The following is a 72,089-nucleotide window of genomic DNA, read 5'->3' as shown; positions in this document are numbered from 1 at the left end:
TGTTGTGTGTATGTTCATACAGCCGGAAGTTAGTCCGCCTTAGTGGGCGTCTGACTCTCAGCTGTAGATGAGCAATTTAGCCAGTGCGGTACATCCGCAAACCTGGGGTCTTTAACGTGCACCACGCAGTAGTGATGCACGACCGCCACGCCGGTACGCTGCTCTTCCAGATCGAAACGGGCAGGGGCGGGGAGGCTTCTGCCCCCCCCCCCCCCCCCCCCAGATCGAGCTTTCACTCCAAGTGCTCCGAGCTGGTCTGCGTTAGACCATGCACTCGGCCACCAACCCGCCCCCCCCCCCCCCCCCCTTGTGCGTCTAATTTATATACAGGTATAAGTATTTGAAGATCGACGATGGACGTCGATCGTCTCGAGGTAATGTAACGTAATAACATTATATAAATAATAAACTTGTTGAAAGGACTGAACGACTAAATTTTTCCATTCTTGGATTGTAATATGGCGGTAGCCTATTGTACTTACTGTTGATGAAGAGCAATATGAGGTGACGGGGTAATGATTAAATGATGAGGCTCTATAAGGACGACGACATTAGTGGGTGTCGTTCCACAACGTACAGGGCCAGACTTGTTTCAAGTATCGTGTACCCAAAGACTTTCTTTACCCGCAACAGAATATGGTAGAATCAATGAGGATGCTGCTTTACAACTGTACGTGGAACAGGAAAACTGCACTGTGCAGAAGTGCGGCTTATTCGTTAATAGGAGGGACAGATTTCTAGAAGCATTCCCTGATTGACTAGTGGGAACAAATGGCCTCGTTGACGTAAAGTGTCCCAGTTCCAAATGATTCTTGAAGCATACTTAAACCGCAATGGAGTATGAGGCGAAAAATAAGTAAAAGGAGCCTAGTGTGAAAGGTCCAAATCACCACCATAGCTTCTACTATCAAATACGAGGGCAGTTACACAATACGCAAAGAGAGTTTTGTGATTTAGTTACATTTACACTCAAGGGCATTGATATCCAACGTATTCAGAGAGATATGACACCTTCTGATCAACCAACATAGAGCCTTTTCTACTCAAGTTTTACATGGAAGGCCCGACTTCCGCTGGAATTCCTTACGGAGACGAGTTGTCCGACCGAATACACTGCAATTACTCCCCATCTGGGAATCTCTCGATCTTCGTTCGTAAGAGATCAACGGGTGTGGCTCTTCGTCCGCCGAATATTGCGTCGGCGGGTGTTTTATCGTGTAAGATCAGACCGTGACGTGCTGCTGGAACAACAACCTGACGATTCTTCACTGAACTGCTTCTTCCGTAAGCTTCAAAAGGGCTTTTTTTTTTTTTTTTTTTTCGCACACCATCTGTTCTGCATGCCCGTTAGTTGCAGGATGGTAAGGTGCACTAATGTGATGTCTGATGCCGTTTTTTTTTCTTCAAAAACTTGTTTATTTTGTTTGAAGCAAGATTTGGGGCGTTATCAGAGAAAAGTAATTTCGGTAGGGCAAAAGTAGGTAAAAGAGACCTTAGCACGTCAATAACGTGTTTGGACGTCGTGGTAGGCATCGTGTAAACTTCGAGCCACTTAGAGTACGCATCGCCCATGACTCCGCAGATGCGGATACGTTTCGCCACCCACAGATTGAATAGTGGATCGTTTTCAGTTACTGTTCATGATGGCGTTGGACTCAAGGAAGACTTTGAGTCTTTCCAGAAAGTTAGCCCAGGTGCCGGGACTTTTGTCGAAAGCGGTAAGTGTTCGAAACGTCGACAACGTCGGTAGCCGCGTGTTGTGCTTGACACTGAACACTTACCATTCGCTGAGAAGAAACTTGCTTGTTCGTCTGCCACGAGTCGTCCGATATCAGGTCATCACCGCAACACCATCTCCCGACAAAGGAGAATTTTAGTAGATCGTTCCCATGACTCCGATAACGATATCCCGACACTCCGCCACCGCCTCCCTTGCGCATGCATAGTATCGTTATCGGGGCTATCGGAGGTATCGGAGCGATCTACTAAAACTCTCTAAAAACGCATGTCCATAGTTAGCCATCACGTGAGCTTATAAATTCCCGAACGCTCATAACTTGCCGTCGCTAAACGCCGTTCATTCATAGCGTCATCATCGAAAATAAACGTCTTCCTATTTCTTCTGATGGTTTTCATCATATTCCTCCTAAGCTGTACTTACAACATTATGTGTGCCGGTACTTCCGAAAATATTGTAACGGCGTTTGTTTTCTGGGAACCCCTATAATATAACAATCTTTACAACATCTTCCGGACCCCGTGGAACATAATATTTCGTCACCTTTTTTTAGTCGTCATTAAAATGGTGAGGTAAGTACCATAAATCGCGAAGCAGTTTACTTGACGTCCGCTTCCACTGGTGTCTTGGAAGATCGAGTCTACTGAGCGTGCATTCCTGCAGAGGAAATTTTCATTGATAGAATATTGACATGTCAATCGACATTTGATTCCCTCTTGGTAAGATTTATTGCGAAAGCCCGTTCCAACCGCCGAACCGCATCTCCCTATATCAGAGAAGAATTTATACCCATCCTGACATTCTCGCATACATCCTTTTGCTGGGCCACGCTACTTGAGCTAGCTGAGCACAGCTGGCAGCGGCGCGTGCAAGGCCACAAGGGGAACGTGATGGTGCTCGAGCCATCCCACTGTGAAGTTTGAACCAATGTTTCGGCCACCCCACGGGTGCGTGTCGCCATCTATTGGTTGAACTAACGCCTTGTTCAAGATGGCTGCCGTGGGACCGCAGCCTTAATCCCTCTGGTATGCCATCGCTTAGGAAACTCGTGACCATTCGTTTTACACGAGTTTAGCGGAGTGCGTATAGCCATTTCGACCGAAATGTACTCCGGAGTGCGTATAGGCTCTTTGCACTGACGTCACATCACATACTTTTGAACACCATATAAAAGGAGGAGAGGGAAGCTGCTTTTGTAAGAATTTTGAGTGACAGGTTAATTTTCTTTAATCTTCTGGGAGGAGAATAGCGACGCCTGTGCAAAGCCGGGAGGCTCTTGATAAGAGGGGAGCTCTTTCTTACCCTTTTCTCTGGAGGGCATCGGAAATGACGTCATGTGCAAGCCACGTATAGCTTTATTCTTTTTTTTTTTTTTTAGGAAAAGTACTGCTGGAGATGCCAGCAGGTGCAGCGCAGAGAAATATGTTCTCGGCGTTCTTTGATGCTTGAGGCCGGTTCAGACACTTGCGTTTGCGTTTGAATGCGTTTGACAGTGTTGCGTCGAGAACCGAAAGCGACTCACCGGCACATCTGTGCTTCGTATGAAGCGTGGAATCCAATTCAAGGAATCGTCTTGGAACGCGATATAAGCAGAAGGGATGTCCTGGTTTCTCGCTGCCGCAACGCAGTCAAACGCAACTGTCTGAACCAAGGTTAAGATAATTTAGCATACGTACTTCGCGTCCGCAGTAGGTGAAGGCGCGGGATTGGATGTTAGATGTTGGATGTTGACAGAAGAAAACGAAATGAACACCCAATCTGCGCTTGCTGTGTCGTTGACGTCACTTCCCTCTCCCTAGTCTCCCGGGAGTCCAAAAAGCGCAACATAGGCCCCCTGCACTGTCCTCTTGGCGCGAGCGCATAGAACGCATATTTGAAAGACACGTGCTTGAGCAGAAACAATTGTAGCGAAAAGAAGAAAACTGAAACAACGCTTCGGGGAGGACCTGCGGACGGGCTTCGGTAGAATCACCTGCGCGCGCTCAGTGTACTCAACATTTACTCAACCGCCGCTGAAGTCATTCGGATATGTAAAAAGAGAAAAGAAAATGCATCAGCGTTTCAGAAAGTTGTGATTGCAGAAATTGGTTTCGATAATTAATACAATTAATTAAACAGGCCTCTGTATACTTGAAGTGTAGGCAAGCGAGAAAACGAAACTGATCAAAACGTGGCGTGTAGCGACTTTTCAATTTGATTTATAACATGCAGTTCACTCTTGCAATGGATTACATTAGAGATACGAGCGCTTTCCTAAGGGTAGTAGAGGAAAATAATATATACGGATAAATTTTGCAGTCTTTTCGTATTTATGCAAAATATGACAGTGGTCACTATCCTAATCGGCAACAGAAAATACAGCAGTATACAAGCTGGTGGTGTCGACTAGTCGTGTGTATAGGAATGTAAAGGGACAAAGAAGAAGACGCCGTTCCAAACGGACGCTTTTCAATGTTCTCCAAGGAAAACTCACCGGCCACAGGCCGGGGACATTTGCCAACAGGAGAAATGGTGAGGAACAGCGATGTGTTGCACTGCGACACCGGCGGACGCCCATACCGGGCTGAAGATTTCGTACGACCGTTACAGGCTGGAGTATTGTCGGAGTTGGCGGGTCTCGGAGCCTATCAGATGGGTCACGTGTGGCTCCTCAAGTTGAAAACACCAGAGGCCAAGGAGAAGCTGCTGCAAGCCGGTGAAATCCAGGTGAAGGGGCGTCGCTGCTTAGCGATTGACCCATATCGGAGAGAGGTCAGGGTGAAGCTGAATTGGGTGACCTTTGACGTGCCCGTCGACACTGTCCGCCGCGCTTTCGAACCGTACGGCGAGGTAAAGAGCGTCGTGCGTGAGATGTGGAAGGTGGACGGACTCGTGGGCGTCGAGTCTACAACGCTGTCCGTCGTCCTAACTCTCCGCCAGGACCTAACACTGGAGAGCCTGCCGCACCAGCTTCGATTTTACGGGGGCACGGTCCTGGTGGTGGTTCCGGGGCGTGCGCCCGTTTGCCTACGTTGCCGACGCATTGGGCACATACGTCGTGAGTGTAGGGCGCCTTGGTGCTCAGAGTGTCGTGGTTTCGGGCACGAAAGCACGGACTGCACCCGCAGGTATGCCCGGGCTGTGGCAGTGCACAACGATGGTGGCGGCGTCAACGAGGAACTGATGGACGAGGTCGAGGCCGAGGAAGCTGCAAGCGTGGCCGGGGGTGCGAACAGTGAAGGTGCACACGGTAGCAACAGTCAAGCACCTACTGAGGCACCGAATACCACGGATGAGGAACGGCAAGGAAAGTCGGAGGCTGAGCAGACTTTTTCGACGACGCAAAGTAGCGAAGACAGGACTGTGCCTGGATCTGATACAACGAAAACCTCCGAGGGCGAGAAACACGGCAACGACATGGACTTCAACCCGGCGATGATTAAGCGAAGACACAAAGGGGCAGATGCGGCTGTGGCTGGACCAGGTGAGCAGCCTCGGCAGAGCTCGCAAAGAGGGGGACGACGTCAAGAACAAGGAAAGGCGCGGGGGGTCTCCAAGGTGGTCATCGTCCTTGTCTCAAGGCAGCCCGCCGCCCCAGTAACTGTTTGTTATTGAGGCATGATATGCTCTTTGTGCGAACATGCAAATGACCACACCAGTCTTTGAAAAGCCATTGCGTGTAGGCACGTTGAATGTTCGAGGTCTAAGTGATAGGCGTAAGCAGTATCAGCTGAATCGCCTGTTTATTGACCAAGAGCTAGACATAGTTGCAATACAAGAGACAAAGGTGGAGAGCGACGAGCGCACTCAGAGCATGTTACGACCCTTTACATCGCGGTACAACGTTTGTGTAAGTCATGCAGTAGGAGCTTCCGGAGGTTGTTGTTTGTTCTTAAAGGATTCAATCGGTATAACTGTAGAGTCTGTCGTCACATGTCTGACGGGTAAGCTTGTGATTTGTGATTTCACATACTATTCGACACACTGGCGTGTTATTTGTCTGTACGCGCCGAAGTCTGCAGTGGACCGCAAAATCTTCTTTGAATTTGTCCATGGCTACCCTACTGAAAAAAACCATTTGGCGCCTATATGAAAATAAACGGGTCCATACCGGTAACAGTTTAACCATACCGGTCACCAGTTTGTCAAAGGGGTCGCCCGTATGGCTCAAAGGGGTCTCCCGTATGAGCCATAACGCTCACCTATTTGGACAAACAGGTCACTCCTTTGTCAAACGGGTCGCTCGTTGGGCAAATGGGTCGCTCGTCTGGGCAAATGGGCGACTCGTTTGGGCAAAGTTGTCGCACGTTTGCTCAAACCGGTGACCATGTTGCAAACTGTACCGGTTTAATGAAACGGCTCTCAGGAGCCCGTTTGATACTGAACGTACAGATCGGCGGCGTGGGCACGCCTAGCGTTTCATCCGTGGCAGCCAATGTTTCCGGAAGGCTGGGAGCGCCGGTTCATCGATTTCAGATCGTCCGCGTAATGCAAGTAATTAAATTTATATTTCAATTGCGCTGATGTTCGCTTATATTGCAACTAAAAATAACACCTTTTTTGTTGTTGTTTTACGTAAACGCGGGGCGTCCGTGAGCCGATATTTTTGACAGAACTTTAAAACTTTGTCCATCTTTGTTGCCTCAATTTACTTATTCAGCTCGAATCTCTCTCGCAGAAGACGCGACCGCGTGAAAGAATGTACGTCTAGACTCCGTTTCACTTTAATTCAAGACGCAGCGAAGGTAGCACGCGTACACGCGGTTGCAAGAACATCGAGCATTGCGAGAGCACGCCCGCCGTTGCAGCAGTCAAACTAGTACTTTCTTCGCTCGGGCGCAAGCCGGGCTTCTGGCCGCCCCGCCGCCATTTCCAAGGTTCGAGCGTGCTAAAATGCGTGCGCGCGTGTTTTTTTTTTTCGAGGTTACAAAAACACATCTCATTGGAATGCCTGGGGAGAGGGAGAGGGGCCGTCCCTGTGGTCCTCGCCCCCTACCTCCTCTCTTGTCACCCATCACGTGACCTGCAGCCGCGCGCGAGCTACACGCTGATAAGCACCGAGATCCGGAAGGGTGCGCCTAGCAGCCGCTTTTTTTTTGTCTGCTTGTTGTCAGTTCCAGCTCGACCTTCGCGCGTCCACCTGCTTCGACCTGTCGCCTAACCCCGCGGTCTTATTAGGATGTCTCTCGACAACGTATTGGATGTGCACGAAAGCTATCAGTGTTCGAAAAGTCCTACGCCTATATCGGCAACAAGCGATTCTTCAAAGAAGTCAGGAAATCTTGCGGTTTGGTTGGGTTCGGCAACTGACAGCTTGTGCGCCACATCGTGTTGAAACTTCCAAGAAGCCGTTCCCTCTCAATTGTATTTGTGTGGTTGTCCTGCTTTGACCGTGTCGACAAATTTCGCGGATTACATCTTTCAAGTCCGCTATTTTTATGGTAAGTGCACTGCAACCTTACTTCTTGGCAACGATTGACCGTTCTTCTGCTCGTACTCTTCCAGATTATCTATATAATTATGCAGCCACTATTCTCGCGGCAGCCGGGCGAATAATTTCCCGAAAGTCTACCTTCATAGTCTAGAATTACCTCGGTTCTTGTTTGGTTTGCTATCTTCTCAGTTGTAGAAAAGCTTAGAGTGTCTCTCACATTTCACAGATCGCTTGCACGTTTGTACTTGTCTACAGAAGACGTACTAAACTTTGAGGAGAATTGAAAACAATCTTTTGTGTCTGTTTTCCTGTCCATTTGCAAGCACCTACGCGAGCACAATTGTTCTACGTGTTTCCTTCATGTTATAAATAGGTTTATGAGTTTCGGAACGTCTTAAATAAGTTTAAGATAACCAACCTACCAGACGATCCCCGTTTAGGGCTAGCGCATGATTTCCCGATTCAAAAGGCACGTTCAAACGTGTGGTCACGTGCAAGGTCGAACGGGCACCTGTATCAAATGGGTACCGCTTCGAGCGGGTACCGTTTCAGACGGCTACCCGTATCCCATAATCACGTTTGATCCAGACGGGTCGACAAGTTTGCACCCGTTTGATTTACCAGTTTGCCACCCGTTTGAATTTCAAATGGTTTTTTTCAGTAGGGTACTGTATGTGCGAACGTAATGTTATTTTACTAGGAGATTTCAAATGTGTCTGTTCAGCAGAAGATAAGACCGGAGTGACCCCGTACAGAGATGCTGGCACGTTGGTATTGAACGACATCGTCAGCGAGGCAGGTCTTTATGACGTAGCGGAATGCATCGGTCACGTGGGAACTGTTCAGTACACTCATTTCCAAGGAATCAGCCACGCTCGGTTAGACAGGGTTTACATATACTAGAACAAGTGCCAGTTTGCAATGAATATCAAGTAGTTCCGGTATCGTTCAGTGACCACTGCTTAGTTTCTTTTGTTTTGGGAAGTACGCATAGGCGACCAAAGTTTTCCTGGGAACTATGGAAGTTGAACTGTCGACTACTAGACGACGAAGGGTTTACAAAATTGGTACGAGGCCTCTTAAACAAGTTAGAAGAAGTTTCAAGCAACTACGCAGCAGAATGGGAGGGTTTTAAAGAGCTTTCAAACGCTTATCAGGGAAGAAAGTAAGTCACCGGGCGAATTCAAAAACGATATACGTGAATTGAAGGAAAAAATGGAAGTCCTTGATCAAGAGCGTTATCACGGAGCTCTTATCAGAGCACGAGCAGAAAAGTTCGCTGTAGGGGAATTTCCGACAAAAAAGGCGTTGGGCATGGAAAAACGTTATGTACGAAAGAACACTATCAGCGACATCGAAAAAGATGGAAAGATTATGAAGGACCAAACAGATATTGAACCAGCGTTTTTTGAGTATTATTCAAACTTGTCCGCGCACAGCCCAGTGAAAGTGACAGAATTTATGGAGGAGTTCTTAGTGCTTTTGCCGAAGCTAAATGAGGAGACAAAGGAATTTCTTGAGATGCCGATCACCGTAACAGAAATAGTGAAAGCGATAGACGAATTGAGCCCTGGAAAAACACCTGGACCCGACGAAATTAGTGCAGCTTTCTATAAGACCTTTAGAGATGAAGTTGCGCCAGTGCTACACAATGTCTTTAACGAGGCCTATGAAGGAAAAAAACTACCACCCTCCTTTGTGAGGTCTCACACGGTGTTAATACCCAAGACCGAAGATATTGTCAAATTGCGTTCGGTTACATCCTATAGGCCAATCAGCTTAACAAACGTAGACTACAAAGTACTAATGAAGATTTTGGCACGACGGCTTCAAGGAGTAATAAGAGAAATAGTTGGTTCACACCAAACGTGTGGAATAAAAGGAAGATCGATAACAACAAACATTCACACCGCTCGAAGTGTACTAGAATGCTGTGACACAACGAATGATAAAATTGCAATGCTCCAGATTGACTTGGAAAAAGCATTCGATCGTGTGTCACATGAGGTTTTGATGGCGATAATGGAACATGTAAACGTAGGCTCCGTAATTATAGAGGGTGTTCGTATGGCGTACGAGGGATGCACGACAAGCCTGGTTGTGAACAAGTCAGTTGGTAAACGTATTGGCGTCCTCCGGTCCGTGCGACAGGGTTGCCCTCTGTCCCCGCTTTTGTTTTGCATATACATAGAGTCTTTCTGCTTGAGCGTAGTTAAAAGCAGCGTCATTCGTGGCTTTAAGCTACATGCTTCCGAGGTGCGAGTACTGGCCTACGCGGACGATATCGCGTTGTTCTGTGCAAACAGAGAAAGCGTACGAGAGGTGATAGCATTAGTAAAACGTTTTTGCAATAGAAGTGGTAGTGCCGTAAACTGGGAAAAGTGAATAGGTTTTTGGCATGGGGAGTGGGACGGGAAGCCCTGTGTGTTTGAAAACGTCGAATGGGTCTCGTCTCCGGTAAAGTATTTAGGGCTCCCCCTAGAAAGCTATCGGGACAGCGACCCTTTTTGGAGGACCCAGGTAGTCGAATTGCAAGGAAAAGCTGAGAAGTGGAGAGGAAAGGATCTGTCGGTATTTGCCCGATCCACTGTTTGCAATGTGTTCCTAATAAGTAAACTGTGATATGTGCTTCAGGTTTTACATTGTTCCAGGGTGAATATCCAAAAAATGCATCGGGTGTTTGCGGTCTTCATTTGGGGCTCTTCTTATGAGCGCACGAGCCGGACTAGTCTTTTTCGCAGTGTGAGTGATGGAGGCCTGGCGCTATCTCATTTGTTTTTGAAGCAGCTGGTAAATCGTTTCCTTTTCTTACGTAAAGTCAAGGACCCGTTTTTGAGCACAGTTTGTCAAGTGCGATTGTGTAATGTTCTGCCTGAATTCATAGTATCGTCAGAGTATGGAAATGGTGGGTGTATTTTCGGTTATATGCGCGAAGTTGTGGGAGCGTACAAATTCCTAAGAGCACGCTTTTCGTTGGAATATCTGAGTGAAGTCACTAGGAAAAAGCTGTACCAGGATCTTGTTGACGCCACCCTGCCGGTTCCACTGTATACAGTTCTGTATTCTACAGGTTCGGGACAGGATGTCCTGAAACGTGTTAAGAAAATGTCCGTCCCAGCGTGCATCAAAACCTTCTTTTTCAAGTTGCACACCGGTACTCTGCCTGTTAAAACGTGGATGGTGGAGAGGAGTATGTTTGTCGCGTGGGGTGACCACTGTTTTTTGTGTAAGAAACCTGAGTCAGTTGAGCATGTCTTCTTGGACTGTTGGGACGCTATATTTTTCTGGGATGTGTTGCAGCGTACTCTAAAAAAGAAGTTTCCTCTAGATTCCCATGGCATACGGTTCCTAGCAGTCGAAAACGAAAATTGTGTGCCTTAAGATCTTTTCATGTTGCTCGGCCTACACAGCATATGGAGATGCCGCATGACGGTTCGCCATGCAGATGTTGACACAAGGCCTGTGGGGGACTATTTTTCCGAGTCTGTCCGTTATATTGTCGAAGTTTGGAAGGTTCGATCAAATGTCCCAGAGTGGTTACCAACAATGGAAAAGCTGTTAAATGTAAATTTTTTTCAACCATGCCACGTCAGTCGGTAAGTGATTGACGTCATTTTTTACAGCTGTTGTTGTTGTTGAAAAACTTTATTGAGTTGAAAGATTTAGGAAAGGGAAGGGGAGAAAGGGGAAGAAAAAGGAGAGAGTGGTTGTGTGCCCCTATTCCGGGGCTCCAAGTGCGGAGTGAACTCGGAGTGCTCGGGCCACGAGCAGCCTCTGCTCGCTAGCCGTCGCGTACTTGAGTCCCGCTTCCCACTCCTCGAGTTTGGGCTCCTCGACTGGAGCCAGTCCTGGGAGGTTCTTGCATGCCCAGACAACGTGATAAACGCCCACCCAGGGCTCACCACAGAAGGGACAGTCCGCCGTGGCGTACCGCTCTGGGTACCACAGATGTAGCTGGATCGGTGTGACGAACGTGTCCGTCTGAAGTCGTCTCCACGTGAACTCTTCTTCTTTGCTGAGACCTTTGGCCGGCCCAAGATATTCTGCCCTATGTGTTCGTAGAGCCTTTAAGGCCTCACCGTAAGTGAGCGCACTGTCCAGATCCCTCTGGGGCAGAACCGAGTCCCGGTATAACGCACCTCGGGCCGCAGCATTCGCCGCCTCGTTTCCGACTTGCTCCATATGGCCGGGGGTCCAGATCAGATGTACTCCCTCTACTGCGGTTTTGCGGAGGAGCCTTAGAGCTGGTTGACCCACGACCCCTCGCGCAAACTTTTGACAAGCTCTTTGTGAATCCGAAATTATCGTCGCACGAGGATTGCAAACCACCGCCAATGCTATGGCCGCCTCCTCCACTTGTTCAACCGTCTGCGCTCGTATGGAGGCGACGCGTCTGATCTGCCCTTGCGCACTGGCCACCGCTATTGCAGCCACCCCCAGCACCGGACCGGCCCCATCCACGTACAGGGTTCCCTCTCTGCTGTCCCAGGAACGCGCTAGGGCCACCGCTCGCGCTTGTCTCCGTTCCGCATTCCTATCCGGGTGCATGTTGCGGGGGATTCTACTGATCGTGAATCTCTGCCGGGTCTCAGCCGGCAGCTCTTCCCCCGCGTCTCCGGGCCCGTGAGAACCGCCGGGTACTGCCATTCCCAGTTTGTCCAGAAGCCACGCTCCATTCACTGTGGAAGAGAGTCGCTTCAGCTGTGACACTTGTTGAGCTTCATGAAGTTCTTCTATGGTGTTATGCACCCCAAGTTTAAGCAGTTTCTCGGTCGCCGTACGCTCCGGTAGCCCCAGCGCGTTTTTGTACGCTCTCCTTATCAGTACGTTTAGCTTTTGCATCTCCGCCTTGTTCAAGTTCAGGTACGGAGTGCCGTACGTCAGTCTGGCAATAATGAAGGCCTGGACCAACTGTATTGCCTCTTTCTCCTTTATACCGTGTCTACGGTTCCTAATTCGCCTCATCATACCGCACACCTGCGTGGTCATGGCGTCCAGTCTGTCGATAGTCGACTTGTTCCCCCTCCCCTGTTGTAGAAGCTGGCCCAGAATCCGAACCTCCGCTGGTTTTGGGACCCGGACCCCATCTATCACCACGTCTATGTGATCGACTAGCTTATCGCGAGGGTTTCGGAAGACAAGAAGCTCAGATTTCTCCGGGGCGCACTTAAGCCCGCATCTCATAACGTACTCTCCGACGATGTCCGCCGCCGCCTGAAGCTTCTCTTCTATTTCCGCGTCACTGCCCTCCCTGCACCACAGGGTGATGTCATCCGCGTAGATGGCATGCTCCACGTTCGGAACCGCCCTCAGCGCTTCTGGTAGACCCCGCAGCGCAAGGTTGAACAGCAACGGGGAAAGTACTGCCCCTTGCGGCGTACCCCTGGAACCCAGTCTGTATGTCCCAGATTGCATACTTCCCAACGTCAACGTGGCTGTCCTGTCCGTCAAGAAACTGCGGACATATTCGAAGGTTCTTCTCCCGCAGTTAACTGTGCTGAGACCCCTAAGTATGCTTTCGTGCGAAACATTATCAAACGCGCCTTTCAAGTCTAAAGCTAGAAGGCATCTCGTTTGGCCGCTCCTCGGATTCTCCAGTATATCCTTATATATCCACAAGAGTATGTCCTGCGTCGATGTGTGAGGTCTGAACCCGAACTGCGTGTTCGGAAGGAGTTGTTCCTTGTCTAGATATTTCATAACCCTGGAGTTTATGACTCGTTCGAACGCCTTGCCCAGGCAAGATGTAAGCGAAATCGGCCGCAGATTTTCTAGCTTGAGCTCCTTTTTGGGTTTTGGAATGAAGGGAATGTCAGCAACCTTCCAACTATCTGGAGTAAGCCCGCGCTCCCAGAAATGTTCGTTGAAATGGCGTACCAGCTCTTTCAGGTCCCCTTCCCCTAAGTTGTAGAGGAGTTTCGCTGTGAGGGAGTCCGGTCCGGGCGCTGCGCCCTTCCTCATAACCCCGAGCTCATACTCCAATTCCGCGACAGTAATTGGCCTGTCTAATTCAGAGTTTTCCTGCCCTTCATACTCCACGATTTCTCCTGTGGATTCCAAACACAAATACCTTTCCGCCAGCCGATCCATGATCTGCTTGCGGTCCCCGGGTAACTTATGTATCAGTTCCGCTAAACGGCCGCCCGTCACCGCCTTTGCCCTACTCGGATCGATTAAGGCCCTAAGCATCCTCCATGCCTGAGCCGTGCCTAGGCTTCCCCGTATAGAGTCACACAGGCCATACCAGTTCTTCCTAGCCAAGTCCACCGCATAGTCCTCGGCCAGCTCTGTGAGTGCTTGAATCCTCTTCCTCAGCTTCTTGTTGTAGCGCTGTTTCTTCCATCTCCTGGTCAGCCCGCGTCGTGCTTTCCAAAGATGAAGCAGACGCGTGTCCACTGCTGGGGTCTTCTCTGAGAGTTCAACTTCAGCCACGAACGGCTTGACACTGGCGATCACCTCCGAAGACCAATCCTCGATGTTCTCGATGCTAGCTGCACCTTTCCCTCTCTGTTTTCGCCATCAGTCCCAATCCGTTATTCTTGCCTTTCCCGTCTTTCTTGTGTATCCGGACTCGTGAATAGTCGTTTCGAGAATACAATGATCGCTACCGAGTTGCTCCATGAGGTTAGTCCACTCAGCGTTCGCCACGTTCTTGACAAGCGTCAGGTCCGGACAGGTGTCTCTGCATGAGCTCGTGCCCGTCCTGGTTGGCTGATCAACCTCGGTAAGCAATGTTAGGCGTTCCTGGTTGATGCTTTCCGCCAGCCTTCTGCCTTTCGGAGAAACGTACTTGTAACCCCATCCCGGGTGAGGGGCGTTGAAGTCTCCCGCAATAACCACAGGGTCCTTCCCCGCCTCCTTGACCACCTTCGCGATGAGCCGCCTGTAGTCCGTCTTATGGTTCTTTGGATTTCCATACACCTTCACATTTTTTTTACAGCACTGTACTTCTTGGTTGCACTATGTCAATGTCGGCAATAAAGAAAAAAAAAATAGGAATGTAAAGTGTCGATGTCTCATGTTGTACCTTGTGCTGTTTGTGAACGCGTTCATGTATAATATTGTATGGTGTCTGCATGTCGCGTATGTGTGAAGTGTGGTGCGGAATATATAGTACGTGCATGTCTGGCGAGGCGCTCACAGCAAAGACTGGTGGTTTCTTTTTTCTTAGTTTGAGCGCTGTCCGTTAGGTGGCGTGTGTCGCCGCCCAATTCAAGAAGTCGCGCGTTCATGAGTCTACTTATTTGAGTGAAAAACATGGAGGCGCTCCATGGCTCCACGGAGCAGCCACAAAGAGTTCGGTTCTCGGCCTCTCGTCCCAGTGGGATCAGTCCCAAAGCCAGTTGAATGGGTGTTCCGTGCGGTGAATAGTGCGTGCACAGACGCGGTGGGGATAACCAGAAACTTGAAAGTGGATAACGAATGCTAACAGACGAGCAGGAGCGTTGAACGATCGGAACCGACGCCGCTTGAATCGGTGATGCCTCGCCTCGCCGCTGTCAACCGAAAACGCCGGGTCACTTGCGGCAAGCACAGCAAGCAGATTCTCTGTTCAATAAAGACATCATTTCATTTGTCGCTATACGATTCCTTCTTTGAATGTTTTCTGGCCGCGAAGTAAATGCAGCCGGCCGCGCCGAAAGCAGTCGCGGACAAACCCCCTCGAATGCCCCCCACCCCTCACATCGCCGCCCCTACTCGTAATAGGTGCGGTGCCGGTGCTTCGAGGCGCGTTTTGGAGTGCTTTAGTGCGCACGGAAGGCAGCGAACGGGCGTAAGCGCTTGAGAATCGTATTTTAGCAAAAAGCAGTCCAGCTCGCTAGGCCTTACTCGTATTGCTCCACTGTCGCTTGCCAGCCGCCATGTTTCTTTTGGGGGTGCTCACTGTGACTACCTGTTGACTGCATGCCGTGACTACCCATGGTGTCGTTAGTATTACTAAGGGGGTGTAGCGATATCTGTGACGGCTTCTGACTATCCCAAATACCCTACGACTACCCTTTTGTTGAGAGTGTATACGCATTTGATCGCAGCGCCCTCTGCTGTATAGACGTTGAGCGACTAATGCAACGTTGGACTGTAGCGTAGTGGTTAAGACGTCTGCCTCGTAAGCAAGCGGTTCAAACCCCCGTGCGGGCGTGCGTCTTTGTTTTGTTTTTTTTGTTTTTTTTTTTTAAGTGGGCCGATCCCGGAGGCATCCGGAATCGATGTGAGCACGGATGCCGGACGGATGGACAAGGAGCTTCGCCCCTAAGGACAAGGAGCTTCGCCCCTTCGGCCCTAAGGAACTTCGCCCCTAAAAGTTAGTTCTCGATTTCCGCCTGATGACGTCCTCAGGTGGAGATCGGCGGCACAACGACCATGCATGGTGGTGGATGCGGCAGACACGTGTTCTGCTGCAGGTCGCTCTCCAGCTTGACGGACCACGGAAGCTTCGGCAGCCACGAGTTGGGGCGCCGTGATGACAGCGACACTCGTGTTATCTCGCGTGTTTTCTTTCCCAGAAGGTGTACGCGTAACCGCCAGGATAGTGACATTCGACCGCCTGACACTCCACCTTTTGTGACGTCATTATTTGTCACGTGGAAACCACTTTGGATGCGTGGGCGGATGCTTAACACACCAGTCAGAGACCCATTCAAGGGGCCGTATATACTCCTGAGGAGCGTTGCCGGTCGTCCGTATCGATGGTTTCCCCACATCCTTCCATTGTGGAAATACAAGTGTCTTCGCTCGCCGCATGTTTTCCTACTTGACGTGGTTACAAAGTCACCAGCCTCAGCTGATGATTTTGTGATCTATATAGTTCCGTGGTATAATAAGTGACACCCGAAATCACGAAGCTACGCTACCGGAGGCGCGCCAGGGTGCGCCATCAGTCCTCGCATTCCAGCGCCATCAATCGCCATTATATCTACAGAGTTGAGCTGGTTTTCTCCTCCGTGATTTCCGGTGCGCGAAACGCTGTGCCCTGGCAGCTGCCGAAGACACGGGTAGTTTAGTTAAATTATTGCAACAGTACCACGCCCACCCGTGTCTCCGAATAATATTTCGATAAAATGTATCGCCCGTTTATTCAATCTCTTCTTACCGCCGAATTCAGAAACCTCACTCAAACTATACTCAAACTGAGGGGCCCCTCCACTTCCTCGAGGAAGGCGCGAGGGCCGGCGCTGGCCAATCGCGACGGCGGATCCGTCCTCGCGATTGGCCAGCGCCGGCCCTCGCGCCTTCCTCGAGGAAGTGGAGGGGCCCTTCAGTCTGAATGTAGTTTGAGTGAGGTTTCTGAATTCGGCGGTTAGTTCTAGGTCTAAACCATTCCAACGATTTTTTTTTTGATTATCTGGCGATCTGCAGAACTTTCCAAACAATAACCTACTCTTAAAAAATGGAGAACATTTTTGAAAAACCAGAGACATAAATCAGCTCGCCTGAACACTCGCTATATCTGCAATCTTAGATAGGCTCAACGCCGGTTAACATTGACAACCTTCCGATGTATCGGACCACCCGAATTGCGGCGTCCTTTCGTAGCTTGTAGTGAAAAAATCCTACGTTATGCTATAGGTCGGAAATTCACCACAGCAAGTCAATAATGATAGTCCTTTATTTTTTCAGACAAAAACAATGTTGAAAAGATGACAAGGGAAAAAAGCTGTGAAAAACCGCTTGACGAGCTTCGAGTCACCTAAACCAGCAGTCGCGATGCAGGCACCAAAATAAATTATGCAAAACTAAAACATGACATATGCGCTGCATATGTGAAAAACAAATTACTAAAGATAACCAACCCCATACAAGATAAGTAGCATACTGATGCAATTCATACCATTGTGAAAACACATACAGAAAGTTAGTCTTACTGAAATAAACGCGAAAGAAAACATCATTCCAACATATTTTAGGACTTATCGCGGACAGTTCGGTTCAAAATAAAAATTTAAAATAAACGTTTTCCGTAAGATGCCCACCGATAGACCCTTAAGTTCAATTCCCTGCCTATTAAGCTGGTTAAGGGTAGTCGGCAAAGTATATCTTAAACTTTGGTGTCCATAATTTGTTCTAAAAAAGCGTGCTTCCCAAGGTTTTTTAATTCGTGTTGGGTATCTAAAAATAGCTCAAGAAACGTCGGGTGCGGAGAGTCCCGTGTATCTGGTTATCGCTCCAAAGAATTACAGTATTAGCCGTTAAAATCGACAGAAAACTAGTGAAAAAACGAATATTAATGGCAAAAGAGTATGACGCGTTTACATGCCCCCGAATATATATCTTTATTCACCATTTCCTACTGGTTCCATCATTTTTGTCAGGTTGGTCCTATCGCAAGGTACTCCCCGTTCGGATCATTTAGCATTGAGATAGTCATAACCCAAATTAAATGAAGGCGAAAATGTGACCAAGAACGTCCTGATTTGCATCGGGGCTAAGTAGACGTTGAAGGCGGGGCCATACAAAGAATTGCTTGGCTTGACACTCCCTAGACAAAGAAGAAAGAAATATATTACTAATACAAAAACGCTCGCAAATCGAGTTCTGACAAGTGGTCTGTCGAAACCGTGTTACTAGATTAAAAAAAAAAAAAAGATTATGCTGGTAAACTACACATGACACCGCCTGGTTTTAGTTTTTATTTTGTTTTATTTGTCACCAATGGGTACCGAGAAAACATGATTGTTACGAGGCAGTATCACCAAAGCGACATCGGTAGGCCAAGAAGACCACCCTGTGGCGGCTCGGAGGTACCGCCTTATGTTAGAGACCAGAGTTCTCTCTCAATGTTCGCCGAGAGGGACTCGAATCTAAACATCGTTTCGCTTTAATTCCGATCACAGTTGATGCTAGAATCCGATACAGTCAATCAAACATTCACCAAAGTGCATCCATCGTCAAGGCGCTCATCGTTTCTGCGTTCGCTGTCCCAGACTAAACCAAGCATGCGCAATGAATGCGGAGTGCAACTTCGTCTGCTTCTTTTGTGGGGGTAGTGGTGACGTTAGAACGTCGAGCTCTGATTGGATCTGATTGAAGGATAGGGGGAAGAACTCAAAGCAAGCTGCCTTGAGGTCTATCCACTAATCTCCAATCAGAGCCAATTAGAGCTCAGCGTTTTGACGTCACCACAACCCCTGCAAAAAGAAGCAGACGAACTTTCGCTCCGCATAGGCCCCGATCCTGCGCTTTTTGTTTTCATGGATGATTTGTTTAGGCGGGCGTAGTAAAGAAAAAAAAAAAAAAAAACGCCGTCAGAGAACGAGCGCTGGGATAATGTATTTTTGATGCTGCAGTCGGATTGCGAGCGAAACGGGTCGTAATACCTGGATGAAGCGAATTATTTTACGAACAATAAACGGTGACAATGTTCACTAGGAAACTAAGAGAAAGTACGGTAGTCGAAGTTGGCGGACCAGTCTCCGCCTACTGGGGTTTCCTTGTTCTGATATCTCCAAGGTTTGTAACGTCGCCTGAACGGACCTGAAAACTTTATGACCTCTACATAAAAGACAAAAAATTTCTATGAACGATAAACAAAAAGGCGACGGTAAAGTTTTTTTTTTTTTTTTTTTTTTTTGCTATAATGTTCGATGTAAGCTGTGATGCATAAGGTATGTGCGAAATCGTCTTCGATTGGGCAACAAAGTGACAATAAAACAATCTGAACTGAAATTATAATTACATTTTTTTTCGAGCTTGAAATACTGATTTCATATAGTGTTTTAACATTTAAAGTACTATCGCTTCAGGGCACTTAGGGAAACCCCAGTTTTATTAGAGTCATCCACGAAACATCGAAATTCAGTAGACAACAGAGAACTCGCGAATAATAAAAATTACCGTAATAGTTGCAGATAAGCCAGGTGTAATTTAATAGAAACGTTTCGATTCTGTTTGAAGATGATCGTCTCAGAATTAAAACATTTCGATTTCGCAAGGTTCGACAGCCACAGTAAGGACATTTTTTTCAGGAAAATTTAAATGAATAATTTGACTAAAATAAAAATGAAAATTAAAGCAAGAAGTTCAGAAGAAACAAATTGGTAACAGTGGGGAGGAATACGAACTCACATCTTCATTAACTGGTAAGTGTACCTTAAGAGAAAAGGAAATATTTTTTATACCTCTGGCTTCTCCATCAGGCGTGAACTCCAAGCGTGTTATTTGTTTTTTCGGTGCTGTGGCTGCTAGGTTCATTTCAGTGATGCCAGTAATGGGTTGTTTGAAAACAGCCTGCAAATAACAACAATATATTTATTGCTCAAGTACAGCCTGCAAAAATCGTAAAATTGGAAATAATTTACAATTCCGGGGTGGAGGATAGAAATTTCTGATGACAAATATTAAAAAAAAAAACATTAAAAAACACATCACGACAAATGAAAAATTTCTACAGCGCAACATGTTGCAGACACATCAATTGCCTAAATAACATTAAAAAAGGGCGTACACAAACGAGCTGATTACTAAAATGAACAGAACTGTAAAAAATCCCGTTGAGACATCACGTTTCTGCTGTCCCTTACTTTACTCTAGTGTCGGGGTTTTTCTGAATTATGTTTCATAAATTTAGCGTTTCCCAAGTCCTTGAATGATTAACACTATGGCACGAATGACTCTACGCGAACTGAAACAAAATTCAAAAACTGGATGTTCACATAAAATTAATATCTAGATTAAGTTAAAATGCAACAACCTAATTTTTTTTCTAAGACAAAATTCTAATATTACTTTTTTTTTATTTAATTTTTTGCGACGCAGGTACAAATTTCGTCACTTGTTCAAATAACGTTATTTTGGGGCATGTATTTGTATTCAAATATAAAACTACACTGAATATAAAAATAAACATTTAAGTAACCCGGTAATACTAAGGAAGCAGCATATGTCGATACGTCACTTCGGAAAATCACGAAACGGCTCGCAGAAATAAACAACCGGAATCGTTGGTGTCCATTGGGTGCTTTTGCGACGTAGGAACACTCCATTATGGCGCACTGTCTCAAGCAATGTTAGCCGTACCTGCAAGCTGAAGTTGGCGGCCGCGGAGAGGTTGCCCGCGTTGTCCTTAATTTCGTAGAAATGTTCCAAGCGCAGGAGAACCGTCTCGTTGTTCCACTGCTCCAAAGTTAGGAGGTGAACGTTCGGAGGCAGCGGAGCTGCAAGTGCCGAGTACTGTGGAAGACGAAAATAACACACGTGTAATTAAAGCTCGTCTTGTAAAGCAATATTACGGGAGAACGTTCAGTCGAAGAGTGGTGTTGTTAGATCACATAAAACACCGATTCTTTGTGAATGCTGAAGGTTCTGGAAACTGCATATAAAATCATAAATCAAAATCATGTGGCGGGCTAGTCGGTTTCATATAATAAGAACATGGAAAGCAAGGACGAGGATTATTATTAGAAGAAGACGACTAGACGAGCGCTGTCCTGTCTGTCTTTTCCTGTCTTCTTCTAATAGGTTCTGTTCTTTCATTCTGTGTGTCATCAAGAAAATAATTACATGGGAATCCATTAAATAAATGACCATAGCATTATGGTACGTATAAAAGGAGCACTGACTTTTCTTGAATGTCGATGTTTGTTTAAGGTCATGCTTCTCATTAGAGGCATCTCCAAGAATGGTGGAGATGCCTCTAATGCTGTAGGCGGACCAGTCTCCGCCTACTGGGGCTTCCTTGTTTTCATGTTTCCAAGGTTTGTAACGTCGCCTGAACGGAAATGACCAGGCTAAATGTATGCAACGTTTTTATATTACTTTATGAACGCTACAAAATATCTCTGTGAAATATAAACAAAGTCGACGATAAAGTTGATTTTGTTTCTCTCTAAGATGTGCGATGTGAGCTGTAATGCATGAGGTATATGAAAAATAGGCTTCGATTGGGCAACAAAGTGATAATCAATAATATGAACTCGAATGATAATTACATTTTTTTTTCGGGTTTGAACGTACTGATTTTATATAGTGTTTTAACATTTAAAGTGGTATTGCTTCCGTGCGCTTCGGGAAACTCCAGAGTTACTAGAGTCATCCAGCTATATAAATGTTAAAATGGAACATCGAAATTAAGTAGACAGCGGACAACTCGCAAATAATAAAGATTACCATAAGACTGCCCTTTTAGTTTCAGATAAGCCAGGTGTAACAGAGAAGAAACGTCCAGACACCCCAGAAGCACAGCTTCTGGGGTGTCAGGACCTGGGTTCGACTAAATCTCCGGCTTCGGAGATGAGTTTTGGAGACCGCATTTTCTTCTCGTTTCCCCGTGAATCAAGGATCATTCAAAGGCTCGAGGACACACACAGGAAGACATGAGCAGACTGAAGACGTGAAGACACGGAACAGACAGAAAGGTGGCAAATCCGAAGCCGTTGCACAATCGGATTACTTTGGCTCGTTGGCCCAAGGTCAGCTAGAAAACGACGCTTAGAGTACCGGTACTCGTTCCCCTCAATGCCCGACATCGCCACAATGTTGAGTCTTCCGTTTACGTCCCGTGATATTTGTTGACTTGCGAGAGCGGCTCGTGGGCTCCGCCATTTTAACAGTTATAGAGCCGTATGGACACTTTACTACAGTTGTGTTTCTGAAGTATTTTTTTTAGCGGTAGTGCGGATAAGGTATAGAGAGGATAAGGTAGAGCGGCAGACCGTTCTTGCTTTGTTCTGAACTATTTTATTAAGAAGAGACGACGGGAAGTATACTTCTTACATGTTCCGCCAGGAGCGTAGGCAAAAGCTGCGTTGACAACAGGGAACATTAGGGAGTTTCCGTAGACCGCGTTTCCCCCTCCGCTAAGCCCCCCGCAACGAAGAAGCCGCTGCTGCGCCTGCGCGCCGGTAGTCTTGAATGTAGAGTTGCGGGTATCGTAGCGGGTTGCGGAGAGCCGTTGCGGGACGGCGAAAACGATCCACAAAAACTCCCTATTGATTCTATACTAACGCAATAGACCTCCGAAACGCTTCGGTGCCTGCCTGGAACGTGTCTCCGAGTGGTGTGTTTAGCGTTCTGTTTAGTTCGTCTGCTTGTTGCACAGAATTTCGATGATATCAGAACGCCAAACTCTTATTAGTTGATCGAAAAAAATAGGGGGTAGACCTCAAGGCACCTAGCATTGAGGTCTACCCACCATCCTTCCAATGCAAGCCAATCAGGGCTCGGCGTCTTTCTGACGTCACCGCAACTCCTGCGCAAGAAGCAGACGACTTGCTCTCCGCATTAGTCCCATACATGGAAAGGGGTACCTATTGGGGCAACGAATTACGTTACAAAAGCCGGGACACCATGTTGTCAGATCTGATCCTGGCGGTTTGTCGTACAGAAATGCTGGCAACAAGCACGAGCGAACATGAGCGTCGCTTTCGTCGCGGCGTCCCAACTCCCTGCCGAAGCTTCCGTGGGCTGGCACACTGGAGAGCGACCTGCAGCAGAACAGGCGTCTGCCACATGAACCACCGCGGCTGTGGCGCCGTCATTATAATCGCGACCGTACGACGTCATTAGGCGGAAATTGAAGGACCGCTTTTTTGGACGTGATAAGCACACCTGTCGGAGACGCTTTCCGAGCACCGCGTATCGCGACTACAGCGACACTAGCGTTCGCTGATACTCTTTGTCGGAACTTCTAGAAACCAACCGCCAGGATCGCAAAGCACTGCACTGTCGGTAAAGTGTCGGTACTCCGAAGCACACCTTATTTAGTGGCCAGAGTCGCGTCCCGACGCTGCCCCAAACGACATCGGCTCCGGTTGAACGTATATTATTGCAAAGGGCTACCAGAGCCTCGGAATAGAAATACGTCAGCTCGCTTTCCTCGCCTCTCAGGCAAGATTGTAGTTGGCTATGATCGAGCAAAACAGCCTCAGGCGGGTGTTTCTCTGATGCAAATACCGCTCGAGCCGACATCCAGTGTCCCCAGCATGGCCCTGCGCTAACGACGACAAGGACGCCTGGATCCACTCGTCGCTGTGTTGTACGCACACTTACTAACGAGGTCGCGCACGTCCTGGCTGATTTCGCTTTAACATAGCTTATTTTTGTTTTGTTTCTGCATACATTTTCTCATTGGATCCGCTGTTTTCGCGCCCTCAACGGCATCGTCTCCTAGTCTACAGCCCGAGACGCTGCCGTGAGATTTGTTTACGAATTGACTCTGTATAGTACACATGAGTAGCGCTTATAGCTATGTTTAAGAAATCTACGGGTTGCGGGAGCTAACATCGGGATTCGACTGAAAGCTACAGCGGTAACTAAGCGACGCAAGTCCAACGCTTGCTTGTCACGATAAATAGTAGTTGTGACTCCAAGTAAACCCTAGGAATGCAGTCAATCGTGTACCAAACGCTGCCTTTTGAGTTCCAACCATGGTTTAAAATATATGCAGTAACATAAGCCTAGCCATTTGTCGAGTGAGTGGTTACACCAGCAGCGTCCCAGCTAGTCACTGACTTATATAATGACCCCAACAGGTAGGTTTTTCAGTTGTCCCGCTTCGAACGCAAGCTCCGTGCGTATACCTAAAAAAAAAAAAAAAAAATCCGCATCTTGTGAACTTTGAGCGTGCAGGCACCGTTAAAGCACGATGAAAGAGAAAGAGCTTGTGCTGGAGACCGGGTATAAATAAGATAAAGACGACCTTCGGTAATCATCCCGTCAAAGACTACAAGTTTTTGTAACGCTGTTACTTTGCGAACGTTAGAGCGAATGTTAGGGAAAATATACCGGTGACTCACAGTTGTCCTGCAGCATTGCAGGTAGTCCGGAAGCTTAGCCGGCGCAAATGACAGCACCGGAGCCATGTACATGCTTTGGGCGAGGGTCCGATGCATCTGCGCTGCTTGTTCCACGGGACTGAGGAAGACGCGGTGTTTGCCGCGCACAACCACGCCAGTTCCATTGTAGTAGGTCTCGTTTAGCGCTTCGCCGACGCCAAAGGCGTCATCGTGAAGAAGACGCCTGTGAACCTGCGCAGAAAATTGTGTACTATACGTATTGTGTACTATACGTACAAATAAAACTCCTAATTCAGATTACACAACGCGAGAGTTATGTAAGACTATAGATAAAGAAATCGAATGGAATCAGTAATAACTGAGGCACTCTTACCTCGAGACCCGAAAAAAATATACAGGGTGTTTCTGCGAATACTTTGAAAAAAACGCCTACGAATAGGGTTGTTGTGAAAAAAATAAAACTCTTTTCGGGAACAATATTCCCACCACAGCGGAGATTTAGGATTTTAAAAGGCATACTAATTAGCAAAACCTTTAAGTTATGTCTACTTGTTAACTTTTTAATCGGTGTAAAGAAACATGGGGTTCCAAATAGAAACTTGTTGTACGTCATCGAAAGCACCTAGATAATATTTTAGGACGACTTGAAGTACGTAGCAAGCGCCGGGGTGCGATAAATTTAAAAGTCGTGGAGCATGCAGGTGCAGTGTCGGCGATGCGAAAACGAGGATGATGTTCTAGCCGTCCTAAAATTGATCTATTTTGGTGTTCCCGATGACGCACAGCAAGTTTCTAATTAGGACTCTATGTTTGTTTTTCACCGATTAAGAAGGTAATTAGTACGTTTAATTTCATTGTCTTGCTAATTAGCATGCCTTGTGAAATTCCTGACGTCCGCCATGGCTGGTAGTTTGTTCCCGAAAAACGTATTGTATCTTTTCCTCAAACGCCCTATTTTTAATGATGTTTAAAAAAAAAAAAAAGTTTGCAGAAACACAGGTGCGAAGCGCCCAGATGAGAGCAGTGCACGTTATAAGCAAAGCAGTATCCCCAGTGAATAAAAATACTTAATATGTACATGATGGAGGTAAACAGTCAAGTAAAAGAAGACAAAAAAAAAAGATACAGTTAGAACAAGACTCTTCTATTCTTCCTTTGTCCTTTCTTCGTCTGCAGCTAGCTGTTCATCTCCGTCATGTGCAACGTTCACCAAATGACCCAGTTTGCTACTTTACTAGGTTTAATACGGTGTGTATTCTTGAAGAAGAAATACCTAACTGGCGCAATGCACCAGTCATCGCTGTTCTCATAACACCAATTAGGATTGCCGTGTGGTTTACACACGAGTCTTAATAGAGCTGAAAGGCTTGAAATGAATCACGAATGAACTTACATTGTATATTCGCAGGGAACACCTTTTTAAGTTGTGCAAAGTGGGCCAGTTGTAAGAATATTTATTGGAAGTTAAGTGTGTTAATTAGTGTATGCCGTAAGGTAGCTGGGGGAACCAAGGTCGTCTTAGAAGTTAGAGATGAATCGCTATTGTCCCTCCTTTTATTACTACGAACACACAGTTGAGTAGGAACAGAGTGCAAGCTAGTTTTATTAGTACCCATATATTGTTAATAGATATAATAATAATAATAATAATAGTAATAATAATAATAATAATAATAATGTTGATTTCCAATAAACCATTTATAGAGGGCGACCGAGGAAAAAAGCTGCATCGTGCAGCTTGACGAGTCCTCGGCCCCCCTCTTGCACAAACAGCAGTGGCACAAGTAAACTAAACAAGATCCAATAGTATTAAAGAAAAGTTATCAGGCGACAATACTCAAGTTTTTCGAAGTAACAAATGGTACATATATACATTTAGAGTGCGCTTAGCAAAAAATGCATACACCGAAAATATCATACATATATACACTCCGTGCGACGCGACTGGCGCGCCGCCGCGCGGCCGGTACGGAAGGTAGGCAGTGAGAGCCCCAGAGAAAACTAAACCGAAACCACGCCGCGTACGTTGGTACGCATTGAAGTCGGAGGGGCGCGGTTGCGCTGGGTTGCGCTGGGCACAGCCAGCATGAAGTGCGGCTGTGCTGCGTCATTAAGTGCTTCAATAGTTATGCGTCGTATCTCGTGGAAACAAAGTTTCATGCTGGTTGTGCTGGCTGTGCCCAGCGCGGTTGCGCTGGGCACAGCCAGCATGAAGTGCTGGCTGTGCTGCGTCATTAAGTGCTTCAATAGTTATGCGTCGTATCTCGTGGAAACAAAGTTTCACAGTTTTTCACCTCGCCGATGTTTTGTGGGACAGCGACAACGATGGAGCCGTGCCATACGACGCGAGAAATTTGGTCTCCCGTTCATGTCTGCCACTGTGTCGGCACTGCTGACATATTCTATACTGCTGCTTTGCGCTCTGCGTTTCTTTTCGTACCAGTAACGCCTACATGTGTTAGCGCCGAGGGGACGAACTGCAATGCCATCCCACACTCGCGGGTACGCAGTGCCAATTTTGTTGGAGGAATGCCCTCCAAAGAAGTTTCGTCCCCATCGTACGTGTCGATGATATTTCCGGACAAGTATGGCGCGCAATCTGTACTTCATGAAGAAAGATTCGAACGGTAAAAAAAGTGACAAATATAAATCTAAAGAAAACAACAATGAAACTCAGAATCACTGGAGAATCGACGTTTGAGTATGGAAGTTTATGTGGTGTGCTTTCTTTCTTGATCAGCCTCCTTTTGGATGTGGAAACGCTGACACCCCGAGTTCTGTAGACAACAATTTTTTTTTCTCGGCTTTAGAGCCACCTATCGCACAGTGGTTCGAACTGGAAGTACCGTCCACTGGTCCCTTCCTACCTGTAAAGTGTGCACCTCCCACGATGAGTGGTATTATCTGACAGCCTTTGACAGTCAAAGCCAGTTCCCCTTTAGATACGCCGCCCAAACTAAATTTCCACCTGGTTTCGCAATGCCAAATCGTTTTGTTATAATAAGTGTTGTGCCAAGTGACGGTCATGTCAAAGTACCTGTGCGCAGAAACTCAGCACCTCGCACAACAGGTTATTACACAACAGCTGACCGAAAAAGCCCTTGGCGGCCAAACCGTGTGTTGGCCGACAACTTTGTTTTCTCGGCTTTGGAACCACCTTTCGTAAAGTTGTTTCAATTGGAAGTACAGTTCACTAGTCCGTTTCTACGTCTAAAGTCTCCACCTTCCCCCACCAGTGGTATTCTCTTGACAGCCTTTTCATGGTCAAAACCGGTTCCCTTTGAGTTACGCCGCCCAAACCAAATTTTCACCTGGTTTCCCTATGCCACCTTTTTTTTTTTGTATACTAAGTGCTGTGTCATGTTACTGTCAAGTCCAAGCACCTGTGTACCCAAATCTGCACTTTGCACAGCCCGCTATAACACAACATTTTGGGTCTAATATTGGATATCCCGTACAGCTTTATTTCTTAAAAACATAACTTTCACATTAAGCACGAAACACATGTACGACGAAACCGTCCGATCCGACGTGCGGACCGCCGGAATGACCTTGGGGGGCAAGGGTATTCGTAGCGTCGGAGAGCGTTGAAAACCCTCGCCTCCGACCGTCGTATTACGTGGTCGGACGTCGGATCGGACGGTTTCGTCGTACATGTGTTTCGCGCTTTAATGAAACTTGGCACACTTCGTGCACAAACTTAGTGAACATCTCACTCGCCTCCAATATCATTGTTCCAGCAGTCCTACGTTTACAGCGACGAGCGAAATAAATTTCCCACTCAGAGCAAGCCTGGTGGCGGCCGTCTTGTTTTTCGGAAAATCGCTCCAACTCCTTTTTTGCCGCCACTAGAGAAATTAGCCCTAATAACGACTCAAACTCAACATATAAGGAGTGGAGAACAGCTAAAAGCCCTTCTTAGGTCTGCCCCAGCACTCAAACAACGTCACCCTCAACGTATCGGTCCAAAAAGCAAAAGTTTCGTCCGTGCGCGCTTCCGCCGCCACAGCATGGCATGCGAAAAGGCGCCGCAGGCTGCTGAACGCGCCTCGCAGTCGAACACCAGCTCCTCCGCTAGCGGCGCTGCGCGCGTTTTTCAAAGCGCCCCCTATAGTTCCCGCACGGAGTGTATACATTTAGACATATGCCCAGAAAACACAAAATGTTATACATCTCAAATCTCTGAAAAATACTACTAAGAAGCCAGACTGAAAAAAAAAAAAAATTCGAATATCTTTTTTTCATGACGAGATAGGATCACAATTTTTGAAGCTAAATAAATTGAGTAAGTTTAGAAGCGTATTAGATAACATTTGCTCAGCATAGGTCGTTCTAAGATTGGACAACTTCGAATTTTGTAAACTTCGAGTGAAGTAAGTTGGCACTTTTGGAGCAAGAAAAGCCAGGTCAATCAAATTAAGATATTTTTTTTTTGTACTTCAGATTCATAACACACACAAAAACAATATTTCTATATACTATTAAGATTCATCAATTTTAGACTTCTAAATAGGGAATTCATCGATTTTTGAACTTTTAAATAGGGGTTCACTACGTTTGTCGTACGCGACATTCGAAATGTTTCATAGCATTATTTTTCTGCAACAAAGGTATTAAAGTTTGTACTTTTACTACTACCCCAAACTAGCTGGCAGTAGTTAATATCAGAGAAAAATAGAGAGTTTTAGAATAAAAGTTTGACACTTGTTGGCAAAAGATGACGATGCCGATATATCAAGCCAACGACACGTGATAGTTTAAGCTAAATATAATTAATAACGAAGAACAATATACATGGTTCTTCGTTAGAGGGCCACTGAAAATAAAAATATGTTTTCTTTTAAAGTCTGGTTGAGACACACGTCTGGAAAAATTAATTTTACGCGAAAAAAATAATAATTTTAGAGCAATATTGACGGCGCGAGATTAATTTCAAATTCTACGAGCAAATTCCATGACGTCACGGAATGGTCCCACACTCTTTCTACCTCAACGAGATGGTCATACACTCTCTCCACCTCAACACGATGGTCTCTTTTCGATGCACCCAAAATGCCGAGAGAGAAGACAAGGGGAAGGAGGTGACTACCGACTAAACCGCGTCATACGCCATCAATATTGCTCTAAAAAATGTTTTTTTTTCGCGTAAATTTTATTTTACAACATGCGTGTCCCAACCAGACCGTCTAGAAAAAAAAATTTTTCGTGGCACTTTAAGGCCTGACATATCACAGAAAGCAAAATCATGAAATAATAAACTGCCTCCTAAAAAGCAAAAGATGTCACTCTTTGATAGCTTCCGTCATGAGAAGATTGTCAGTCACACAGTCAGGAGAAAATTTTCAATTTACCTCATTAGCAAAACATTGAGATGTATATCACATCTTACGCCAGCAAACAAAGAAGAAGACTTGCTTTGGTTGAAATAAACACAAAATTATAAGGAGTTTCGGTACCATTAGTTCCAATGAACCGTCAGCCAAGCTGCTTCCACCTTGAGACCTATCAGTGAGAACGGTGAATTGAATGTTCCGTGCCTTGTCCTGTCCAAAAAAACAAAATCAAGAACAAAGTTAATTAAACATTCTGTCTACTAACATATGAAACATAAAACTAAGCAGCGAAGTAAAAAGATTACCTTGAGGTAGATTCTGCTATTCACTGGATAGTAGTTGCCAGATACCGGTTCCAAGTTTATAAGTGGCCAAGTGGGCCTATAGTTCAGCCTGGAAGAAGTAACAGGACGATTAAAGCTTATGTATACTAAGTTTGTCAATATAAACGAAGCAAAAGTAGAGTACAACTGCACGAGAGCTGCACCTATTTAAACCATATTTAGATGTAAATATTTTTACTATATCAGGACATCAAATACCAGTTGCACCTGTACACGTTTACCCCATTTGGGTGATACGGTAAGATTTTCATCATTCAGCACAGTTCCTCTTGAAATTAGTTGATTTTTCAATATTTGCTATATCGTTACTTTTACTTCATTGGTAGTCTTTCGAACACCTGCCCCAGAATACATATATTGCTTACAAGAAGTTGTGACGAGTCATGTAGATAAAATCATTGGCGGAATTAATGAAGCGAAGAAATATTGATGTGGTTAGCATTTAAATTTATAAATTCCCCTTATCAGAGAACGTAAACAAGGGACAGAACGCAAGTGAAACCTTTTGTGCTTTTTTTATGAAATGAGGTAAAATAAAATAAAATAAGAGAAAACAGCGTTCTTTGTATATCATTTTCCCCTCAAATAACCCAATAAACAAATACTTATGCCGAAAGGCATTTGTCATCGTGACATTATAATAAAGGCTCAAGACCATCCATGGCACACACTTTATACTTATTGTATATCCCACCGGAAAGTGGCTAGTTTTTGTGCAAGAATTGTCGTCACCTCAGAAGTGCGGACAAGCGCTGCGTTATGTCTCCTGCAGGTCTGAATTGGCCGAGTATCGCGTTACCGCAAAACGGCATTTATTGTAATACCAGTGTTTTTGTTGAAAGAATGTCTGTGAAATGCCGTCCCCACATTTTTTTCTTCTTTTTTTTCTCCAAATTGCATTCGAGGGCAGTGTTGTATATATACAGGGTGTTTCATGAAAGGTGGAAGAATTTCATATTGCGAAAACTACGCATCGCACCAAAAAAGGCTTGTGTCGTTTTGATCCTAGGCCAGGGGCTATTTAGGAAAATGATTGAAGTTCGGGATAATTAGGTTCTTATTTATGTTTGCGTAATTAATATTTTAAATATTGAGTTTAAGGGCATTGTTTCAATTAGAATCTTGGTGAGCAACATCGAAAAACACTAAATCAACAGATTTCAGAACGATAGAAGGCACGCGCGGTTATTTATGCCTTTCTCAAGAACCGCACAATTTTGACGGGTTTTTAGGTTTCGGTTTGCAATCGGAACGCTTCTCGGCCCGGACGGCACCGCACCCTGTGGAGAAATAGTGCAACCAACCTCTGCTGCACTGCCATCGCGCAATGCAGCTGATCCTGGTTGCACTATTTCTCCACGGGGTGCGGTACCGTCGGTGCCGAGAAGCGCTCCGATTGAAAACCGAAACTTAAAAATCCCTCGAAATTGTTCGGTTTTTCAGGAAGCCGTAAAATACCGCGCGTGACTTCGGTCGTTCTGAAATTTGTTGATTTAGTGCTTTTCGATGATGCTCAGCAAGATCCTAATTGTAACCATGCCCTTAAACTCAATATTTAAAATATTAATTACGTGAAAATGATTAACAACTTAATTATCCCCAACTTCAATAATTTTCAGAAAAATGGCCCTGGCATAAAACCAAAACGACACAAGCCTTTTTTTTTGTTTTGTGTGCGATGCGTAGTTTTCGCAATATCGAATTTGCCCACCTTTCGTGAAACACCCTGTACATATGGTATACGAATACAGCTCTCTTATTGAACATAAGTATTTCGACTGTCTAAGGTATAAGAGGAGGTCAGCTACGTAAACGACGACTTTTACGTACCTTCTTTGAAGGATCTCTCTGCCGTTCGAATCCGTGTAAAAGTCACCGTCGCTTTTGAGGTCTGTGTCGAATCTCGTCACAATTTCTTTTCCAAGGGAGTCACTGCAGACACACACATAGGCACACACATAAAAAATATTGAACCAGTATGTTTCACATTGCCAAAAGTTACTATCACGAGAAAACATAGTTCTACTCACTTGACAGGTATGGGACCCACCACCCAGTCAAACTCAACAAAATCCTCTTCTTTGTACACGCGAATCACTTGTGTGAGCCAATTCGAAAATGTTTGTCTAACCTCTTGTACCATATCTCCTTGACCCTAGGAAAAGTAAGAAATAATCATAATTCATAGTTTATTTAGTTTCAAATATTTGGTTTTATATTTGTCTTTCTTCAAAGTCAAGATGTCCATATACAAAGGAAAACGCACATATATGTTATTTTCTTCTGATTAGGGTTAAAATGCCGCAAAGAGGGAAATCGCAATTTACCATAGGATTTATCAGCTGAACTTTCTTGGCGACGGGGATGGGTCTCTTGCCCTTAGGACGGAATATGTAGGCACCGGAAGCCCTGTACTCGAACTTGGAGTTGTTGCCCTTCATTCCTTCGTACCAGTAGAACGACTGTCGGACGTTGATCTTTGTAGAGTTCCAAGTCATGGCCGTCAGTAATCCCGTTTTGCAGTTGATGGTAACGGAAACTGTCTGTAGTAACAAAGATCAAAATTGATTAACAGAAATTAAACCTCAATCAGACGTTGCAATGGTGAGTCAGATATCCTTTAAACCTACGAACTTTAATGACATCATATTTTTTAGCTGCAGTTTTGACAATCAATTAAATTATTTGAAATGTAACGCATTCACCTCTTAACTTTCCGTGTTTTTTTTTTCTTTTTTTTTTTAAGTGTGTGTGGAGCATGTTTGCTGCGTAAACTTTACGTTATTGCACTGAAGCTTTTTAAGGAGATCAAATACCGGGCTCTAAATGATTGCGTGATTACTAAGCAATTATGTACTGTAAAATTACTATTTGTTTAGTAGCGCCATCTCTTGGCTTTCAGTTTTAATGGTCGAATGGGGTAGTGAAAAAAATGAAACAACTTTATATATCAGGAATGATTGTAAAAGACTTTTTCTTCAAGGTTGAGCATTCACGTGCACATCCCCACGTACACAGCGTGATCGTCTAAGCAATAAGCATCTACAGATGGTGATGACTTATGCGGTTCGTATTGCCGCGCGCAGGGCTGAGAAAGCAACGCTCGGTCACGGACCTCCAGAAAGTTCCCATTTATTCATGTAGCGCACGTAACTTCTATTATTTATATCCACGTATCTTCTGCTTTTGTTTTCTAGAAAGTGCGTGTTCATTCTCGTCCCGATCACGCGACGCTCGAGCCGCTTTCGCCGAATCTTCGAGATAGCGACGCACTCTAGATAAGAGGCCGCCCGCGACCTTGTCGAGTCAGTCTCGCCCTAGCGCTCGATTCTGCTGACACGCCGACTTCGACGCCCGCGACGCTCTGCTTTCTTCTGTTTCCTTCTTTATTTTTTTGGCACAAGTTCGCCACATTAAACGTTTATTTATTTCTGTTTATTTCCTGTTTTTTGTTTGGTCACCACCCGTGACAGTATATATTAAAATGTTAAGTGTAGAGTGCCATTTCATCGCTTTTACGCTGATAAATAAATAAACAACTAACTGGATGTCCAGTTGTCACACTCGCCAATAATGATTACTTATTTATACATAAGTTCACGCCTGAAAGCGTTGCGCGCAAATAATTGTTTCTAAGCACCATACAAATAACAAAATTACTGGCTTTTCATGCAACACATAATACGACATAAATAACGAGACTCATAATGCCAACATGAAAAACAGTCTAACACTATGAAAGTTCAGAGGAAAATATTTTAATAGACCTATCTCACCAAGCATTTAGTGCATGCGTGAGGCCGCCATAACTTTAGTTCAGAGAAGGCAGGTGACAGTGTACGAGACTGTTCGTGCCGTCTCGTGTGCTACAAGCGCAAAGCTCCAGCGAGGTTGTCGGATGTTTAGAAAGACTATAAGGTTCCCGCGATGCATTGCGCCAGCGGTGGCGTAGTCTAACTGGCTGGTGAGATCGGTCTATTGATCGGTAGCAATTTATGCCAGCAACATTACTGCTACCGCCCGCAACTCTACAAACAAAAAAACAAAAAACACGAGAAGCTAAAACATTCAGTCCCAGCTTAAATTAATAATAAATTTGTACGTACTTTCCCGCTTAAAACCATTTCTTTTGTACCAGGTGTTGTACATGTATTTTCTCGCCTTGGGTTGTAAGAGTCTGGAAAAGTAGGCAAGTTCAATTTCCCCCGCGCTATCAATGGTAAGTAAAAAAAAAATAAAATAAAAGCCATCAACAGTTGGTGTGCATGATCAGAATACTGTCTAACGAAACCATACTTGGGGACAACCGTTTCTGGCAACAAAGTCAAGAAAGTCAAAGCTACGGACGCCCGCACCTACGGGTAGCATGAGCGCCGATCAAATCCTTGCCCGCAAGGTGTTCACCTCTGAAATGCCAAAACAACTGGTCTCTGAGTACACATTCTAACGCTTTTTTTCACTTTACACGGAATTCAGTTGGTTTGAAGACATAAAGAACCAGAAAAAAAAAACAAAAAAAAAACGGCACAGACGACGACGCGTAGTTTCAAGTTAAAAGATGCGCGCCCTCGTGTTTGTTTTTAGGTAAGCTTTCTCTTAAGAAATCAATCTTTTCAGGTTTTTGTAACGAAGACAATACATTAGGGTGTACTGGTCCCCTTTAATGACTTCAATTAACCGTGACTAAAATAGCATATAGGCACCGCGCGGTTGCGCCACTACGAAAAGCGCAAGTTTGTTTGCTTCTTTTTGCGCAGGGTTCCCGCGCAGGGTTCCCGCGGGTCGCGGCGACGTCAGAACGCCCAGCTCTGATTGGCTCGATTGGAAGGACAGAGGGTAGACCTCAAGGCAGCAAGGCTTGAGCTCTACCCGCTATTTTTCCAATCAGAGCCAATCAGAGCTCGCTCCTCTGACGTCAGCGCAACGCTTGCGCAAGAAGCAGGAGAACTTGCGCTCCGGGGCACATGCGAAGACCCTCTACTTCACGCGAATCGGGTTCCTGCGTACGCGCGGTGCCTATAACTCGTGACCTCCTGTTGGAACTGCACGTTCGCCCACACCTCATGATTACACGTTTGTAAGCAGCGTGTTGGTCCATATACACAATAGTCACGGGTGTGTACTTTTATCAAAATAATAACCGCAAGGGTGAAATATTAAAAATAAGAACCGAAACAAAATTTTGTCTTTTAAACCTCACTGATCTCTAAAAGGCTACGACACGTATTGATTATCTGAACTCCCAAAATACTCAATTGCACGCTTGTGATCTGAAAACAACAACAACAGGGGTCAAGACTGATTTTGTCAATACAGTTTTCCTAAAAAAAGGAATGCGAGCTGCGACTCCGATCAGTAAACGTTTTCAGCTAATGATATCTTGTCAGAAACATGAGGCGTACATTCCTCCAGTGAGCACACATTCGCCTTTGTAAAGTTGTGCTGTCTAGCGCCAATATTTATCTTTGGAGGAAATTCAATCTGTTGTGGGAGGTGATTGCACAAGTCAAATCTTTTCAAAATTCCGTCAGGCAACATTGGCGGCCGCCATTGCTCGGACGCGAAGCGCGTGATTGGATCCGAGTACTAGCCAAACGCTGACGCAGCGCTCGGGTCCAATACACGCTCCGAGTATGTGATGAAGCAGTGGCGGACAGGCGTTGGCACAGACTTTTGGGAAGGGTCTATTGTAGGTCTAAAATGCGAGAAATTGAGAGACAAGCGAGGGGACGAGAGCGCGCAGAGACGTCAGGACACCGACCTCTGGTCGGAATGGTTAGTGAATAGACGCCATGGCCTTCGTCTCCGCTGCGCTCGTCGAACGCGTCAGAATGCCAAACACCGGCGTCCGGCGCTCGTGTTGGAACACGTGCGAAGCGTGAGTGGGGACAAATGCAGATAAGTTGGCGACTAACCATTCCAACCAGAGCTCGGTGTTCCGGCGCGCACTCCCGTCTCCTGCTGTCCGTCAATTCCTTGCCGTACAACTTACCCCTCGCTTCTTTGTAGAGCGCAGCTTTAAGGTGCCCTTTTCCAGGTTTCGCGGCGTCGGCGTAACCGCGCTAGATTTAGCGGGAAAATTGACGTCACGTGACCTCAATACCGATTCAATTCCTCACTAAATTTAGCGGGGAAATTAAATTGGTGTTGAGGTCACGTGGATTAAATTTTTCAGCTAAATTTAGCGTGGAAACTGGGAGGAGGGGAGGGTATGTAGGAGGAGGAAGGGAGGGTATGGAGCAGAAGAGGAGGAGGAGACGGAGGGGAAAGGAGGAGGAGGAAGGGAGGAGAGGGTACGGAGAAGGAGGAGGGACGTACGCTTACCCTTCGTACGCTTCCCTCCGGATTACAGAGATTTGTAAACGCCTTTCATTTTTTTTTTACCTGAACCACCACGTCCTTGATTGGTTAGAAAAAATGTTTCGAAACCAACAGGTGGCAAGGTAGCCCTAAACACGAGTTCGTACGCAGCTTTGCTCGTTCTGCCGGGAATCTCAGTAACTCCGCGAGGAATGTCAAAGACCTAAAATAGAAGAGAGTAAATAAAACAGTGTTATAATTTCTTTAATATAATGTTATTTCAGTCAAAAGCGTAATTATATTTCTTCGGTATTACGTATCGAGCAACATTTATGCGGAAATAAAAATATTACAAATCTACGGTCAGTTTTCGGCATAAACCCTCCAACATTATCACAAAAAAAAATTTTTTTTTTCGGCGACCGAAGTTATTTTTTGAAATACGACTCATTTAAGGCCTTTTTTTTTCCAACAAAAAAGTGCAGACGATTAGTATCCGATATGACTGCTTGTGGGCAGTGTCTTTTTTATTTTTTTAAATGTAATGAAACTATACCAGTTATGGGTTATTTTGGTCTTCTGAATGTTAGAACTTCGTACAAGGACAACGGTGAGAAATTACAAAGAGATTTCAGTCCACTTGTCTCGAAGCGCTTATAGGAGGTATTCACTGGACGCCATATTTGTGGGTGCTGTTTAGAGCGCATGCTCAGAACGAGCTCACATTAATAGCCTGCTAAGACCGGCAACCTTAATGGTGCTAAATGCACGCTCCAAAAGGACTGCGGAAGCTCGCCGTCAGCACGCGCTCAGCAGCAGTGCACACGGATATGGCCGCCAGTGAATACGCCCTATACTCTGTTTCACCTTATAATGTACCGCAGGAAAGGCTTCAAGCGCGAGCTCCTTCATCAGGGCACATCTCGGCGGCACAAGCTCTCGTGCGCTAAGAGTAGCTCCCAACGCTATGAGCTCGCGCTTCTAGCCTTGTCTGCGGTACAACATAAGGTGAAACGGAGTATAGTGGACGCGAAGTTTCTCATTGATAGACCCTTTCAGGAATTCAGTCTGGCCACTTTGAGGACTATCATCATCTCAAAAATGCTATAATAATGGCGGCCTTCTGTTACTGATGAAGGAAGAAGTTGGAGATGCTCCTAAGCAGATGATTCGAGGCCTCTACACTCGAGACGTTATTGCCACGTCAATCAGGAAGTGGATGCAAGAGCTGAGTAAGCGTTCATTTCTAACTCGGGCCCAGTCAATCTGTTAGTAGCACACGCTGGGCTTCAAAGCCCATTAATGAATAAAGCTTTATCAAGACGTCTGTGTAAGTTGGCGCTTCGTTGTGACTGGTTTCATCTTTTTCGCCATCGACACTGAAAGAGATTGAAAAAGAACTGTACAGTGAAGCGCGCATTCTCGTTTATTGTTGACTTGCGAAAGTGACGGTGCCCATAAAATACTGCAGACCACAGGTTCATTGCCGCCATTAGTACGGTAAAAGTTAAATTGCCATTTGAGTCCCCAGATGGCACTGAATTCCGGAAAGGGTCTATTGTTTGAACAGTAACGAAGTTTTACTTCTGTTGCCGTCTATGTACTGTGGCACATTTTGGGGCTTCATTCGTGCACGCACACGTGTTCAGGAAGATCTTACTTACCTGAGAAGGTACTTTGTATCCAGTTCTATCAAGTATCGCGTGCGACGCCGAAGTGACAGGAATGCGCAAGTAGGAGGTCACAGGCTTGGCTTGAGGATTATAAAGTAACATGGCGACCTGCAATTAACGGAGATATTAGGCTGCAGCCCGCCGACAAAGTGCAATCTCAAGTCAAGAACTTCGCAGCCTTGGCGATTGGTTTCCATTTCAAAACTGCAAACGTTGGACGCACAGCTTGTATGTCTCTCCCAATATGATCGCTCACTGTCATTTAGACCTTAAATCTAAATTAATAGACGGCACTTAAAAAAGAGAAACACAAACGAGGGTGCAAACTAGATGGCACACGGTAAACATGGTGAATTTGCATGAGAACGGGTTTTTCTAAAGGATGATAAAAGACATAAAATTAAAATTATATAATTATATTATCTATAGGACTGGGATATCTTAGTGGTAAAGGGGAACAGCGAGAAAAGTAGTTAAAAAAGTTGTAAAAAATTTTAGGGTCAAGTTAATTCAACACACCGGAAACGCGTAAGCTCAAACAAAGACTGAAACAAGGAACGGGGCATCGACAAGTACTTGCCGGTGTCCCCTTTTATGGGCAAGTCTCTGTTTGCGCTTTCATGGTTAATGAGCAATGGAGCATTATGTACCAACTACAAAAACAACAAATCTTGTTAAACTAGTTGGGCGCCGTAAATGCTGGCGACGCAGACTTACAGTGGAAGCATTTTCCGTAGCAGAGCAGGAACTGATATTCAGTGTGTGGCAAAACGTGAACCACGGAACGCTGCTGCCAGACTGAAGAGGAAGGATTCGCTGCAGTGCCGAGTTCAAGTATTTCTGCAAGAAAGTGAAGAGGTTGTATGTCAAGTAAATGCAATAAAGTTTTTTTTTTTTTTTTTATGTCCGGACTCTTACCTCGGATGATTGAAGTCCGATAGATATGTGCTTGACATAATTACTGGCAACGGCTTGCTTGGCAGTACCACTGAAAAATTGAACACATATTATTTTTCCAATTAAATGACAATACGACAGTATAACGTTTCACATAAAAAACACACACTTAAGACTGCTTACGTGTAGGAATGCGAAGGCATTCCTACACGCAGCGCATTCCTACAAGCAGCGCGCCACGTCTTCCTTTTTCACAGGGCGCTGCGGCGGTGACGTCATACTCCCCCACTGCGCAGGCGCGGCGCCCGCGTCGGCTCCCCGGCTTCCGTGACGATGCTTTTGCGTTGCTGTGATTTTCTTTGTGTTTTATATCTGAGGCGTGTCTGCTTTGACCTTGAGCGCCCCCCGCCTGCTTCCGTGATGAAGCATCCGCGTAGCTGTGCTTTTCGCCAACAGGACTTTAAGGGCCGTTTCGCTCAGCCAATGGGAATAGAGGTGCCGTTTTTCGCTGCTGCAGACAACGCCGGCTTCGCTCTTTGGGATGGTTAATGCTTTTACATTAAAAATATAAACGCATGTCACGATTCAGTGCTCCAGCCTGTTGGCTGGAGTACTGGAAAATCAAAATAGCCTTCTTTTTTTCTATAAAAATGTAAAGCAACAGTACAGCATTCCAAATAGAAAGCTGTAAAATTAGGTTACGATGTTTGAAGGAGTATTACACCTGCACGAATCAGAGAATTATGTTTTTTTTTTCTTTTATCAACCAGAACCTTTATCATTTTTGCTACATCAGCAGGTTATCAATCTACTTCCCGGAAGCCGGCGCAAAATAATGGAAGGCTACCTCGTCGTAGTTCCCGTGTGCACGGAGCCACACCGATCAGCGGTAAATCCCGGAGCAAAACTTTCATTGGTATTATTTTTTTTACTTTTGTGTGTATGTGTTTTACTACCCTGTAACCTAAGCATAGATTAAGCAGTGCATGTCAAGGCCGACGAGAACCGGGGAAAGATTCTTGAGGACGTCATAATCATCTGTTCGTTTGTTTTATTTTTTTATTTGTTAGTTTATTTCCTTCTTTCTACTTGCATGTCCGTAAACAGCCTTTCTATTTGAGTGAGCTCACACTTCCACGTGGCTACTGTCCTATCTCTTTATAAAGACAACCGACTGTATTATCAGCGTAAAAACTTGTATCCGCATGTTTCAGTGAGGTTCGAATCCCAATTCGAAGAAACAATTGTGTTGTTTCTCTATACCCCAATTTGATGCTCACAGAAATGTACACACACATAAGCTTGTTTCATATAAATTTCAAGTTGCGTAAATAAGTAAATTTGTTTCTTGTTTACCTATTCTTTCGTACATCTAAAATTCTAATTTTAGCTAAACCCTTTGTACCCTATATTGAAAAATATATGGCACTATGAAGAATTTGATCGTACTCATGATTCAGCTGATATCTGTTTGTACACATTTTTGCAGTGTGACCTTTTAGCAACTTAATTATGGTTTCCTCGTCTGAATAGTATGTTATTTAATTCATTTCATATATTATTGACGCCCAGCTTGCCTTGACGTCCGTTCGTTATACTAGCTTAAATTTAGAACACCTATAAAACCCTTCTTTGTTTCTGTATCTTTTTTTCCAGCAAAGTGTAAGGTATGGTTTAATTTTTTTTTCTGACGGGACGAAGGCCATTTAGTCATTTGCTACCTGCTTTCGGCGTGCTATGCAAGGCCCTAGTTGCTGTCGAGCAGTAAAATTTGCCTTTCGCATTGTTCTAGCAAACAGTGTAGTGCCGCTGGGAAAATGCTTACTATTTCGAGACAAAATTTGATGGCGTGTTAAAAAAGTCATACCTAGTTAATAAATAAAATAAAAAAGCGCATGTAGATACATAGTTTTAATTTCTGTGACTCGAAATCCTTGATACCAGATCCCCAACAACTATTGTGCGACGCACAAGGGTTTTTGTCTCCTATGCAAACTTCACCACCATCTAGTAAAATGCAAGCGAAACAGCGACCTTTTCAGAATGCCGCCTAAGCTTTTCGGGATCTCGGAGGCAAGGGCCTAAGTGAAAAGGTTTGTCAGCGTGCCAACAGATGCTGCTGAGTTCCTTGTATTTTATGAGGTGCTTAGGCGTTACGAACGATTTGTTACGCCAGCACAGTGAGCACTGCCAATAACATATTAGACGCAGTTAATTGCAGGAAAACATGAAACTATGTTTTCCAATCGGAATGTTCAGATACGCTGCAAAAAGGGAAATAAAGCTTCAAGAGTTCAGGGAAGTGTTTGGTTATTTTGGGTCTCCATCGTCAACGAAGATGTCGGTAAAAATTAAAAAAAAAATTTAATGATAGATTTACACCTACGTAATTGCGTCGTGATGCTGTCCGACCGCCAGTGCTTTTCCTGTTTAAGAGAAAAATAAGTGGAACCATCCAATGAAGGTCTCCGCAGCCAAACACCGAAGATATCTGTTTTTTATATCCTGGAAAATTTGATATTCGCTTACTCAGAACATCCAGATCTTTATCGGCCACAGCCTTTGGTCCAGCCGCAACACCCAGTTGCTTTTCCGCCTGGAAGGTAATGCACCGTCATTCGTTTAGAACATCCTGCATTAGTTCAAAAGTGGCAGATATAATTAACACAACAAAAGCCTCAAAATGTATGAGTATTGAATCTGACGTACGATGAATAGCCCCAGGCCTTTTTTATTTCAACGTACTAAGAATGAACTGGCATGTTCGTGGACACTCGCTGAACCAGTCGTTGGCTTTTGGCGAACTGATTTCCAACGGCAGTCTCATACGAATCGAAATGGGTTAGCTGACTCATGACAGGCTATTAATTGGTCTCGCTTCTAGAACAACTTCACTTTCTACTCAGTGGAGGGGGTGAATGAAGTGCCATAACTAGACGAACTAATGGAGTTTATATCCGAAGAACTATGAGGCTCAAAAATAAGAGTATGCAATTAGTATTTGTGATATGCTCCGTATGAAAATTGTCAAAAATCTTCAGACTATGATCAAAGAAGGAAAGACGAACAAAACAAAAATAACGTGCTCCTGGCCATTAAGGTTTTTCAGGATCTGCAAAAAAAATTGTTGCAGATACTGAACTAACTTCAACCATTGAGCGCGAAGAGCTAAAATGTTACAGGCTAGCTGGCGCAAAGTAAGAACGGCAGATCTAACTGCGCACACCCCCCCCCCCCCCACAAAAAAAAAGAAAAAAAAGAGGGGCAGTTTTGTGTCAATTTACAGTCACAGCTGGGTGATTCCACGTCAGTTCATGCAATGATGGTCCGGGTCATATTTTAGATATTCTTGTTAAAAATATATATGAAAGCCATGTTCTTGGGAGGAACATTCAGCTAGATATGAACGCCGTAACAATTTTTTTCGCTGAGATATCAAATAGAGAAGCTTGAGGCGTGGAAATTGAGAAGATTTCACAATGCTACTTTGCACAGTCGTCATTTCCTTATCGAACCTTTCACGGCACTATAACTTTTTTAATAGGTTTTACAAAGGCTATACAACACATACATAAAAAATTAAAAATATCCTTAAAATATTTCAATGCAAACAAAAATATCAAACATGGCACAAAAACGCGTTTTAGAGACATATTCACAATTTTTTTGCAAATAAACCATCTTTCATAATACTTCACAAAACATATCAAAATGCGCGTATTTAAATATTCTTTACGAATATATAACGATAATATGCCCACCCTTAAACATATTTTTGTTATCAACGCGGAAATTCGGCTGATTTCTCAAGATGTGGCAAGATTGGGCGTCGATATTTAAAAAACTCCATCTTTTATTTTCTTTAAACTCCCCTTGGCACTTTGCAGTGACTTGAACTAACCTGTGATGGCAAAAGATTGAGTAACATATGACCTCCAAGCGGGAAAAGCTACGACAAACCTTCACTCGGAGCGAGCCGACGTCTTCGTCATAGCGGCTTTGCCGCACAGCTCCAAACGTTTGGGCGTTAGTTATGGCATGTATTTTATATTATTAAAATTCTTTTTTTATACGCGGTGAGTATTAGTGACGTGAAAAGGAACTTTGAGCTGGAATACCATTAATTAGCTTACAATTCACAGGAATAAAACGGCCCCACTCTGCAAATTCGCTACCTATGCATCATACATAAGCTTAAAACTCTCAGTTGCGCGAATGGCCATGTATACATCTGGCCTCTCGACATATGATGACTTTCACAGATGAGTTTCCTGGATTCCTTTGACAGGTCTTACGGTGGTCCACTTTGCTTGCTTCACCGCACGAAACTCTCGAACTCGAAGACAGTTGTGAGCACTGCGCAGAGTGGTTTGACGCGTTTTGCGAAATGCTGAAGGCATGTAGTTCCCACCAGGAACGCAAGCGATTGTACGTGCTTCTGCCACCAATCATCCTGAAGAGAACAATATTGCGTTTGGTGTCGGGTGTGACTGCCTACATGATTGATCAAACATGAAAACTGAAGCGCAAAGGTGGTGTTTGGGCAACCCCTGATCCCTACATGGGGAAAAAGGCGAATGCCGAAGACGTGGGGGTTGCAATTGAGTACTACACACGCGACGACCTCGCATGCTCTGTTCAAAGCCCCGACAAAAAGGACGTCGTCAAAGCCATGATCAACGACATGTTCAAAGTCGTAAAACGGTTTATGACCCGCTCTATTAAGGAAGCTTACCAGCTGTTTAGGAAGGACCATCCCCATCCCGAACTAGGCATCTCCAAATTTTATTCCTTACGACCAAAATGGGTAAAAAAAAAAAGTCCCGAGAACGAGGTGTGCGCATGCATATATTGCGTCAATTTTCAGTTGCTTTTAACGGCAATAACAAATGCCCCAAAGAAGACATTTACTGAAGACGACCTCAAGCGCATCTACCTCTCCTGCGCTCCACAGAACGACTGCTTTCTGCGCCGTTGCGAAAAGTGCCCAAAAATGCAGAGCATCTCGCTGCAGTCGCTTCATCTCGACGAAGATGAAGAGATCTGTTTCGCGTTATGGGACGCTCGCGAACTCGTCAAAAAGGTTATGGACACCTCTGCCTTCCTGCGGCAATAGGAGAGCGAAAAGTATATGAGGCATTCTTACATCCTTGACCTTGAACGAAGCCTGATACATGACACAAAAACCGCCTTACCACCCAAGGCAGTGATGTTCCACTTCGATTTTGCGGAAAAATGGACAGCACTCTTTCCAACCGAAGTGCAGAGTTTTCATTGAAAAAAAACTCAAGTGTCTCTCTCCACCAGTGTGGTTACGTCCACGCAAGGCACGCAAAGCTTTGCCGTTGTCACCGATGGTACACGACACATGACACAGCTCACGCTCTTCTAGCCACATAGGCCATAAAAGAGTATGTTAATGTTCATTTCCCAGTCTTTTCTGAACTAATTTTTGTATCAGACGGAGCGGCGGCGCATTTCAAGAATCGCTTCCAATTCCACGAATTGTCTCGGAAGCCGCACTCTTCGGCAATATGGATCTTTTCAGCCACTGGACACGGAGAAAGCGCTTGTGATGAAGTAGGTGGAAGAACCAACGCTCACCAAGTTGAGATCTTCGCTCAACTCAACGATTGCCACCGCTAAAGACTTTGTGGAAGTGCTACGTAAAAAAGTAACAAATGTCTGCATGTTCCACCTGTCTGTGGAACGGGTTCGAGAGTTTCGTGCGGTAAAGCAAGCAGAGTGGACCACCATAAAACCTGTGAGAGGAATCCAGGCTTCTCATCTGTGGAAGTCATCATATGCCGAGAGGCCGGATGTATACATGGCCACTCGCATAACTGAGAGTTTTAAGCTTATCTATGCATAGTTAGCGAATTCGCACAGTGGCGCCGTTTTGTTCCTGTGAATTGTAAGCTAATTAATGGTATTCCAGCTCAAAGTCCATTTTCGCGTCACTAATACTCAGCCCTTATGAAAAAAAGAAGTTTAATAATATAAAATACATGCCATAACTAACGCTCAAAACGTTTGGTGCTGTGCGGCAAAGCCGCTATGACGAAGACGTCGGCTCGCTCCGAGTGAAGGTTTGTCGTAGCTTTTCCCGCTTGGAGGTCATATGTTACTCAATCTTTTGCCATCACTGGTTAGTTCAAGTCACTGCAAAGTGCCAAGCGGAGTTTAAAGAAAATAAAAGATGGAGTTTTTTAAATATCGACGCCCAATCTTGCCACATTTTGAGAAATCAGCCGAATTCCCGCGTTGATAACAAAAATATGTTTAAGGGTGGGCATATTATCTTTATATATTCGTAAAGAATATTTAAATACGCGCATTTTGATATGTTTTGTGAAGTATTATGAAAGATGGTTTATTTGCAAAAAAATTGTGAATATGTCTCTAAAACGCGTTTTTGTGCCATGTTTGATATTTTTGTTTGCATTGAAATATTTTAAGGATATTTTTAATTTTTTATGTATGTGTTGTATAACCTTTCTAAAACCTATTAAAAAGTTATGGTGCCGTGAAAGGTTCGATAAGGAAATGACGACTGTGCAAAGTAGCATTGTGAAATCTTCTCAATTTCCACGCCTCAAGCTTCTTTATTTTATATCTCAGCGAAAAAAATTGTTACGGCGTTCATATCTAGCTGAATGTTCCTCCCAAAAACATGGCCTTCATATATATTTTTAACAAAAATATCTAAAATATGACCCGGACCATCATTGCATGAATTGACGTGGAATCACCCAGCTATAGCTGCGAGACGTCATGGCGAAGTCGTTGGCTCAGTTGGTTTTCGTTCTCACGAGTATACACCTTACAGTTCTCTCTGCGACGAACGGCGGAGCGCGTCGGCGTCGCCGGCAGCGCGTTTTTCAGTGTCTCACAGAAAGCGCGACTCTATTCGCGACTCCAATTCACTATAGGTGGCGCCACTCATTTTCCGAAATGGCGGTTATAGTGACGGTCGGAGATGTGGCCGAACGCCGAGACACCCGCGTCTGCCGCAGAGCCGTATATAGAGAGAGTTTGGCCATTCAATGGGAAGTATAGGACGTAAAGGAGGAAATGCCATTGGCCGAAAGCGGGTTGGGCGTGTTCCAGGGCGTCTTCATAAATTCGAATGTGGCCAACCAGAAGCCGGAAATATTACCCTGGCGGTGGTCGCGAGAAACGAAATTAATAAGTGCGTCGGAGTAACCTCTCGGTGACTGATAACATGGTGCACGTGATATTCCAATCGCCTTCATTCAAAATCATGGCGGAAGAGGGCGACTAGCGGAACGATCGACATAATCCGTACGCCGGGCGCCGAGGGTTGGAAATCTGCCGTCCGAGTGGTCACACTCTGTCCGAGCAAAAGAGTTCGAGTAGCACATTCGTTTCTTCCATCTTTTTTTATGATCACATCGAAACATCACGTGCACCATATCTAGAGTGCAGGTGATGATTCGATTTAACACACACAAGTTTCGATTTAACATTTAACACATACGCGTTTCTCGCTATACCGCTAGGGCATTCTTTTCGGCTTCTGGTTGTCCAACAGAGCATGCCAAGCCCTCTATCTGCGTCTGGTGCACGCCCTAAGCTGTGGTCTGCCGCTGATAAGGCTGAACCCTTTTAATTGGGTGGCAGCTTGCACCACCAAGTCCAAGCTTTTGATTTTGACAATTAATAATAATGCCTTTATTTTCCATCCGAGCGATGTGGGAGGTTGGGGAAAAAAGCTGAATAAATCAGCGTGATGAGCTCCCTCCTCCCCAGAAATTATACAATGTAGAAAACTAAAACAAAAAGGCAGACAGTACAGCACATAGCGCGGAAACACTCTGTACAAATCATACCAACAAGCGTTTTTTTGCTTTTTTTATGAGACTGGCTATAAACACTTTACAATCATAACACTTCGATACCCATAACTTCATACTCGTGTTAGAAAAGAAAAACTTCAAATTTTTTTTTGATGTAGATTCTAGTTGTATGTCGCAATTATGACAGAAATTGAGCAATCCTGGGAGTTTGCGTTGCATCATTTGCTCCCCATAACTCGTTCTACACGAATAAATGTTCCATATGTCAATGCTACGTGCGGGATATGTGATTGTTCTTTTACATAAACAAGCTAACTGAGTAAGAAGATTCGTGTTGTTTTTTGCTTCCTGTCTTTAGGTTATACTTAAACGAAATGCATACATGTTATGAATGTTCATTATGCCATGTTTTCGAAAAAGCGGTGCAAAAGGGTGATCATACGGAACGTTATCTGTATTTCTTAGCATTATCTTCTGAAGTAAATGTCATCAAAATATTTTGCTTTTGCATCTCTTATCTCTTTTGTTAGTTTGTTGCGATATCGTTCGAACGTTTTCAGCAAGTCACGACCACGCGTTTTCAAGAACTTTTGATACAATCTATATTTTACTTGAATTTTGTCCAACAACTCTGGGGTGATCAAAGGTTTCCGGGGTTTTTTTTTTTTTGACAACCGGAGGAGTTTATAAAGAAAACATTCTCTATACAATTTTTAAAACTTAGCTAAAAATATATCATAGGCACGATCTGCGTCCTTTTCTTGAAGTATGTCACTCCAATCAAGGGAGAGCACTTTTTGCCTGAAAGTGTTTAAGTTGTTCAATGAAATATCTTGAAAATATACTGACTCAGCTCCTTTCCCGTTTAGCGCATTTTTTTCTTAAACAAAAATTGATACCGTGGTGGTCGCTTACGTCTATACTTATTACTCCTGCCAAGAAATGAGGCTGTGTAGGTTAGTTATAAACAGATCAAGCAAAGTAGAACATGTAGGAGTAAATCGGGTAGGTGAGGGGATCACGTTCATACATCCGAGTTGTTGTACAGGCTGTTAAAGGTTTCTTTTTGCACGGGTGTCTGCAAGCATGTTAATATTAAAATCACCGCCCATAATCAAGTTGTATTTAGTTCCAGTTGCAAAACTCAAAATTGGCTCAAGAAAATAAAAAAAAAAGATTTGAAGTTTCCCCTGTGGAGGCCATTACACAATGGCTACCACGTTTCGATCTGTGCACAAAGAAAGAATTTTATATTCTTGGTTTACACACGACTAATTAGACAGTATTTTGCATGAAAACTTCTGTTTTACTATCAAAGAGATAACTGCGATTAAATTTGAAATTAATTAACTAATTATTTCAAATTTTCTGGAATTAAATAGTTCAAAATTAAACCAAAGTAACTGCGATTAAATTTGGAATTAATTAGGAATTACTAAGAATTTTCTATCGTGACGTCACAACAACTGTGGCCATCTAGCGGGCACTACCCGAGACTTATACTGACGCTTGTTCCACAAAAACCGTGTAACAAAGTGGATTGCTAATAGCTTGGTGGTAACGCGCTTGCTTCACAACGGGCCCAGGTTCAATTCCCGAGAGCGGCAGGCAATTTTTTTTTCAAGCAGTTGGAAATAGTGTGGCGACTACTACAACAAAAGGAACGTCAATTCCAGTGCTGGGAAGAGCCCGTAACAGCTGTCGCTGTAAAATATCTCTCATCTTGATCAATGTTCGATGCGCCAGGGTGCACTGGACATCAGGCAGGGCTTTGCATTCGTGGGTGTGAACCTCCAACTAGAAAACATGATGCTGAATGCGCTTCACCCTCCCCACAAAGATCGAGAAACGATGCGTTTCCACACTGAGAGCCGTGATAACGCCGTTTCTCTCATGAATTAGAGGTGAAACATGTCGTTCTTATGTTACAATGACAAACAGCAGTACTTGTTCTCTTGTGGGAGGGGGCGGGTGTAGAGTCTTTTTCTAAAGTGTGGTTACTCACACACCAAGGACTTAGGAAACAAAACACCACTTTCGTTGCATCGAACGGCGACGTCGCCTACCTGAAACAGATTGTTGGTGTAGCGATCCAGATACTTGAACGCAGGTCGACTGGTGAAGTAGCCGGTCCAGTAGGAGTGGGGATCGCTGGCGTATGGGAAGAAGTCGTCGTGCTTCACCGACCACGTCGTGTTCGCCTCGTACAGCGACTTGAGATAGCACGAGGGCGTCGAGTAAAGAAGGTTCACATTGGTAGCTGAAGACTGAAAAGAAAAATCCAAACGTTGCTGATTACAGTTAGGGCTTATGGCAAAGTGCAAAAACATATAAGGTGTCGAGTTGGACAAATTAAACCTGTTGCATATAGACGATAGTGTTTTATAATGTCGAGTTCTATCCTTGAATTTGAAACAGGAGTGAGGACAATTGATCCGAATGAGATTTCTCATACAATATGGCGTCGGACTATATCTTCAGTATCTTCCGGTGCTGTGCTGTGCTCTACAGTACGAGTACAATCACTCCATATGCAGGGTGTTGTATATATAATTGGTCTAGCAGCTAGCAGCAGCGAATTGAAGGACGTCACAATTTCTCACTCGAAAAATTCCTGCAATAATTTGCAACGGGTCAGTTTCTTTCGTCTCAAGCAATCCCAGTTGCTCGTGCGAAAACGTGGCGCCCTGGTTTACTTGGACAACAGCACTTTGGTAACTGCCGACTTCCTAGCTATAAACGAGAAGTAAACACTCTATGATGTTGTGAGCTGATGTTTAGCTGCTGGCGCAATCTCAAAATAGCTGACACGAACTGAAAATCAGCAACTTTTGTGTACGCTTGGCTCATTCGTGTGATTTTGATCATGCTTAGTGGTCCTTATTCCTATTACGCAAAAACAGTCAGTCGTTTTCTTTAACGAGTCCAAATTACGAGGCACACGGCTTTACGAGCCATTAGTTACCTATTGCGATCGTAGTTGCTATGGGATCACAACGGATGCAACAAGGCGTACGTATTTCTCGAGGCAATCTACTTGGGCATTGTCTACGCTCAAAAGACGTGACCTCGTCTCCGAGGGAGTGGCGAAGGCCCATATTATGAAGGCGAACGATTGGTTGGCAGGAAAGAGTGCCCGGCATTGAGGCTTATAGTTTTTCTTGCGTTTTTGGTAGCCCCTTCATCTGCGGCGAAGGCAAGTTTTCCTACACAAACTATAATCAATCTTCTCGAAACTTGGCAAACAACGAAGGATACTGTCCTAGTGAACCTATCAGCGGGTCGGAGCGACACATGTGATTATATTCGACCTTTCTGGTTACGCGCAGCGCTGTTAAAGCTACGGGAGAAAGAGAGAGAGGAAAGCTACTTTTGTATGAATTTCGAGTGATGGGCTAATCTATACTCGTTTTCACCTCAAGAGCCGTAGTAAAAAATGAAAGAAGTTTACAAAACTAGGTAATGCAAAATTATGGCGCAGCTCTTGAGGAGGAGGACGGGAGGGTACGGAGGGGAGGGTATGCCCCTCCTCTTCCTCTGTACCCTCTCCTCCTCCCCTCCTCGTCTCCTCCTCCTCCATCCCCTCCTCCTTCAATTCAGTTTTCCCGCAAAATTTAGCGTTGAAAATGAGGTCACATGACTTGGTATCACGTCACCAATGAACACATTCAGTTTCTCTGCTAGATTTAGCGGGAAAATTGGCGTCACGTAACTTCAACACCAATTCAATTCCCCGCTAACAATTCGTGTTGAGGTCAGGTGACGTCAATTTTCACGCTAAATCTAGTGGAGAAACTGAATTTATCCGCTAAATCTAGCGGAGAAACTGAATTTCCCTGCTATATTTAGCAGGGAGTTAAATTGGTGTTGAGGTCACGCGACGTCAATTTTCTCGATAAATTTAGCGCGGTTACGCCAACGTCAACGGCGACGCCGACGGAGACGCTGACGGCGACGTCGACGCCGCTCATCCCGAAAACGAGCGCCTAAGCGCTGCGCTCTAAAAAAATGTCCAGGTCCTCGCGGGGCATGACCAATTTCTCCTTTTATGTAGATAATTAAGATACTTGTAGATGCATTTTAGACTGAATATATGTTGTGTTATCAAGACGTAGATGTTTCAAACGCCAAACGCATCGCTTCTTCCTCCGACAACTAAATCTTGCAAAAACTACTTCGCGCGCTGTATGAACAATGTGCGAAAACATCCTCTTTTCTTTGGGTGAAAGCGAGTATGGGGGAAGAAAAGTGATGTTTGGAACTCACAAAAAAGGGTCCATGGGTGAGAAGGAAGTTTCTCCCACCCCTCTTCTCCAACTGTTTGGGTTACGCTCTCGGCCCTGTACCTTTAATAAGGGCTGTCCCGTGTTTCACTTCCGTCACGCCGATTGGCTCGAAGCAGCCGTAACGTTTGCTCTTGGGCCAAGTTATGTTAAAGCCAAGTATAGACGTGACAAAAATAAGCGACAACAAAAACTTAACCGTCTAGTTCCGTCTTTCTTTGACGAGATTTCGCAAGTGCTAGGTACAAGGCCGGATATAACTTGATGGCTTTAGGCGCCGGCCAAGTGTGTCTGCCGCCTTTCCTCATTCAATAACGCAGGACACGTATCAATTACGAAGCAACCAATGGCGGTGCAGCCGCCGGAAAACTGCTCATCAAGGTTGTTATTTCGTATGTTTTCTTCGTGCTTACTCTACCGCAGAAGAACATATCAAATCACAAGTTACTGGCTAGTGGCGGTAAGTCAAAAACAAGTCGCACAAGTTGAACAAGTGGTCATACTTGCAGTAAGACGTGCCTCCCGCAGACTTGTGAATGCAGCTTTGTTCGAAGTATTGCTTACTCTGCTCTAGTGTGGGTTGGAAAACGGCGAAGCCTACGACCCCGTCGAGATAGGAACAGTGTTAGAGTGAGGTGTGTGACAACTCGTATAACATGGGTGCCGTTCCTCCTGGGGGATACTTCATGTCGACACCAGTGTGTTTTATCGTCATGAGCGGAGACGAGCGGTTGCAATGCAGATGATCACACTCAAAGGGAAATGTATAAACAAGGGTTGGGGAGAAATTATCTAGAAAACTATAGGGCTATACAAATACTGGGATACAGGACCAAGACTACTAAACTACTGATACTGAAGTAGAATACTAAAAAGGGCATAGCAATGTGTATCAGGAATAAACTTGAATATGAAAAAAAAGTATTTTGAAATACAGATACAGGAATACATTTTGTTGTAAGAAAAACACAGGTACTGAAACGTTTTTGTTTTCTTCTAAAATGCCTATTTTTGATGTTATTATACTTCGCAGAACTGGTTGTGCGCCCGCTAATGTATGCGAAAATACTAAAGAAGTATATATGATCCACAGAATTCTAAACAATTATATGAATTGTTTTTTAAATCAACAAACGATAACTCACTGCAAGATTGAACCGGAATTTCGACGTCGGCATTTTTGCATTCGAAATAAATGTCTCGCAAAAGTAACATATTACATTTTGCGTAGTGATAAGGGGCGTGAGCAGTAGTTTTTTAATGGGTTGAAAAACTCTTCCTACTAGAGTTGGAGCTCTGTTTTTTGGGGAATTATCATCCAATCATGAGTAAACATCACGGGGAATTCTAGATCAACTTTGTGTGCTCACAAATAACTTCGAGATATTACCACGTCCTTGTCCAATCTGGACGCCTCTTTCAGAGAAATCTTATGACGTTACAGCGGAATAAAATGGAGTTCTCTTATATACATTGGTTAGACGTGCCGTCGGTGTCTGCAATTTTCGAAATCTTCAAGAATAGTCGACGTTGAAGTCAAGGGGAACATTTCTTATATTTGCAGAATAGAAAAGGGGGTCAGCATTGTCGGGGACAAGTTTGCGCAATAACAAAAACTTAGTGTACCCTAAACACCCCTCTCCCCCTTAAGACAAAAAAAAAAGAGAAGAAAAATGTCAACTTGAACTTTTGCTTGGAAGGCAACGATTCTATAAAAAAAATTGTAACGAGATACACTGGCCCCTGAAATATCGTGATACCAGGAATACTCCTGAAATTGTATTTTATTAAAGAAAATCAAAATACAGTAGAAAAAGTGCATTGAGATACAGAAATATAAATACAAAATGCATTTCTGAAATACGGTCGCGGTCATAGGTGCCGACTACGGAAGGGGTTTAGGGGCCCAAGCCTTACCCCGGAAATTTCACAAAAGGGACAAAGCGCCCCCCTCCCCCGTTCGTTCCCACATAATGAGCTCCTCGGGAAAGAAAGTACTGTAAAAGAGTAGATTGCTGTTCTCGTTGGTTGTTGGGCGACATGACTAAAAACAACACCGAGGACAGACGAGTCCGTTCTGTGTGCTCCTTCTCTTTTTGTCCCGTTATTTCGCTCTATTTTTCAAGCAGGTACCCTAATTTCGGGGACTTCGGAATGGGGCGCACGGGGTAAGGAAGAAGGAGGGGGGGGGGGGGGTAGGACCCCCCTCCCTTTTTCGTGAAATTCTAATCTTTCCGCCTAGGATCGAGGTACTTTTCTGTCGCGATACTGCTCATCCTTGGTATGAACCACCCTTCAGGCTTCCAGGGGGTTCTCTTTGAATTTGATGAAAATCAAGCCCAACGATGTAGACATCTGTAGGGGTGCCATCTCCTGGTGGTTATAACAAACGCATGACACGACTTGTGTGCTGTTTTCGCCACGTCAAGGAAAGGAGGAAAAAGGGGTATTTCTTGCGACAAAAAAAAATATTAGTTTCTTTTTTTTGGCACAACAAAGAATACGTTGAGAACAAAAAACTCTTTTTTTATATAGTTTTTGTTCAGCGCATGGTCAGAACAGTTTATCTTATTATAGAATCTCCGTAGTCACCGCGTCCGAAGCTTAAAAAAGGCAGGACGTGACGTGATTATATCGCTCCGGAGCTAATGCGAGTGCGGCATAAGCTGATAGAAACGCTGATGAAGTAATCAGAAAAAAATTACGACAAAATACCAAACCCGGTGGCCGACTATAATATGGGCTTCAAGTATATGCAGTTTTTGAAAGAAGAAATTAAAACAACCTATACAATATTTTAGAACTTTTAAATGTTTTATACTTATATAGAGCAGCCAAGCGTCCCGTGTCAATCAATGCTTCGAAGTCGCGTGAAAACTACGCGAGTATGTTCACCCTACTTTAGAAAAGCGGCAAGCTGAAGAAAAGGTAATTCTAACTTACGTTTTGGTTTGCGTATTTGATCAACTTGTCCAGGTTGATGAACCAGTGAGGAGGACTCTGGTAGTTGAAATCGTTTCCCATGGTCACCGGCATGTTGTTGGTTTTGTAGAAGTTTTGCTAAGAAAACAAGATAGATTGGAGGCACTACCTCACGGACGCACGTGTGCGAGTTAATACACGTGTGCGCGCTCCAAATTTCTCATAAAACCCAGCTCGTTCTTTTTAATGGTTGGTTCTAAAGAGCATATAGAGTTAAGTATGAAAGTTAGCTAGTTAACGTAAGGTCAATGGCTGTCGCAGGAGGAATAAAATATATTTTATGAAAAGTACTACAAATATTTTTGCGATCAACCTCGAACAGATAATTTTATTTGTCTGCTTGGTGTTGTATTTGGTTACCTGCTCACGCACGTAGGCCATGAAATCTGCAAGTCTCGAAGGAACGTTGTACTCGTCGCTCTCGGGGTCGTCCTAAAAAGAAATCATTGGCGAAAGAAAACATGGATTGTTAGCGACAGCTGGTTGAAGGGAATGATTAAACGCAAGCTGGTAATAGGGAACCGTTCTAAACTAGGGCGTCATCGTGAGATAATTTCGACTTTCCGGTAAAATTCTGCTGCTACATGTTTCGGATCTTGCCAGGTTTCTAATGGCCCCATTATAATTTTAAAGATCAGGCACAAGGGGTTTTATATTACCAAGTAAAAGCCTTACTTCTCTTTGGTGTTTTTTTTTTTTTTTGTAGGAAGGTTTTGTAATAACGTCTTGGAAGTGGTATACATGATCGTGTTTTTACATATAAAAACAACAAAATTAAACTCGAGGAGAAAAGGAGAAATATATCAGTCTCATAAACATTTTTTTTGCGTCTGTGAAAAAAAAAATAGTGCGGGTATAGCAGAACGCGTACCTGGTCCCCGCTTTCCGAAAGTAAAGAGAACGTTCTGACAGCGAGTTACCCAAATCTAGGAAAATCGTTGCATGGTCCCTTTAAACTTTAAGGCTTTACCACAATCGGCTCGTCGTCGCAGTGCACATCGAAGCAAAATCCTTTTGGGGGGCTGTAGACGCTCGGAAGAATGCCAGTGAAGATGTCAGCACTTTTCCCTGAAATACGGACACGGTTAGCGCAGGTTAGGTCAAAGATTTAAGAGTCTCACAATCAACTAGAAAGCCGCCGGTGAAATGTGCAATAAACGCGAGAGCGCATTGCAGATTTCTCAGAGTTAGTTTCCTCCGTCTGGGGTTTCTATCAAAAAGGTATACCAGTCACCTGCCTTATACAATAGTGACTTCTAATTACTACAGAGAGATACACCTGTTCAAGTAAACACTGCAGTGCGAGCGTGATACAAAAGTTTCGAGGCAGCGGGCACATGTCTCATGAAGGCGAATTTTATAATAATAATATTATTACCGCAAATTTTCAAATGTCGGTAGTAAAGATTAAGTATTTCTGTAGATAATGTAATATTATATTAGAGCCCTATAAGATACTGTAAACGACTAAAGTTTCGCAAGGACCTAATTTTCGTGAATTTCGCGATACGCCTACAATTCGCGAAAAATAGGTCCCTCGAGCAATTCCGTTAAAGTGTAAGCACATTAGAATATATATTGAGATCCCACCGCGTCGCGAAAATTAAAACCCGAGAATTATTCCAAAACTTCAGCTTTTACCTAAATCGCGAAATATTGAGCCCGCGAAAAATAAGTCCTTCACGGTATAGGTTTCTAACTCCAATCTTTGGCACCGAAGGCATCCAAACATCCTTACAAAAGAAACAAAAAAAAAAAAATAACTTTTTAAACGTAAATTGAAGCGGTTGTGCATTTGAGGAAAAACATTTCAATCGTCTTCATTTGGCATCCAGGATCACGAATATCGAGGTCATTCTGTTCTTTTTTTATTTAGTGCACGCAGGGTGCAGAAATTAATTTTCAAAGTATTACTGAAGCCCCTCCTTCATGAGGCATGACGTCATAAAAGGCGCTTTCATAGTAACCGATCTCACGCATCTTCAGCGCCTATCGAAGCTATGCACGCAAACGCTTGCTATTCGAAGAAAAAAAAGGTCAGAAAGAGACGTTACGACTTGTTTCAGTGCCGGGGAAAATACCTGGCTAGCTTGCAATTGCACGCGCTGCGCACGCGAGCGACACTCGCTTGGGTGCCAAAATACCCGAGTATGACGTCACGACTGGTTGCAGGCTTTTCGTTTTTTTTTTTTTTTGCATATAGTTACACCTTTGGGGAAAACAAACATGATATTCAGATTCACGGTATTAAAATACGCCAGAATTCCCCTCTAACTCGTTTTCTTTTCAAGAACTGTTTCAGCTTCCCTTTAAGTCTTGCTGTCCTCGTCGAACTACTTATAACACATATTTATTTGCCGTTTATCCGAAACATATGTGTTTAGTCCTTTATGAAGAACTGACACTCGAATATAATAGCACCAAACCTCTGACTTTTGCAGAGAGATCTTTAAGTCCTGTAAGCTGAAGGCGACCAACTGACCGCCAAGATACGCTTACGTATTTATATTATTAACGCTCGCGTTCTGCTAATAATCTACTAGGACCGCGCAGTGCACACTATAAGTCAGGATGATGTTCACTGCTTAACTATAGCGGACAAAAGTACACAAGGTAACGTCACCGAGATTTTCGCTGGCCCTCCAAATAAATTCCATTCGCTTTTCTGTTTGGCGTAGAGTCTTGTCTTGGTAGTCGAGACGCCCAAAAAAGTAGCCATCCATTCCAATCTGTAGAAAGAAACACCGTTCTCTCTCTTTCATCGTGTTGGAATCTTTATTTTTTTTTTCTATCCAGAAAAAAACGGATCTAAATTTTGTCAATTATATTTACTGTTAACTATAACCTCTGTCTGAGGGTGTATTTAACACAAAAGTTTTTTGACGTGTCACAAAAAAAAACACACACACACACAAAAAAACAGCTTTTTTCTAACACCTTCTTTTCCCCGCAGAGGTGTCAGAAAAACCCGAGTTACGCTTGACCTCTGACCTTTCCCACTAAAAATAGCAGAAAAACGTTCCCAATACATTTAACGTTATATTTTACCACGAATGCATCCTAAATACTGCGGTATTTGGGGGTATGGCCAAACTATACGTTTTGTTCGAGTAGTACCGTATTTTCCGGGCTATTGACCGGGAACTATAGATGTTTAAAAGTTTAAATTCTACCCGATGCGGACTATCTACAGGTGCGGACTCTACGAGGATTTATTTTCTTTTCTTAATCGTTCACTGTGACAAGACGTAAAGAATTTTATGAATAACGGAGTACATTAATGTTGATTCATGTATGATACAAGCTTCTTTGTGAGCTAATACAGCAGGCATTTGTTTAGGTGTGCTGTGTATGATAATTTTTGCGTTCGGACTATGCACGGCGTCCGGTCTGTCCACCGCATGTGGACTATCGAAGCCAAAACATATATTTTTGACTCCAAAAATGCCCCTGCGGACTATGCACCAAGTGCGGACTATATTCTGAAAGATACGATATTACTAACTACTTTACAATCTCTATTTCTTTCCACCATAACTCGGCAAACAATAGAAGCCACGCCACCAGTGCGAAAATTACGGCGTCAGAACGAGGCACGCGAGAACGGACCACTTCAATGCACACCCGTGAAGCGCTGTCACGTGCTTCGCTGTGGCGCCCTCATTGGCTGTGGTCTATGCAGTCGGCCTTTTCCCTCTTTATGTTGAGACGGAGTATAGAAACCTGGTCCTAGTTTCATAAAAAAATCATAAACAATTTTTTGTTCTGTTCTAATTCCTTTAATCGAATAATTAATCGATTAATCGGTTTGGTTCATTGCCATACATAATATATTTTAAAAAATTTCAAAATTAAACGTTTCAATGGCCTTTGTTGAATATGTGATAAAAGGCGCAATACACAATTTTAAGACTTTAAATCAACCTCGATCTGCAGTTGACAACAGCGAAAAGACATCCACACAGAAATTATTCCCACAGGGGCAAAGAGGTTCGTTGACATTTTCCGGCAATAGCAAACTCCTTTCATTGTTCGCAATAGTTTCTGCTGCGGTAGACAGACACTCGCGCGGCGTTCAAGCGGCCTCTACACGTGTAACCTTATCCACTCGTTTGGAGTTACAAATATCGCCCCTGCAGTTTACTCTAAGTCAACATTTCACCTCGAGTTTGCCTTCATACAGGTGTGCTCCTCCCCGTCTCCGTGGGGAACGCGTTAAATTTTTACTTTGTTGTTTGTCTGTCAAAATCTAACTGACTAACCGGTTAAAAATTAATCGCGATTAAAGCATTAATCGATTAATTGGTAGGTTAATTTATCAAATGCCCAGAGCTAAAGTTTTTTTTTTTTTTTTTCTAATTACCACCTCCGTGACACTCAGAGAATCACGTAAAGGCGATATATTTTGAAAAGTAGGGGAAGAATGCCTCAGTAGTATATTATCTCCCTCCTTTTTAAGATTATTTCCATGTAATGTAAGCATTATACAGATTTTCCACAGGGGCGCAGTAATCTTGAATGTCGTCAATTCTAGTATGCGGTAAAACGTCGTTTTGACTTGTCCACGCCGCTGGAAGGTGTTTACGAAAAAATGCGTGATTATCACACATTCTTGTTTGGGCTCACCTATAATTTCTGGCATATTACAGATTAAAATGATTTATCATTTTTTCGTCCCGAATACCCGATACGGAACCCACATAAGTGAGAACGACGGGAAACAAAAAACGACTATAACCGGCGTCAGTTATTTTGTACTACGGTGTCAAGGGAGTAGCTGTCGCAGTGCTCCAACTTTGTTGGTTGGTTGGTTTTATTGTGCGTAGATCAAAGGTAAATACATTAGAAATATTACAGAAGGAGGTCCCAGAGTCAGAGACTGGAAAGGGACCTCCTGTTAATGGTAGCAATAATAATAAAACAAATTTACAGCAGTCAGAATAGAAAATAAATTATGACATGAATAAGTGAAACACAGAACTTATTGCAGTGATATAAAATGAACAAAATAACAGTAAGTTAAACACTCATAATAATTATAAACTTATAAATAAAATAACACTGAATAAACAGAGCAAGGTTATAACAGTTGGAATTGCAAATCAATTTTGAGAATAAGTGAAATGCAGTACTAATGACAATAATATGAGACAAAACGGCAATTATCAAAAAGAGAGATACACAATGACGTCATGACAGCAATGTATGACTAAAAGGACTGAAGAAATATGCGAAGTTTCTGCTTAAACACGTGAATTGATGGTGATTGCTTGATGGCTAAAGGTAATGAATTCCACACAGCCGTGGCTGAGAAGTTGGTGGTAAATTTACCGTAGTTAGTCCTAGGCTTAGGCAATAACAAGTTATGATGAAATGCGAATCGAGTTATCTTATGCTGTGGAAACTGATTATCGTTAAGAAGTGTTAGAGCGAGTTTGCCGTTCACGAAATTATACACAAGTAACCCGAGGGTATGTTTATTTAAATTGCTAACAGATAAAATATTAAAAGCACGGAAAAACCAAGAAATATCAGATGAAAAGTGACTAAAGGTGATGATACAAAATGCTTGATTTTGGACGTGCTGCAATGGAGACAAATGTGTGCGATAAGTATTTCCCCACGAAGATATGCAGTAGTTAAGATGACTATGTATAAATGCGTAGTAGAGGGAAATGAGCGACTTGCTCGAGCGCATGCGAACGAGACCTAAAACAAAGGCACGTGCTCTCGCAGCAGTACGGGTCTGCAGCACCGTGGAAGCTACGCTAGATTTTAGTCTAACACAGAAGGGTTGACGCCGAGTATAGGTCCTGATATGGATGAAAATCGTGTAGCCACTCAGTTGAATATTATATATCTAGTCGGTGGCTGGGCTAATTCAAAACCCATTGATATGTGGCTACTTAAACGGTATAGTGGAATTAACGCAATATTTAACAAGAAGAAAAAAAAAAACGCAAAGGCCGCAAAATAGTTAAGCGATGTTCTCGTTTCGTACCTGTGCAAGGATGGATGCGTATTCTCGCGAATGTCCGAACGGGTCAATCTGCCAGCCAATCCTGGGAATTCCGCAGTCTCCGAACAGGTCCTTGAGTCTCCGAATACCGTACGTCATTTGGTCGATGGTGTTCGAGTAGTGGACACCGGCTTCGTCGTTCATCACCCAGCCGCCGCTGATAAACTCCAGTTGACCTGAAAGTGAACAAGTGCATTAATAAAACCGCGTTTATGAATTACGCCTGAAGTGTGCCTAAAGCTCTATGCATTAGTGACAAAGCTGCCAGTAGTATGTTCAAACACTAATCAAGAATGTATCTAAAAGTACATGGTATGACTAACCGTTGCTTTTGCATCTACATGTTCAGCGAATTCACATCCGTCTTACTCAAAGTTTCACTTATGCGGTTTGTGCGGGTGAGTTATACTGCCAGGGGGACATTATATGGGTGGCAAATCTTTGCGATAAGTCGGCTAATTAATTAAATCTCGTTAATTAATTTTTAATTAGTAAAAATACACATTAGTTCCCATTAGAGACTTACTGAGCATCATCAAAAGCCGCTAAGTTAACTCTTTTTAGAAGGACTTGAAACTCGTGGGAAACTCGGGGACGCACCAAAGTTACTACTCGCGCGGCAGGCGAAAAGCTAGCAGTTGCGGAAAGCGAATGATTAGGTTATCATCCGCGTTTCACCACTGCTAGCTTTGCGCCTGCTGCACGAGCGGTAATTTTGGTGCGCCCCGAGTTTCCTACGAGCTTCAAGTCGTCATAAAAAAGTTGATTTAGTGGTTTGGATCACGCTCAGTAAGTCTCTAATTGGAACCGTATGTCTATTTTCACTAATTAAAACGTTAATTAACAAACTTTAATTAAATAGCCGACTTACCGCAAAGATCAGCTAACCACACATATATACATATACTAATCATCTATTCCACTTGTTTTGAATATTATTTTCCAGACACGTAAAATCGTGATGCGATACATTGTATACAATGTATCGCATCACTCTCAGAAAAAAAGGTGTATTATTACACCCCTTGTCCCATATAATACACCCCAAAATTTCAATTCGACGTACAGCGCCCCATAATCGAACAGGCGGCCCCAAAGTTTACGAGGGGCTTGATAGCCGTGTGGTACAACTTATTAAGATAGCTGATGTACGTATTATTGACTACAAAAAAGATTATCAGAGTTTTCTTGGCCGCACTGCAAAAGCTTCATGTTTTCTTTCTTTGGTCTTTGATACGTGCTTTAGCAATTTAATAAGTTATATTGCACCGTTATCAAGCCCCTGGTAAAATTTCGTGCCGTCTGTTCGACTCTAGGGCGCTGTACGTCGAAATGAAGTTTTGAGGTGTGTTATATGGGACAAAAGGGTGTAAGGTGATACCCTTTTTTTTAGAGTGTAAGGCATAATAGGCATTACCTGATTGCACCAGTTTGTTGAAACGCTCTTTGATGGAGTCGGTTTGATGTCTCCACCAGATGTCGAAAAAGCCTGTCTCGACATATATAAAGCGGCGACTGGGATCTTTCTCCAGTTCAGGAAGAATGCCGTCGAATATGTAACGGACACCGGCGTTTGCAAGGTAGTTTTTACCTGTGAGATAAAGAAAAAATGGAGTATACATAGTATACCGGTAAGCGTGTGAACCTAAAGGATTCGGTAAATACTTAACAGATGAATAAGCACCTAAAACAAGCAGACAAATTTAGCGTCAAACACTCTAAGCCGAATGGGAAAGAGAAAGAAAGACCTCGTTCCAAGAACGGATGGAAAAACTGATAATTCAGGCAATTTTATTTTATATTGTTAGACAATGATCTCTTGTGTGTTTGAGTTTTGTATTTAAATAGACACATATCTCTAAAAACAAAAACGAGTGATTAATTTTTAACTGAACAATATTGTAAATATGGTCACGCGCGTCGGCGAGCGACCGCGTGCGTGGCCGAGTGGTTACCGCGCTTGACTGTCACGCGGAAAGTCTCTAGGTTCGATTCCAGTCAGTGGAATGTTCTTTTATTTATTCTTTCAACATTGCGTTCTCGTGAGTTCGACAGCGTTCTCGTCTGATCGAGTTCCGAATGTTTTAGTCGCCGAACCTTCTAGGCTGATTGTTCCAGAAGCCAACGCGCGTACATAAGGGGCTCCACATGGCGATCTGCGGTCAGTCTCGCCCCAGCGCTCGATCCTGCGGTTTCGCCGACATCGACGCCCGCGACGCTCTGCTGTTTTCATCTGTTCCCTTTTTGTTTTGGGCACAAGTTCGCCCCATTAAACGTTTGGTTTCTTCAGTTATCGCCTCATCAATTGTCATTCGTGACAATATAATGAGAAGAGAAACCGGAGCTATAAGATAGAGTATAGAGGGAAAGGTTTTCGGTAGTTCAGCGTCCACTACCACTCTCAATATAGTAAATTATTTGAGCGTTTGCTTTATTATTTTTTTCTTGAATACCACTTCTTAGAGGTTTCACCAGATGACACAACGACGTGGTTGTAATTGGTTGGTGCTACTCAAGAGCTGCTTTCAGTAAGTTAAAATATATCTGGTCTCAATGAGTGAAAACGAATTGAAAATTTTGTTTTCGGACAGTTAACGCTAGGGATCAATGATACCTTACCAGAATAATTCAGCCTGTACTGTGTGCCTGAGCACGAAATTGACTTCAAACATTTCTTAAATTTCTCACTTTGGCGCACGCATAGAAGGCTCGCAATATCCTGAATCTTTTGGACTACAGGGCTACTTAAGCATGGCATATTTATGCAAATTTTATTTTATTTTATACAATACTTATAAGAATTGGAAAAACCAATAACTTTTATCGTTTTCATAATTCTAGTTTTATTTGTAAAAGCTCTCACCGCTCTCAGTTTCCATTTCGTGTAAATGTAAATCTACGATTCAATGTTTTTCGTTTTGTTTTAGTTGTTCACACTCTCTGACGTGTCCTGTCTACTGAAACCCAATTTTTTTGTGTTCTCGTTCTTTTTGGTCTATATTAGTTTCGTCCTACGATGGACTACGACCAATGCTACGGGCGTCCAGGACCAAGCACGAGTCAGTTAGAACCCATGCCTGGGTCACAGTGCTTATACATCATACAAAATAGATTCGAACGCGAGTCACCGCGAGATCGTGCTTCGGATGCCGCACGGCAATGAGTTCAATGAGAAACTCAATGAGAAACTTAGCAGGCGGCATTCAAACCACGGATATTGCGTCGACTCGTGTTTGCAGACTGTCTATTGTATGATGTTTGAGCAGTGTGACTCCGGCTTAATGCTCCGATGTGCGCATGAAAGCGGAGAAACATGAAGCTATAGACAATTGCAAGCATGGCGCCACAAGTGGTGCCCCATACGTGCAACCGCGTGCAACGCGCGGGTGAACGTAGCTTTGGCAAGCTCGTAATCGCACAGGCGTGCCTGCTCGAGCAGAGACATGGCTGGGGCCAGTCGCCCAGCTTGCAATCGTCTATAGATTGGGTGGTTTCGATTTTACTCTTGACGGGCCCTGGCGACCCGTGGCTTTCGCTGTAGGTCATTGTAGGATCATATTAAGTAGAGCCTGAAAACCCCTTCTCTTTTGCGTAGCCTAAAGACTACAGTGGTTAACGTTCTCAGACCGAACTATATCAAAATAGTTGTGTTTACTGTTCGCCGAGTGTTCTTTTTCTAAAGATATTGTGCGAGAGGATATTGTGTTCTTACAGCAACATCTAACACTGAAAAGTCTACGCTGTAAAACAAAGTATATGTTTCGTTTATAGAAGTATCAAGGAGGCTATCGAATATTTGACTTTTGTCCAAGTTTTCCGAGATCTTGACAGAAAAAGGATTAAAACGTAAAGGCATAAAATCAGTTCGGGTTGTTTGACTAATGCTTACTAGACCCGACGACGACACACAATAGCTCGGAGGCCCGGAAAAAGTTCCACGCATTTTTCGTTCCGATATCTCGGTCCATTATTGCGCACTTTTCAAGTTGCATGTCTAGCAGCCCTTTTATATTTGTACTTCAGTTACAGCGTACCGCGGAGGGGTGCATTCAGCTTGATGCCTCAACCTTTATTTTTAATCGAAGCACTGTTTTCTAGTAAGATCACAAAAAAAAAAAAAAACGAACGAACTGCGTACTTCCAGAATAGTACTGGTCCACCGTCTTCAGCCACCCCAAGTCCAGATGCGTGTGCGCCAAAATGTGCACGTTCAGCATTCCCGGTTTTGTGGCTGGACAACTCTGAAATTGATTAAAGAACACGGTTCAAAATAAAATGCAAGCCACACTTGCCACATACGGAGTCCTGATACTTCCAGCTATGTGCCGTTTTCTGGTTACCTAAACACTATGATTGTGTTTCCTGCAATTGAGGTGTGCAGAACATCCGTCGCAACCTAATGACAGCCCCACAAAGAATAAAAAAAGGAAAGCGACGATCAAGGAAGCTCAAGATGTTCGCATATATCAGCGATGCATGCACAAAACGACTACATGATAGTAATTTGTTGGCATTGAGCCTTGGCATACCCACTATTTTTGCACTCTTCATTACTATTCATTACTGGGCCTCATTCTCTATTCTTCACTAGGCTTCATTAATTATTCTTCGCTGTCCTCCGCTTTTTCGCTGTCCATCTATATTCTTTGCTATTCCACATTCTATTTTACTAGACCTTTGGGAGAGAGTGTAGAAAATAAGGGGAGTGTTAGAAATATCCACAGTCTGCTGAGGTACAGTGCTCAACGAAACGAGATGGACCAGCGGAGAGTGTGGCCTCGCCTACAGCTGCTGCCACACCTGCGTGCGATTTAGTGCTACGAGTCGCGCATCTGCGTAGCTGAGCCATGTAGTCAGCGGCTGTTCGGGCTCGGGGTGCGATCCCCGATAGTTGATTCCAACAAAACAAAAAGCAAGAAAGTAGCCGCTTTTTTTTTTTTTCATGGCATGCCACTACCAATTTATTTATTTATCTGTCATAAAAGTCATGAGCGTATGTTGTCTTAAATATACAAACAAACAAAAAAGAAGAAAAGCAGCGAAAAAGCAAGATAATTTATTTTAGTCAGTCTAACAAAAGAACACACGTTTCATAATGCTACAAAATTATTTACTGTCAAAGACCGTGCTCATTACAGTGGTTGTCACTTTTTTTCCAGAGCTTTAACCTTTTGAAAGAGATAAATATGCGCACCCCTCTGGAAAGAAAAGAAAAATATACGTCATGTTGCAAGCTTATAGCCAGCGTCGATCAGCTCCTAGGGATTGCGCACCGAGCACGAACAGCCATTGAGCGCTCGGCTCACTTGTGTGCATGTGCGAGTCGCGACACTGGATACCGCAGGTTCTTTTGGAAGATGGTGCCACAGGTACACGAGGCCACGCGCTCTGTTGTTCCTTTTCGTTTCGTTCAGCACTGAACTTGATATGGGGTGGACGCGTGTCATACAAAACGACAGCGGTGTCACCTTCAACGTATGATTGGAAGCACGTATTATCTCGATGATATCGAAGAAATTAGATTACGCCGTCGCCCAAGGGACCACTCATCATGTCTATTGGGCATGATAAATAATTGCCTGGCTCAGCGAGCATGAGCCAGGTAATTATTGGGAAAGACCGCGTTTTTGATATCTCATTATCGGGAAACGTGACGCTTAAGAAAACGCCGTCACCACTATGAAGTAACGAATCTCATACACAAATCGAAAACAGCGATGGTAACATTTCCTTTTTTCAATGCGCCCAAATTCACAGACTCTTCTAGCAATCTGGGCTCGGTCGTAACCCACTTTTTTTTTAAAGTTAAATTAGTTAGGACACATATCCAATCGTGTGACATGAAAAAAAGTCCACATGCAGCTGCGCACTGTTCCTTTAAAGGAACGGAGCGACGATACTTTGTTTGAGTGTCCTTAACTTTACATGAGCTCACTGGTCAGTGGCATTGCAAAGCATGCTCGCACGCAATGCCACTGACCAAGAATAACAACTATAATTATTGTTTGCAAATAATTTCGTTTTGGGTGGCGTGCTAGGCTGTGCAGAAAGATGAAAAATCGTAGACAGGTGCGCCTACAAGGTCCCACAACCAAAAATATAAAACACGGTGTAATTTCACACATAAAAGCGAGCGTTTTCTTTCAATTTTTTTTTTATAGCGTAGCCAGGATGTTGCAGTGCAGGGGCCCTAAACTCCTCAAACACAAAGTTTGGGCCGTAGTTGACGGAGTGCACCGATTGCGCATTCACGACAATGACTTCGCGTTCCTGTCGCCGACGTCCGATCGGCGCGTCCCGCGAACTTTCGGCTCCAACTTTGTGTTTGACGAGTTTAGGGCCCCTGGGTCGCTGAACTCGTCAAACATAAAGTTGGGCACGAAGTTCGCAGAACGTGCTGATTGCACTATCACGACGATGACTTCGCACTTTTTTCACCAGCGTCCAATTGGCGCGCTCCGCGAACTTTCGGCTCCAACTTTGTATTTGACGAGTTTAGGGCCCCTGGTATAATCCCCGAGTGACGATATTTGAATGCGGCTTATAGACCTTTGCATTGCCTATCACCCGGGCGAAAAATGCAGAGTCACTGAGCTGTGGACGCATGCGCAGCGTCCGATATACCGCACAGCAGATCAACAGCGCATGTTCAGAAGGCGTTCCACAGCCCAGCAGACGAAAATGGCAGCGTGCAGAAGGCCATTTTTGCAAAGATTTATAGATTGAACCCGAAAATTGCGTGAGCACTCGATTGTGGCTCGTGATAATCAACAGCTCGAAAACCGTTCGGATAGTGGCTCGTGCCTAATCGCTACAATGACGACAGTTGCCGAACACTAACAAAGTCTGGAACTTGGCGCGTGTCTTGTGCTTCGCCGACCCCAGCACGTCGATATGATAAACACTGGCGGCATATAATTGAATCCAGACCCCGGGGCCGGTTGTTCTGGCTGCGAGTTGAGTGTGTGAACGCTACTCGCTTTTCCCTACTTGTTTCTGCGACTACCATTATGCAGGAAACAAAATATGAAAGACGTTTACAACACCCTGTAACGCCGAATGAGAGCGCAGCTCTTGAGGAGGAGGAGGAGGAGGAAAGGGCACTGAGGGGAATATATACCCTCCTCCTCGCCCTCCCTGCTACTCCTCCTCCCCTCCTCCCTCCTCCTACCTCTCCCCTCCCCTCCCACCTCCTCCTCCCTTAGCTTCTTCCTCCCTCCTCCTCCCCTCCCCTCCTCCTCTTCCTCCTCCTCCCCTCCCCTCCTCCTCTTCCTCCTCCTCCCCTCCTCTCGACCTCCTCCCCTCACCCTCGCCCTCTCCTGCTCCTCCCCGCGCGTTCCATCATGGGAAATGTCCCATAATGCACCGCGCGGGACCCTCGTGACGTCACACGTGACGTCACGAGTGACGTCACGACGGTCCTGCGCGGTGCATTATAGGACATTTCCCATAATGCACCGCGCGGATACGCTGACGCCGACGGCAACGGCGACGCCGCTCAAGCCGGAAACGGACGCCTAAGAGCTGCGCTCTAAAACTGATGTTTCATAGGTTATAAATGTCACAGATTCATTCTAAGTGATATTTGCGCAAAGTACAAGTATCGCCGCACCCACGACCTACTGTAATCCTGACCTGCCCATAAAAAAGTGTGCCGGCGCGGACCTTGTAGTACACTGCCGCGGTCGCAGCGTTTCGTCACGCTATGACTTCCCGACGTCAATTCGCTCTAGCTCCACTGCCGCAAAGCCGGACTGACTCAGCCGCCTTTTGCCGTGAATTCTCACGCCTCCGCCAGCAATGGGGTGTCCCCCTGCTGCGACACCTGAAGTCGGGGTCCTCGCGCTGGGGTCTCTGCGTCGTCAGGGGTGGCGGCGGGCGCGGATTGGGTGCGAAGTTTGCGTCGGTGCTCTGCTGAGACTCGTAAGCACACGGGTCTCGGTCGGGTGTGGCGCGTCACTCGTGCCCGACCTCTGCGCCGTGCTTTCCCGACCCTGGCGGCGCTGGGATTCCGGTGCATGGGTTTCGTATCCGGTGATGTAGTCTCCACTCTCACGTATCCGGGCCGATGCTCCTTTATGTTGTTTGTTCTTCTGTCGTTGTTTTGTTTCAATTTAATTCTCTTTCTCTGGGTGGCTGGCTAGCAGACACTCACGCTTACTGGCCCCGCCTATCTGCCTAGCCTTGCTATCCACCCAGAGTACCTTAAGTTTTGGTAATAAAGGTGAATGAATGAATGAATGAATGAATGAATGAAGGTTTTTTTGTTACCTAGGGTATTCGCATGTCCATCGAAGGCGCGCAAGGCTTGGCGGCGTTTTCTGGTCCTGACCTGCTTTAATCGCGGCATCTCGTCAGGCTCGTCAGCCTCGTCAACCAGTGGGCGCTTGACATATTCGAATTGTCACTATGCTCCGTTCACCCTTAAGCTGAGACTAGAAGCGCCGCCTCCAGCGCGAGCTCCCTGGCTTCCGCAATGCTTTGGTTGCGCGTGCCTGCGCGTTCATACTTGGGTTAGCAAGGGCGAGAAAGATCGCGCTGAAGGTGGTGAAGCTTCTATTCTCAGCTTAAAGGGAAGCTAAAGAGGTTCTTGAAAACAAAAACGAGTTAGAGGTGAATTCTAGAGTAGTTTTATCTCGCCAATCTGAATATCATGTTCGTTTTATATCATTGGTGGACGGACAATATCAGGTCCGTGCACCAAATTGGAAAATAATCTAGACATTTGTGATCCTGGAAGCTTAATGAACACGATTCATGTGTTTTTACTCAAGTACAGAACCGCTTCAGTTTCGCTTTAAGGGTGAACAGAGCATAGAGGCGCCGGCTGGCAGCACAGTGGCTGTTCAAGTGTGATCCGAGAACGCGACTTATTTTGATTATGGCACAAGAGCAGTCGTAGATAAAAAAAAAAAAAAGACCTTTGCGCTACGTGCCTGAGGAACGCGTTCTTTCGATAAAAGCAAACATGAGCAACGTAAAACATGAGAGGGACGCGCCCTGTTACGTGCTACTGCTACTGCAGCCTGTACGCCACAATAAGTGTTAAAATACGCTACTATAAATGTTTAAAAAAAACAAAAAAAAACCCAGATATCACGACCTGCGCGTCCTGCGCTAGACAGGCTGTGAACCGCGTTTGGGTCGCAGAAAAGCCTCTACCGAGCTCCTTCCCCCCCCTCCCCCCTTTGGCAAAGCGAGACACTTCATCGGCGACAGCGTCTACCATGGGGAGCCATTCTGTGAGCAGATCGTGATTACAGTTTATCGTGGTTACACCACCCCTTTAACCGCAAAGTGTCGTCACGGATTGCGCGACAGCAGCATCTTTAGACACATGTTCACACTCTTGGAGCGGTTGCAAACACACCGCTCCATTGCACGAACAGTATACCACGAAAGCATCAGGCCGCAGGGTCTTTTTATGCACTATTCGAATGGTTGTTGTATTACCCCATTGACGCGTAGCTTGCACTATTAACATTTACAGCTGGAGGACCGTTAAAGCCATTTTTCACGCTAAGACATCAAGATGGAAGAGTGAAAATTGAGTGACTTAATTTCGTCCACCATTTTGTTACTATGAGATGTCTGGCGCGCGGCGAAAGTGAACATTCGAAACATTTAGATAGCAGCCTCAAATGCTTAGTCACATACTATGTTTAATCACTCCGGAATCAAACAGCAAACTGGCACATTAACGTCATCTGAATACCCCATATAGCGATGAGGCGCAACTTACCTCATATCCGCATTTGGGTTGACCTTGGAAGGGCGGCGCGGCTGCCGCGCAGCCTACCACTACAAAAACGAGTACGGTCGCCAACCCCATCCTAGCGCAGCAAACTCCCGTCCAGGGCCGGTTTACGCTTGCTTGCCTTCAACGCTGCTTTGGGGTCACTGCGTCGAATTGAATCAGGCGATCTTCAGACTGCGGTCGCTGCGTCGCTTCACGACGAACCGCGGACAACAACCGACTGGCAACGCCGATCTCCTCCTATATGACCGCAGCGGAAGATGAGATTGGAGCGGCATATCGCTTTCGAGTGCCCTCGCATGTATCGGATAGCAGCGAGGTAACGATAACCGCACTCGGCGCTTTCACTCCCCGTAACGCGAACCTAGACGGACGTTGGAAACACAGCCACTTGACTGCGGACATTTCGCGTCCCCAGCATGTTTCCGCGACGTTAGCACGGCGTGTGGATGGTTGAGTATCGTCGGAGGGACGTTGGCTGTTGTTATTGTGGAGACCCTGACTTCGCTTTCGTCGTTTTTTCTTAGGTTTCGCGTGGAGCGAAAGCTCGCGCTGCAGAACCCATGGATCCTGGGTTTCCAGCCCCACCCCTGCCCGTTTCGATCTGGATGAGCATCGTACCGGCGTGCGGTCGTGTATCACTACTGCGTGGTGCACGTTAAAGACCCCAGGCTAGCGGTTGTACCGCACTGGCTAAATTGCTCATCTACAGTGGGTAACAATGTCGCCATGTTCTGGCAGACTAAACTCCTGCTGTATAAACAACTAACGACTAATTTGTTTTTTCCGACTCAAAAAGGGATCATGCTCTCAATCCCCACCCCTGCACGTTCCGCTCTGTATGAGAATCGCACCAGCGTGCGGTCGTTATGTCGCGATGCATGTTGAAGACCCTCGGCTAGCAGTCGTACGGCACTGGCTAAAATTCTGGTTCAAAGTTGATAATATCGTCGCCATACCATGGCAGTCTAAGTTTCTGCGGACTAAACAACTAACGTCTAATTTGTTTTTTGCAATCTCAGGTGAGATTACACTTTTGAAGCCACCATTAAAATGATTTATATATTTTTAATGCCAGTCAGGAAGCCAGGGAAGTAGGGCTACATACTTTATACACAGACTCTGAGTATCTAAAACTTTACGAGTTCATTCACGAAAAAAAAAGAAGAAAAGTGTCATTTATACGATTGGTTGTAGAGCTCCGATAGGGTTGATTATAACAGTGTTTCCTATTGTGCAGCATAGGCTTAGAAGACCTTTTATATCTTGAAGCGTCTATTCTTGTGGTGTCCACGAAGTATATGAACAAAGAGCTTTATTTTATTAACTTTTAATATGTTTTTGAACCGATACTTGCACGATTCCAATCTTCTTGCAATACCAGCAGTCTCTCTACAGAAAATAAAAAAAAAATAAAAAAGGCGAGGGCTAGACTCTCATGCAGTGTTGAAAAAAATACTCGATAAAAGTATTTAAGTTAAGTTACTCAATACCCGCTTCATAAGGTATTTAAAATACTACTCAAGTTACTTTCACTGTAAAGTATCTTGAGTAGAGTACAAATGCATAGAAATGAAATTCAATCACTTCTGAAGATACTTCCAGATTGTGTAATTTGTATTGACGTCAGTGACAGTTGCGCAAATCTGATTTACCTGAATGGTTTGTTAGCACAAAACAACACAAAATGGCAAAAAAACAAAAACAACAACAACGTAGATGAATACTTAGCAGTCAAAATATAAGGAGCAGGATATCACTAACAAGTTACAAAAGGGTTGTGGGACAAAAAAAGGCCGCTTTATATTTAGTGATATCGCTGAATATCTTGTCGTCCGGCGGACCTTAGAGGCATCGTTTTGCTACAATCCATATTCCCTATATGAGGAATTCATTATGAACGAACTTGGGATACGGAAATGAGTGAATGGATAACAAAGAGAGCTCACATAATGTCACAGCACTGGTCGCACGTTCTTCAAGTAAGTTGCGTTCAGAAAGGCACTCAACGTTGGGGGACGCTTTGTTGGCATTTTGAGAGGTCATCTTGCTCGTAGTTAGTTTCCTGTTTTTTTCTCTGCTTATCAATGTTCGCTTACAGACAGTGTTTGCGAGAGAAATAAGTTCTGGACTGATGACAAAAAGAAAACAAACAAACAAAAACTCGACGTTTTGCCTTATCGAAGTTAAATATACAACCAGCAAAAACAGTGTCCTCTTTTTGTAATCATTCTCATTTTCTTCTATTTTTTGTTATACTTTTGACACTGAGGTGCTCTGTTGTCATGGGTCGTTTCCCACGTTTCCCATTCTGCGTTGCGCATCAGTGTAGTCACATCTACTTCCGTGAAACCACCCCTTCTGCATGAGCATTTTTTGAGGGGAAACTCTAGGAAACACAAGGCGCCTTTGGGAAGGCGAAGAGAAAACCTTAATTGTACGAACTTTGGGGTGAAATATGAGTCACAATCAGCTTAATATGCATAGTTTTCACGTGCTCAATCTAAGTCACCGTAGCTTATCGGAGCTAGCAACAGGATTTGGTTGCTCGAAAGAATGTTCACGCTTGTTTGTGCCACGACCATGCCACTTCATACCGAAAAACTAGGAAAATGGCGGAATGTCATAAATGTATTTAAGATAATGAGTATAAGGTAGTCAGAAATGTAATTAAAATAAAGCATCAAATACTCTCGATTAAAAGTATTTCCAAGATACCAAGATACTTAAAAATGTGCTTGAAATAAAGTATCTTGAGTAGAATATTTGAGATAGGCACAAGTCTGCGCTAGAGCCACTT

At 44.4% G+C, this 72,089-nt stretch overlaps 1 protein-coding gene across 1 annotated transcript; it reads right to left on the bottom strand.

The window, feature by feature from the left end:
• Positions 1–16,740: 16,740 nt before the first annotated feature.
• Positions 16,741–69,557, bottom strand: LOC115315715 (lysosomal alpha-mannosidase). Its single transcript, XM_029975011.3, has 25 exons — positions 69,275–69,557; positions 63,671–63,773; positions 60,950–61,123; positions 59,515–59,708; positions 56,137–56,242; positions 54,484–54,581; positions 53,874–53,945; positions 53,475–53,591; positions 48,315–48,515; positions 40,958–41,024; positions 40,815–40,854; positions 38,450–38,519; positions 38,249–38,371; positions 37,523–37,639; positions 35,943–36,081; positions 33,665–33,735; positions 31,886–32,101; positions 31,589–31,713; positions 31,389–31,490; positions 29,520–29,607; positions 29,338–29,424; positions 23,882–24,112; positions 20,166–20,318; positions 19,268–19,376; positions 16,741–17,628 (listed from the first exon to the last, which is right to left on the bottom strand). The coding sequence occupies exons 1-25, from the start codon at positions 69,362–69,364 to the stop codon at positions 17,495–17,497; spliced, it is 3,027 nt and encodes a 1,008-aa protein (XP_029830871.2). The 5' UTR covers positions 69,365–69,557; the 3' UTR covers positions 16,741–17,494.
• Positions 69,558–72,089: the final 2,532 nt, after the last annotated feature.

Source organism: Ixodes scapularis, unplaced genomic scaffold (genome assembly GCF_016920785.2).
Source record: "Ixodes scapularis isolate PalLabHiFi unplaced genomic scaffold, ASM1692078v2 PGA_scaffold3__209_contigs__length_174095766, whole genome shotgun sequence".
NCBI classification, from domain to species: Eukaryota; Metazoa; Arthropoda; class Arachnida; order Ixodida; family Ixodidae; genus Ixodes; species Ixodes scapularis.
The sequence above is the reverse complement of the archived record's forward strand: the minus strand, read 5'-3'. Positions and strand labels throughout refer to the sequence as shown.

Excerpts from the sequence above, each read along its gene's own strand:
- LOC115315715 (XM_029975011.3), bottom strand. The coding sequence starts at position 69,364 with ATGGGGTTGGCGACCGTACTCGTTTTTGTAGTGGTAGGCTGCGCGGCA. Across the intron at positions 41,025-48,314 it reads ACACCAACAATCTGTTTCAG|GCGGAAAAGCAACTGGGTGT; the intron begins GTAGGCGACGTC and ends ATTACCTTCCAG. Across the intron at positions 40,855-40,957 it reads TAAAGATCTGGATGTTCTGA|GAAAAGCACTGGCGGTCGGA; the intron begins GTAAGCGAATAT and ends TCTCTTAAACAG.